This window comes from Coregonus clupeaformis, unplaced genomic scaffold, assembly GCF_020615455.1.
Source record: "Coregonus clupeaformis isolate EN_2021a unplaced genomic scaffold, ASM2061545v1 scaf0255, whole genome shotgun sequence".
Taxonomy (NCBI): domain Eukaryota; kingdom Metazoa; phylum Chordata; class Actinopteri; order Salmoniformes; family Salmonidae; genus Coregonus; species Coregonus clupeaformis.
The window spans coordinates 391113-461523 of NW_025533710.1; the positions used below are offsets into that span (position 1 = coordinate 391113).

General features: G+C 44.3%; 5 protein-coding genes across 6 annotated transcripts; 1 reads left to right on the forward strand and 4 right to left on the reverse strand.

Moving 5' to 3' along the window:
* Window positions 1-8917: 8917 nt before the first annotated feature.
* Window positions 8918-10996, reverse strand: LOC121586149 (apolipoprotein C-II). 2 transcript variants are annotated; one of them, XM_041902648.1, is made up of 4 exons: window positions 10852-10996; window positions 10032-10094; window positions 9497-9698; window positions 8918-9399 (listed from the first exon to the last, which is right to left on the reverse strand). In XM_041902648.1, the coding sequence occupies exons 2-4, from the start codon at window positions 10078-10080 to the stop codon at window positions 9312-9314; spliced, it is 339 nt and encodes a 112-aa protein (XP_041758582.1). In that variant the 5' UTR covers window positions 10081-10094; window positions 10852-10996; the 3' UTR covers window positions 8918-9311. The 2 variants fall into 2 exon arrangements, with proteins under 2 accessions (XP_041758582.1, XP_045070354.1); XM_045214419.1 differs by lacking the exon at window positions 10852-10996 and having other exon boundaries at window positions 10032-10113.
* Window positions 10997-27697: 16701 nt separating this feature from the next.
* On the reverse strand, window positions 27698-29515 carry LOC121586150 (apolipoprotein C-I). Its single transcript, XM_041902650.1, has 4 exons — window positions 29466-29515; window positions 28629-28695; window positions 28166-28307; window positions 27698-28015 (listed from the first exon to the last, which is right to left on the reverse strand). Exons 2-4 carry the CDS (start codon window positions 28681-28683, stop codon window positions 27949-27951), a joined length of 264 nt encoding a protein of 87 aa, XP_041758584.1. The 5' UTR covers window positions 28684-28695; window positions 29466-29515; the 3' UTR covers window positions 27698-27948.
* Window positions 29516-35956: 6441 nt separating this feature from the next.
* LOC121586151 (apolipoprotein Eb) lies at window positions 35957-39305 on the reverse strand. The gene is made up of 5 exons (XM_041902651.1): window positions 39267-39305; window positions 38631-38696; window positions 37944-38097; window positions 37366-37653; window positions 35957-37237 (listed from the first exon to the last, which is right to left on the reverse strand). The coding sequence occupies exons 2-5, from the start codon at window positions 38671-38673 to the stop codon at window positions 36895-36897; spliced, it is 828 nt and encodes a 275-aa protein (XP_041758585.1). The 5' UTR covers window positions 38674-38696; window positions 39267-39305; the 3' UTR covers window positions 35957-36894.
* A 19525-nt stretch (window positions 39306-58830) lies between these two features.
* On the reverse strand, window positions 58831-60425 carry LOC121585482 (apolipoprotein A-IV). The gene is made up of 4 exons (XM_041901826.1): window positions 60365-60425; window positions 60203-60258; window positions 59810-59960; window positions 58831-59699 (listed from the first exon to the last, which is right to left on the reverse strand). The coding sequence occupies exons 2-4, from the start codon at window positions 60240-60242 to the stop codon at window positions 59123-59125; spliced, it is 768 nt and encodes a 255-aa protein (XP_041757760.1). The 5' UTR covers window positions 60243-60258; window positions 60365-60425; the 3' UTR covers window positions 58831-59122.
* Window positions 60426-65803: 5378 nt separating this feature from the next.
* On the forward strand, window positions 65804-67337 carry LOC121585484 (apolipoprotein A-IV-like). The gene is made up of 4 exons (XM_041901827.2): window positions 65804-65852; window positions 65962-66015; window positions 66220-66370; window positions 66483-67337. Exons 2-4 carry the CDS (start codon window positions 65976-65978, stop codon window positions 67057-67059), a joined length of 768 nt encoding a protein of 255 aa, XP_041757761.1. The 5' UTR covers window positions 65804-65852; window positions 65962-65975; the 3' UTR covers window positions 67060-67337.
* Window positions 67338-70411: the final 3074 nt, after the last annotated feature.

Sequence of the window (70411 nt, forward strand, 5' to 3'; positions counted from 1 at the left end):
CCAGAGGAACATGGGAAGACGGCAGAATGAAGAATGAAATCATCTCAGAATGATTCCCGACAACAGCATCTTAACCGGTTCAGTCCTCATCGTGATACGTGCCAGACTACTGCCGTCCAGAGTGGTAGCTTCAATGGCTTCCGGCAATTGCTCCTTGGAAAGCCCCAGCTGTTCCACCAACTCGGCATCAAGAAAGCTTCCATCGGCACCTGAATCGATAAAAGCGTTAATCGCTAAGCTCTGATTCCTGTTCATAAGGGTAGCCGGGAAACGGGGTCTGACAGAGGTATTGAGAGGTCGAAACTGGCTCGCTAAAAGTCCTCCCAACTTTAGCGAGCCGCGCAGTTTGACGACCGCCGGGAACCAGTGGCGAGGTAATGTCCCGAACCACCACAGTAGAGGCAACAGTTAGTCCTACGTCTGTGTTGGCGCTCCTCCTTGGTTAACCCGTGCCGCCCCACTTGCATGGGTTCAGAATCGGGAGACAGGACCTCTCCACTAATCCTGTGTGGTGGACGATGATCGACGTATTCTGGTCCAATCCCCGACCCGACTGGCACCTGAGAAGCTGATCGGTTGGACGGGACCCATTGCTTCTCCCTCCTTCGCTCTCGGACTCGATTATCCACCCGAATAGACAAGGCTACCAAGCTGTCCAGGTCACTAGGCTCCGGATAGGAGATCAACTCATCCTTGAGCTGCTCCGACAGACCCTGGTAAAAGGCCGCTTGCAGAGACTCCTCATTCCACCCACTCTCCACAGCCAACGTCTTGAACTCGATCACGAAGTCGGCCACGCTGCGAAGTTCCTTGGCGGCGAAAACAGGCGCCTAGCTGCGTCCCTCCCTCGGACGGAATGGTCGAAGAGCTTCCTCATCTCGGCCGTGAACCCCTGGTATGAAGCCATGCAGGGATCCTGTCGTTCCCAAACGGCTGAAGCCCACTCCAGCGCTCGACCACGCAGCAACTTCGATCACAAAGGCTATCCTAGCTTTGTCTGTGGCATAAGAGTAGGGCTGTAGATCGAACACTAATCCACACTGCATAAGGAAGGAACGGCATCTTCCCAGCTCCCCCTCATATTTATCCGGCGTCGGAACCTTGGGCTCACGGAAGGGCACAGCTCCAGACGCGGCAGGCGAGATGGGTGAAACCGGTAGTGGATCCTCCACCGGAAACTTGCGCTGGTTCTGGACCTCCGTCAGACCGGTAGACAGGTTCCGAACTGACAACGCGATCTCCTGTAGTACCGTGCTATGATGGCCCAACATCTTCTCCTGATGGGTAATGGCATGGCGAACAGAGTCCAGGTCCGCTGGGTTCATTACTGGCCGGATCGTTCTGTCACGGTTTACTAAGCCAGAACCCAGAAGCAGACCAGGACAAGGTAAGTGGTGTCAAAGGTGAGTGTTTATTTAACTGATCCACGAGTGCAGCTGAATAATCCAGGGAACAGAGCGGGCGGCGTGGATGAGTTGTTGAGGGTGCAGTAGTTGGTCCAATGATGGCTCGGCAGCCGCCGACCATCAGGCAGAGGTGGGGTGAAGGTTCCGGACGAGTGACTGCAGGGAGAACAAAACGGAGGTAAGCATACAACAAGCAAACAAGGTGCAAAACAACAAAAACTAATGCTCTAAGCTCTAAGACTAGATCCGCTGATAAACATACTGTTCATGGCTAACGATCCGGCAGGGAATGGATGTTAGGCCAGAGCCTAAGAAGGGTGATGATCAGGACCAGGTGTGCAGATTGCTGATGGGATGCAGGTGCGGAAATCAAGAGAGCTCCCGCCTAGCAACGTTGCCCGGCAACCAGGCAGGGAGCGTTCCAGAACCCTCGGGAAACTGGAGATCACGAGCAGAAAGACTAGTACACAGACAGGACCCGACTCAGACTGCCGGGATCGTTACAGTATGAGACTCTGGGTTTAGTCTGTGGTTCTTTTATACCTGTGTATCTGTTTCTCTAGCCTTTAGATCTCTGGGAGTTGACTGCCTGGGCTGCACCTGTGCTTCGTTTTCCTGGCACCCCCCCAGCATTTAGAGTTAGTATTTCACTGTGATGAAAGTACTCAGTGTTATCTACGATTACGCAACACCTTGTATCAGTGTGCTGTGCCCTCGTTTAGTAATATCAATTGAAGCTATTCATAAACTGTGGTTTGATTAATAAGAGAAGGTAACAATGTGGCCTTGTGAGACAGATAAAGTTGTGAGAGTAATTGGGAAACCAAGATGGGGAAATGCAGGTACTCAGAAGAAGCCTAATCAGGGATTTGAGGTATTTAGTTTGAATACATTTTGAGTCAGTTTGAATGAATCTTTGACTTAGGCTACATCAGATTGGCCATATCCCTGCTAGACGGATTACTTCATCCTATCCCAGGTATTCCTTAAAGAGGTGGGGTTTCAAATGTCTCCGGAAGGTGGTGAGTGACTCCGCTGTCCTGGCGTCGTGAGGGAGCTTGTTCCACCATTGGGGTGCCAGAGCAGCGAACAGTTTTGACTGGGCTGAGCGGGAACTATGCTTCCGCAGAGGAAGGGGAGCCAGCAGGCCAGAGGTGGATGAACGCAATGCCCTCGTTTGGGTGTAGGGACTGATCAGAGCCTGAAGGTACGGAGGTGCCGTTCCCCTCACTGCTCCATAGGCAAGCACCATGGTCTTGTAACGGATGCGAGCTTCAACTGGAAGCCAGTGGAGTGTGCGGAGGAGGGGGGTGACGTGAGAGAACTTGGGAAGGTTGAACACCAGACGGGCTGCGGCATTCTGGATGAGTTGTAGGGGTTTAATGGCACAGGCAGGGAGCCCAGCCAACAGCGAGTTGCAGTAATCCAGACGGGAGATGACAAGTGCCTGGATTAGGACTTGTGCCGCTTCCTGTGTAAGGCAGGGTCGTACTCTCCGAATGTTGTAGAGCATGAACCTGCAGGATCGGGTCACCGCCTTGATGTTAGCGGAGAATGACAGGGTGTTGTCCAGGGTCACGCCAAGGCTCTTTGCACTCTGGGAGGAGGACACAACGGAGTTGTCAACCGTGATGGCGAGATCATGGAACGGGCAGTCCTTCCCCGGGAGGAAGAGCAGCTCCGTCTTGCCAGGGTTCAGCTTGAGGTGGTGATCCGTCATCCATACTGATATGTCGGCCAGACATGCAGAGATGCGATTCGCCACCTGGTTATCAGAAGGGGGAAAGGAGAAGATTAGTTGTGTATCGTCAGCGTAGCAATGATAGGAGAGGCCATGTGAGGATATGACAGAGCCAAGTGACTTGGTGTATAGGGAGAAAAGGAGAGGGCCTAGAACTGAGCCCTGGGGGACACCAGTGGTGAGAGCACGTGGTGCGGAGACAGCTTCTCGCCACGCCACTTGGTAGGAGCGACCGGTCAGGTAGGACGCAATCCAGGAGTGAGCCGCGCCGGAGATGCCCAGCTCGGAGAGGGTGGAGAGGAGGATCTGATGGTTCACAGTATCAAAGGCAGCAGACAGGTCTAGAAGGACAAGAGCAGAGGAGAGAGAGTTAGCTTTAGCAGTGCGGAGAGCCTCCGTGACACAGAGAAGAGCAGTCTCAGTTGAATGACCAGTCCTGAAACCTGACTGGTTTGGATCAAGAAGGTCATTCTGAGAGAGATAGCAAGAGAGTTGGCTAAAGACGGCACGCTCAATAGTTTTGGAAAGAAAAGAAAGAAGGGATACTGGTCTGTAGTTGTTGACATCAGTGGGATCGAGTGTTGGTTTTTTGAGAAGGGGTGCAACTCTCGCTCTCTTGAAGACGGAAGGGACATGGCCAACGGTCAAGGATGAGTTGATCAGCGAGGTGAGGTAGGGGAGAAGGTCACCGGAGATGGTCTGGAGAAGAGAGGAGGGGATGGGGTCAAGCGGGCAGGTTGTTGGGCGGCCTGCAGTCACTAGTCGCAAGATTTTATCTGGAGAGAGAGGGGAGAAAGAAGTCAAAGCATAGGGTAGGGCAGTGTGAGCAGGACCAGCAGTGTCATTAGACTTAACAAACGAGGATCGGATGTCGTCAACCTTCTTTTCAAAGTGGTTGACGAAGTCATCCACAGAGAGGGAGGGGGGATTCAGCAGTGAGGAGAATGTGGCAAAGAGCTTCCTAGGGTTAGAGGCAGATGCTTGGAATTTAGAGTGGTAGAAAGTGGCCTTAGCAGCAGAAACAGATGAAGAAAATGTAGAGAGGAGGGAGTGAAAAGATGCCAGGTCGGCAGGGAGTTTAGTTTTCTTCCATTTCCGCTCAGCTGCCCGGAGCTCTGTTCTGTGAGCTCGCAATGAGTCATCAAGCCACGGAGCTGGAGGGGAGGACCGAGGCCGGCCGGGAGGATAGGGGACACAGGGAGTCAAAGGATGCAGAAAGGGAGGAGAGGAGGGTTGAGGAGGCAGAATCAGGAGATTGGAGGGAGAAGGATTGAGCAGAGGGAAGAGATGATAGGATGGAAGAGGAGAGAGTAGTGGGAGAGAGAGAGCGAAGGTTGCGGCGGCGCGTTACCATCTGTGTAGGGGCAGAGTGAGTAGTGTTGGAGGAGAGCGAGAGAGAAAAGGATACAAAGTAGTGGTCGGAGACATGGAGGGGAGTTGCAGTGAGATTAGTAGAAGAGCAACATCTAGTAAAGATGAAGTCAAGCGTATTGCCTGCCTTGTGAGTAGGGGGGACGGTGAGAGGGTGAGGTCAAAAGAGGAGAGGAGTGGAAAGAAGGAGGCAGAGAGAAATGAGTCAAATGTAGACGTAGGGAGGTTGAAATCCCCCAAAACTGTGAAGGGTGAGCCATCCTCAGGAAAGGAACTTATCAAGGCGTCAAGCTCATTGATGAACTCTCCAAGGGAACCTGGAGGGCGATAGATGACAAGGATATTAAGCTTAAATGGGCTAGTGACTGTGACAGCGTGGAATTCAAATGAGGAGATAGACAGATGGGTTAGGGGAAAAATTGAGAATGACCACTTGGGAGAGATGAGGATTCCTGTGCCACCACCCCTCTGACCAGATGCTCTCGGGGTATGCGAGAACACATGGTCAGACGAGGAGAGAGCAGTAGGAGCAGCAGTGTTTTCAGTGGTAATCCATGTTTCCGTCAGCGCCAGGAAGTCGAGGGACTGGAGGGTAGCATAGGCTGGGATGAAGTCAGCCTTGTTGGCGGCAGAACGGCAGTTCCAGAGGCTGCCTGAGACCTGGAACTCCAGGTGGGTGGTGCGTGCAGGGACCACCAGGTTAGAGAGGCAGCAGCCACGCGGTGTGAGGCGTTTGTGTAGCCTGTGCGGAGAGGAGAGAACAGGGATAGGCAGAGGCATAGTTGACAGGCTGCAGCAGATGGCTACAATAATGCAGAGGAGATCGGAATGAAATGAACTAAACATCTGGGAAAGGAGAGAGCAGGCCTCCCTCACCAAAAAAATATAACTCTCCCAACTTCCACCTCAGAAACTATAATTGTTTCACTGAACCACGCGAATAAAACTCTCCCAACTTCCACTTTAGAAATTAGAATTGTTGTAAACTACAGCAGACTGTTATCAGTAGCTGTAATTAAGTACAGCAGCTACCAACCACCTAACGTTAATGCCTCGGATAATGAGGTTAGAAAAACAGCTGAATGGTGGCAGCTAGCTGGCTCAATCACAGGTACTCTTAAGCATGAAATAACATTGGAAGCAACTAACCACAGTTGCTAAAAGTTACCAGTAGCTACCCGCTAGCTAGCTAGCTAGCTTTGTTGGTCCAAGTAGTGGGTAAGCTAGCCTCGTGCTTCGCCGGGGTCCGCCAAATACAATACTTACCTACAATAATTACCTACAATAACCTACAATAACTACCTGAGTAAGCTACCTATAATACCTAACTACAATACCTACCTACAATCTAAATACATGGTTTAAGCTTTACTCAACACCATATAAGAAGCCAAGCTTACCTTTAATAACGCAGCAATGATTAAACGTTGGGTAGCTAGCACAAAGATATTGTATTTAGCTACTACAGTACAGCCAGCTGGTAGTGTTGGCTAGCTAGCAATGGCTGCTGTGTTGACTTTGTTAGGTGGTAGTTATGTACAGTAGGCAGTTTACTCAGTGTTAGGTGGTAGTTATGTACAGTAGGCAGTTTACTCAGTGTTAGGTGGTAGTTATGTACAGTAGGCAGTTTACTCAGTGTTAGGTGGTAGTTATGTACAGTAGGCAGTTTACTCAGTGTTAGGTGGTAGTTATGTACAGTAGGCAGTTTACTCAGTGTTAGGTGGTAGTTATGTACAGTAGGCAGTTTACTCAGTGTTAGGTGGTAGTTATGTACAGTAGGCAGTTTACTCAGTGTTAGGTGGTAGTTATGTACAGTAGGCAGTTTACTCAGTGTTAGGTGGTAGTTATGTACAGTAGGCAGTTTACTCAGTGTTAGGTGGTAGTTATGTACAGTAGGCAGTTTACTCAGTGTTAGGTGGTAGTTATGTACAGTAGGCAGTTTACTCAGTGTTAGGTGGTAGTTATGTACAGTAGGCAGTTTACTCAGTGTTAGGTGGTAGTTATGTACAGTAGGCAGTTTACTCAGTGTTAGGTGGTAGTTATGTACAGTAGGCAGTTTACTCAGTGTTAGGTGGTAGTTATGTACAGTAGGCAGTGGCGACCCGTCATTCAGGGCTGGTGAGAGCCCCACCTGTTCTGATTCCCACATTTTTAGCAACAAAAACAAAAAAACAAAAAACAAAAACAAAACAAAAATTGGGGGGGCTTGCCTGTTTTGCATGTTATTTTGGCATTAATACGTGTCACATATCAGTTTGCAAACAATGTAAAAAAATAAATATATATCATTGAGTTAATAAAGCCGCATACAAACATGGTCTCTTTTTTGTTTTCTTGAGTAAGGCAGCTCCAAAATGCAGGTGTTTCAGCTTAGCTCAGTGCTTTCTGTGGTGGTGGGGCAAGCCAGCAGAAAATAGGAGCATTGCGCCGTGATTGGCTCAGTGTTCTGTCACTCATGGTCTAAATCCTTAGTAAGGGCAGACGTCGAAAATTCAAGCCCTTTGGGTCCTGCTATATAGTTACATTAGAAGTGCCCTTCCAAGAAGGCTCAAGGTCATTGGCCAGGTCGCAGTTGTAAATGAGAACTTGTTCTCAACTGGCTTACCTGGTTAAATAAAGGTGAAATAAAAAAAATGTCAAATCACGTTATATGTACAGTAGCTTTGATTGGACTGATCATGTCAACATCTTACTTTCAAAATCTTAGCTAGCAGTCATCATCATGAATCAAGTCGACAATCTAACGGAAAATCATTTTTAATCCTTGTCAAATGAAGAGAAATAATGAAGAGAAATTATAGATAAAACGTATCGTTGCTCATCGGAATCAAGCAGACGTCGAAAATTCAAGCCCTTTGGGTCCTGCTATATAGTTACATTAGAAGTGCCCTTCCAAGAAGGCTCAAGGTCATTGGCCAGGTCGCAGTTGTAAATGAGAACTTGTTCTCAACTGGCTTACCTGGTTAAATAAAGGTGAAATAAAAAAAATGTCAAATCACGTTATATGTACAGTAGCTTTGATTGGACTGATCATGTCAACATCTTACTTTCAAAATCTTAGCTAGCAGTCATCATCATGAATCAAGTCGACAATCTAACGGAAAATCATTTTTAATCCTTGTCAAATGAAGAGAAATAATGAAGAGAAATTATAGATAAAACGTATCGTTGCTCATCGGCCATTGGACATAAACATTACACAACAAGTTGGAAATCGCAAATTCAACAATGAGTGGTTTGGAAGTAATCGGTGACAGTGGCTAACTGCAAGCATTGCAACTGGGAAGTCGGGAATAAACGAGCTCAGACTGAGAAACTACGTTTTGAACAGTCATCCAACTCGGAATTGTAAATCCGGCCTCTTTCTCTTTCTTTGATGACAAAATTTGCCCATGAATGACCGCCTCGCCACCTTCCTGTTCAAGTGAGCACATCACAACAAGTTGAGTCCAAAAATGTCATATATGCTGCTGCTGTAATATCCCAGGGAGATATGTATACTGTAGCTAAGAAAGTCATACTAAGTGTATGTTGTGTGGTAAGCTGTTAGTAGCCCATGTGCCTCACCCTAATAATTTAGTCCCTTTTCCCCTCATAACTTTGCCTACTGTTCTGACTTGGTGGTGCACATGTAGCCTATAACCTGTTTTTGAGAAATGTAATCATCAAATATTGTAAGAGCTTTCATTGTCTGCTTATATGCCCCCTTTATTTATCCTACGGTTCTGACTTGGTGTACAGGGAGAACACTGTAAGAACGGCCCATGTTCTGAATTCTGTCGCTGTACATCTCAAAAGTGCTGAACAAATAGTAATATTGACTACGTCCATCCTGGCTTGCTCATTAATGTCTTAATCGAAATTACGGATTGCCTCTTATCCGCTTGTCGTCTCCTTATGCCATAGTTTGTACATCTCAATTGTCAGTAGAAACCACATTTGTTTAAGCAAGTCAGCCATATCAGCTATGTTTTTTAAAAAGGCAGTAAATGAGGCTGAATGAACTGTTTCGCTGCCAGACAAGGCTCCGCTGATAGCCAGGTGTAGCATTGATAAGGTGTTGGGACTGCTGTTGGGACTCAGTTTGTGGGCCCCGTTTGTCACCATTAGAGTGCAATTAATGTATTGTTTAGTGTTGTGTTGTGTAGTGGCTTTGCTGGCATGCATCCCATATTTGTATTTTTTTGCCCCACCAAGATTTACATGCTAAAATCGCCACTGACAGTAGGTATTGTGAGACTGCATATTGTCCATATTGTAAAGTCTGAGACATGATGTACACATAACCATATTGATGTCACGAACATGTGGGAGATATGCATAAACATAGCCTACGTTTCTCAACTTTAAGCACATTGCTCATACTAACTCATATGAATAATGCCCCTCAAGAAACACATAGGGTTTACTGGTTTTCTACAAACACATGTTTTTATTTCAAGATAAATTATTTTCCTACTAGCACTGACTTTGTTGATAGCTACGTTATTGTGGAAAAATGTACTTGCCATGACTGTGATATGTGGTTGTCTCACCTAGCTATCTTAATATGAATGCACTAATTGTAAGTCGCTCTGGATAAGAGCCTCTGCTAAATTAATAAAATGTAAAATGTTGACATCAAATAATACTGTATTTCAATCTACACAGACTCCAGGGGGACGTCACCGAGGGTTGGAGGTCCGGTGGAGCTGATCAGAGGCTCCAGGATGTAGGGGCCCACAGCTGCGACGCTCTCCTCACCAAGGGACTTTGAGGACGTTGGGGACACAGAGGGAAACCAGGAAGGGTCTTTACTGTTGGTATAAGATGTGGTAGACCTGGTCCTGCAGGATGCCAGAGTAGGTGGCCACCACCACGGTGGTGTCAGCGAAGGCATTCCTGCGGGACACACAGACACATGGACAATGCATTAACTGTCAGCCTGCTATCTTGACCAGCTGTTCAGTTCTTGTGTGTGTGCGTGCGTGTGTCTTACTTGGCCTTCTCCTCCAACTTCAGGCCCTTGATGCTGTCCAGCCAGCTGGTGGCGGTGCTGATGGAAGTTTCGTAGTAGCTCTTGAAGGCGCTGGTCAGCTTTTCCAGGGTTCCCTGCTCTGCATCAGCCTCGTCAACATCAGCCACCGGTTCCTCAGGCGCACCCTCCTCAGCTTGCCTAGGCAGACGGAGACCCTGAACACCTGGAAGGGGAGGGTTAGGGTTAGAGTTAGGGTTAGAGAGTCAAAATGGTTGGTTGGTTGGTCAGTCAGTCAGTCAGTCAGTCAATGTTGCTCTTCGAGGTGCTCTTATTTGCAGTCTGGTGTGTTTAACGTTTCAAATCAAATCAAATTTTATTGGTCGCATACACATGTTTAGCAGATGTTATTGTGGGTGATGCGAAATGCTAATATGATGTGGCAACCTTCTGGGATGCACAGTGAGGCTGCAAAAAAGACACCCTGGAACACCACCAGTCTGTCAGTCTGTCTGTCAGTCTGTCATTCAGTCAGTCAGGGTCTTGGCTGTGTACTTACTGAGGCCCAGAAGAGTGATGAGCACAGTGGTGACCAGAAGCTTGTTCATGATGTCACTCAGATCTGTGTGCAAAGCAAACGTCTTGCTGAGGGTCAGATAAATCATGTATCAACTTGTCCACTAGGTGGCATCATTTCCTCCTCCTTTTCAGCTCTGCTCTTAGCCTTATCTCATCTCAGCCTCATCTAATCTCTTCTTTTTGATCTCAAACATGTTTCTAACAGGTTTCCAATGACTAAGGTAAGGCTATTTTGAGGTTGGTAATGTTTTTAATGACAATGAAACTATCATTTTTCGGGGTTTCTGTCACACTATGATGCAGCAGACTATATAGAGATGCAGGATCTTAATTTGACCAGTTTCTCACAGCAGGAAAATAATCCTGGAGAAACAGGAAATGTGAATTATTATGTGGATCATAATTAATGGACATTTTTGTCGGGGTTGATACATTTTTTGTTAGGACAAATCAAGTCTGAAATGTTAAATTACACGTTTGCGTTTCCCACATCTGTATAGACTTGCCATAATTTCTTTAGTTATTCTGTTCAGTTGGAACCCCTCTCAACACCCTCTACTTGATCTCTCCCAGAGAGCGTTTTGTCCAACAGTCTGGAGACAGACATGTGTAATACCTGTCTAATAATACAACACAACACCTTATAACAGTGATATTATCATGACGTGCACCCTGTAGTAGCTACACTAGTAAGAGGTGTTTTATTTATCTCCATGCAGGTGTGTGAACCTAAAGAAGATGGTGAACTACAAGATGGTGAACCAAAAGATGGTGAATCAAACGAAGATGGCTGTACTCACTGTTTCTCCTCTCCGTACTGGGTGACAGGAATGAATAGCAAGCAGTAGCTGAGAGCCAGTGGTGAGCTAGCCTGTATATATATGAATGGGGATGTGTTGACTTGTCGTTCTCCGAGCCAAAGTGCACTCCTCTGAGATAAACACCCACTGTTCAGGTGTTTGTATATGTGATAAAGAAAGTGATAGAGAGTGTAGACAGGGTCAAAATGGAGATGCTATGGCAGTAACATGTCCATAATTTGTTGATTTAGTATCATTTGAATTTAGTGTAGGGACATCTGTGTATTTGCCAATCCAGATAGGTGTATTGAAATATAACAGGACAAGTTATCCTGCTTGCTGATTGGTTTTGATTGGGGACTGGTTGATTTTCATTGGTCTTTATTAAGTCAGTAGAGTAACCCATTCATATTATATATTGTGTTCATATTACAACCCCTACCACCACCCCCTTCCACCTACCCCCTCCCATGCCTAAGCACACAGTCCTAAGTCTAGATCACCATTGACACGTTGGTCTGGCTACTACAGGTTCTCACAGACCCCACTGCAGCCAAGTGGTGCTGGTAAACTATAGGTCAATGACTCACTACCAGTGAAAGTTAATGGTGGGGCAGCATGATCTGTTATCACTGAATAGCTCAGCTGAAGCCCAGTGCTGTAGCTGTGGGCTGTTTAAACTGTATAATTTAAATCTTGAGGTGCATTATGATGAATCTGCCATGGTCTTTTAGCTAAAAACTCCTCCTAATAACCTGTCCTGGCTGTGTGTGTGAGGTTAAGTGATTTTACAAAAGAGTATGATTGTACATTTCCAGTATTATGTTACATTTCCCGTGTTAGACTTGATTGGTTTAACGGGGGAGTTCAGTATTTTTTCCCAACTTCATATTAGACGTTTCCTCACCCTGAAGGTGTCTATGGGTCAGGAGAAACTGTAATCCATGCTTCAGTTTTCTTTTAACAGACACTACAAACTCAACAATAAGTTGTGAAATACTGAACTTTGCCTTAATATGTAAAGCCCCTTTTCTTTGTATACTCAATTTAGTGCTGTGTAAACACTCTAGTCACCTGATTCCCTGTCACACGTCAGGTTGTTTTGTGCCCTGTCAGTATGGATCACACATTGGCACACAGTTCTCTGGTAGGTGGTGGTGATAAACTGATGCGACAGGCTGTTATGCACCTAATGTCTTGACATTTGTATGTCACTTTGAGATTTGCTGTAAAAAGAAAAGCGTTGACTGAATAGAAGATATTAATATATGTATCAGTTGACATAGCAAGGGAATTGTTAAGGAAGGACAGAGTAATGCAAATGTTCTTAGGTCATCTGTAGCACTAAAGCAAAAACTTCCTGACCATATCCCTTCTCACTTTTCATTGGTCGAATGGGGAGGGTCGTGCCCTTGATCATTATACAATCTGTTTGGCACAGAATTAGCTTTTGGAGTGAGATTGAAGATCGAACTCATTAAACGTATTTTAATTGGGGTATGTGTCTTATTTATTTAATTATTAATTTAGGACCTTTATTTAGCCAAGGAGGTTATGAAGAACATATTCAACTACATAGCGACCTGGCAAGAGGGTGCAAGTGAAACAGAGCAGCAACAGCAGACAAAATATTTGCACTCTGTGTTGGACCACCTGTATGCCTGCTGTATTTCTCTCTGGTAGTGGGAAAAACGTGTTGGACTTGTGAGACTCGGTTGCCCAGTTCAGGAAACATATTGTTCTATCCTTCCTCTGTACTCTACTATTCTGGACTGTTCTGTACTGTTCTGGACTGTTCTGTACTGTTCTGGAATGTTCTGGACTGTTCTGTACTGTTCTGGACTGTTCTGGACTGTTCTGGACTGTTCTGGACTGTTCTGTTCTGTTCTGGACAATTATGTTCTGTTCTGGACTGTTCTGTTCTGGACTGTTCTGTACTATTCTGTTCTGTTCTGTTCTGGACTGGACTGGACTGTTCTGGACTGTTCTGTTAAGTTCTGGACTGTTCTGGACTGTTCTGTACTATTCAGTTTTTTCTGGACTGTTCTGTTCTGTTCGGTACTATTCTGTACAGGTCTGTAATGTTCATCATACAACTCTGGGAGACATGCATGAACATATCCTACATTACACAACTTTGTCTAATAATACAAAACTGAACGAACTGGTCTCAAGAAACACATAGGGTCTACTGTTTTTTGTAAATTCATGTTTTTATTTCAAGATAATTTGTTGACATAAAATAATACAGTATTTCAATCTGTTCCAGATGTTCCTGAAGTCTGACGTCAGTCATTTGAGTCTACTGCACCACTGGGCACCACTATAATTTGACATGCACTGTGTTTCTGCACTCCTGGGTTTCCTGTGGTGAAACATTAGGGCTCTTTTCTTCATTCATAATGGTAAGGTTCTGTGTGCTGTCTGAGGTGAGCCTAAAATCCGCATTCCAAGTTCCGCTTGTGTTGAGCTTACCAAGTCCCCTACTGTTGTTCTGGCTGTACTGTGTTCTAGAATGCTCAGGAGAACTCTGTGTGTCCGAACAGGGTGGGTAGGGGATATTGGCACAATGTAGTAGAGAATACATGCACCCTGGGTTGGCTGGATGTGATTTGCCAGTTCAGAGTGGTGTGTTGGGGGAGGGTGGCGGAGAGAGTAGGGGCCCACAGCTGTGACGGTCTCCTCACCAAGGGACTTTGAGGATGCAGAGGGAAGCAAGGAATTATATTTACTGTTAGTGTAAGATGTGGTAGACCTGGTCCTGCAGGATGCCAAAGTAGGTGCTCACTGCGGTGGTGGTGTCAATGTAGGCATTCCTGATGGACACACAGACACATGGACAATAAATTAGTTGTCAGCCTACTATCTTGACCTGCTGTGCTGTTCTTGTCTGTGTGTGTGTATCTTACTTGGCCTTCTCCTGCAGCTTCAGGCCCTTGATGTTTTCCAGCCAGCCGGTGGCGGTGTTGACGGATGTTTCGTAGTAGTTCTTGATGGCGCTGGCCAGCTTTCCCAGGGTTCCCTGCTCTAATGCGGCAGCGGCCTCGACAACCTCAGCAGCCTCGGCAACATCAGCCACCGGGGCCGGTTCCTCAATCACGGCCTCCTCAGCCACGCGCTCCTCAGCTACCACTTCTGGAGCCTCACTCTCCTCAGCTTGCCTGGGCAAACGGATGCCCTGAGCACCTGGAAGAGAGGGGAGGGTTAGGGTTAGAGGTTCAAAGTGTGTGTGAAAGTCTACATTTAGCCGGCTCAAAATGGTTGGTTGGTCAGTCTGTCAGTCAGTCGATGGTGACGCTCCAGGTGGACTTTTTTTCAGTCTGGAGAAGTTTAAACGTTTCAAGAGCCACACTAATATGGCAACCTTCTGGAATGCACAGTGAGGCTGCAAAAAAGACACCCTGGAACACCACCAGTCTGTCAGTCAGTCTGTCAGTCAATCAGGGTCTTGACTATGTACTTACTGAGGCCCAGAATTGCTATGAGCACGGTGATGACCAAAATCTTGTTCATGATGTCACTCAGATCTGTGGGCAAAGAAAACATCTTGGTGAGGGTCAGACAAACCATGTATGTCTTTCTGGGATTCTGTCCCACTATGATACAGCAGACCACATATAGACATGCCATTATTTATTTAGTTACTCTGTACAGTTGGAACCCCTCTCAAGACCCTCTACTTGATCTCTCCCAGAGAGCGTTTTGTCCAACAGTCTAGAGACAGACATGTGTTTACCCGTCTAATAATACAACACAACACCTTATAACAGTGATATTATCATCATGTGCACCCTGAAGTAACTACACTAGTAAGAGGTGTTTTCTTTTTCTCCATGCAGGTGTGAGAACCTAAAGATGATGGTGAATCAAACGAAGATGGCTGTACTCACTGTTTCTCCTCTCCGTACTGGGTGACAGGAATGAATAGCAAGCAGTAGCTGAGAGCCAGTGGTGAGCTAGCCTGTATATATATGAGTGGGGATGTGTTGACTTGTCGTTCTCCGAGTCAAAGTGCACTCCTCTGTCCAGGTGTTGATGAAGAGAGCGAGAGAGAGTGTAAACAGGGTCAAAGATGGAGATGCTATCCCCACGTCATTTCAACGTGGCGAATTGGGTAATAGTTGGTTGATACGTTGATCAATGAGATTACAACCTATTTTCACTGACTTCACTGAATTCCCAATGCGATATCACTATGATTTCAACAATCTAAAAGCAAAAACAATCTAAAAGCATTGGAACCAAATTCCAATGGAAAATCAATGTCAGATTTTTTGTTTAGTTGTCACCTAAATGTGTTATCACTGTGCTTTCAACCATTTAAAAGCACAACAAATTTCAAATGGCAATACAATGTCAGAAATGTTATACAGCAACTTAAAGGTGCTACACATAGGATAAATATACTTTTTTTGCATTGTAATTTCAAAAAATTTCCATAATATATCTGCAGTAATAGTGGAATGATAGTGTTTCACAGGGATACTTTTTTTGAATGCAGCCTAGTGCTAGGTGAATTGCAACAGCACTGGGCTGCATTCAAAACAGGCAGAGACTGTGCTTGAGCCTTTTCCCTTTGGATTTGGTCCACCAGCTTCAAACAGCTATAAAAATGATATTTTTTGTTATTGAAAAGATCTTTCACAGTGATTTAGATGGTACAATGATTCCCTACACTGTTCAGTGCTTGTTTTCTCACATAAACTGAAATTGAGCAAACAATGTAGAATTTTAGCAACCAGGAAATGACAGAGCGATATCCACTAGATATCACAGCCACAATGTCAGAACAGCTTTTCCAGTTGGACAACAGATGCCGCTCCGGCGGGAGAAATCAATAGGCGAATATCACAGCCAATCACAACACTGGCGGGTAAGTAATACTGTGAAACACTATCATTCCACTATTACTGCAGATATATTATGTACATTTTCTGAAATTACAATGTAAAAGTAAAACACCAAATCCTATGTGTAGCATCTTTAATGTGTTATCACTGTGCTTCATCTAGTAGCACAACCAAATGACCTGGATTGCAGTTGAGATTACATTAAAGTAAATGTCGCAAGTGATCAATGCCGTTCGAGATTCTGCACAGATTATTATGTGGCCATGGAGGTGGCCATGGATGTGTTAATCATTTGAAGGTTGAATAAATACTGTTACATTAGTTTATAAGATAGCCCTATACAGCTATTTACTGTATTACAAAAGTAATATTGAATTGTGTTTGGTTGACAATGAAACCAAATATCAACATTTAAAGGAGATGTATCTACTGCTTAGATAGTTCCATCTGTGCCACTGAGTCTGGCTTTAATTCCAGTTTGTCCACAAATGTGTAATTGATATGTAGGATTCACGTCTCCATTTCAAACAAAAATCTAAGTTAAATACTAGGACTAAATCAATTCAAACTTTAAATGCACTTTAAATCCAGTTTGATTTGATTTAGTCCTATTCTTTAACTTTGATTTTTTGTTGAGATGGAGACGTGAATCCAATATATTTATTATTAACTTATAGATTCAATTTTAAATCAACCAAAGCTTGAAACCCTAGGCCTATATGTATTGTCTATTTTTAGTTGAATCCTGGGCTTAATTAAAACAATAGCTGTTGATGACTTCCCAAATGCTATATAGGCCTAAATAGCATCATTGATGACATATAATTGATCAAGTATGGTTACATTTCATTTCCTCTGTTAAACCTATACTTTGGAATGACTTCGATAACAACAATTAATCTATTAAGTGGAGATTTCTCAACAATCATTCTCACGATTGTAAGGTTCTGTATTTGTTTTCTTAGTTCACCTTGTGTTCTTGTACGTAGCCCTGTTTCTTTGTGTTCGTGAACGTAGCCCTGTCTTTCATTTTTGTTCATTGATTTCACCTGTGTTAGTTACTCACCTGGTCTCATCAGCTCCTTATTTAGTTCAGTTCTTTCTGTTTGTGCCTTGTGAGGTATTGTTCGTTTTGACTGTACTAAGCCTTTCCTAGCTCATTTGTGAGAACCAGTTTTATCCTTCAGTCCTAGTTTTGTTTCACCTGCCTGTTTGCCTGCCTGTGTATGACCATTGCCTGCCTGTGACCACGATTCCTGCCTTCTACGAAGGCGTAATAAATACCTGCCGCACTCTGCGCGTGAATCTACACCTTTTTCTCCCTGAGTATTCATTACAACGATAGCACATTGGTAATAGTCAGTGACAAATATCAAAGTCAAGCAGGGCTTGGTTAAAACTCTGAATGGGAAACCAAAGGGATAGCTGTAGATAGATAAACTCTCCAGTAGGAGGTGCTGACCAGCCTATTGTTTTTTTCTGATGGTGGATATTACATTGAAGATCTGACGTTGTTTCAAAGGTACAAATTCAACATATTTTATACAAGGTTTGTCTATGTTGAAATTTCACATAATCCTGTGGTTGAAATTTCACCCTCAAAACAACAGTTTAAGTCACAATACGTTGACAAATTACGTTGAAAACAGTAACTTGTTCATTATTTGTTGATTTAGTGTCAGAGTTTAGTGTGGGGCAATCTGTGTATTTGCCAATACAGATAGGTGTATTGAAATGTAACAGGACAACTTATCCTGCTTGCTGATTGGTTTTGATTGGGGACTGATTGATTTTCATTGGCCTTTATTAGGTCAGTAGAGTAACCCATTCATATTACATTTTGTGTTCAGATTACGACCCCCACCACCACCACCACCACCTCCCACCAACCCCCTCCCAATACGTAAGCCCACACCTCCTTATGTAATGCAACATATCCTAATAAGACAGTCCTAAGTCTAGATCACCATTGACACGTTGGTCTGGCTACTACAGGTTCTCACAGACTCCACTGCAGCCAAGTGGTGCTGGTAAACTAGGACAAAGATTCACCAAGTGGTGCTGGTAAACAATAGGTCAATGACACACTACCACTGAAAGTAAAGATGCAGTCTGGGATCTTAAGTACAACAAATTTATAAAATATTGTACAAATTGGATTCATAACATTGACACGTGATTGACTTTCCGACGGAACACTTTATTTTGCCTATACTTTGGTCAAGTAAAGCAGAAACGTACCATGTTTGTTTAAACTTCATATGCAATTAGTCTATCTTGCAATTGTTTGTTCGTTAGGCCTATACAGTGCCTACAGAAAGTATTCACACCCCTTGACTTTTTCCACATTTTGTTATGTTACAGCCAGAATTTAAAATGGATTAAATTTAGATTTTGTGTCACTGGCCTACACAATTGTTACTCCTGAACTTATTTAGGCTTGCCATAACAAAGGGGCTGAATACTTAAGACATTTCAGCTATTCATTTGTAAAATGTCTAAAAACATAATTCCACTTTGACATTATGGGGTATTGTGTGTATCTACAATGTTCTCTTGCATTTTGTTAATAGTCTAACTACCGCATATGTATTGAAATGTATTATGCTATGGCAAATAGGGAATGGGCCATTTGGCATGTCGCCCTGCTGTGTGCTCACTACACTGCGCTGTTGTGAGCTGCCAGACTCTGGAGGTGCAGTCAAATTCAAATATGCTAATAGTTTGTGTCATCATGATGTCGTCACCATCGACAATGGTTGTCAAATATCGTCGATAGAAGATGCAATCTTAAAATTGCCCAACCCTACTGTCAGTATGGATCAAACATTGGCACACAGGTCTCTGGTAGGAGTGGTGGTGGTAAACTGAGGGAACATTTGTAAATCACTTTGAGAGTTGCTGTAAAAAGAAAAGCTTTGACTGAATAGAAGGTCTTAATAAATATATCAGTTGACATAGCAAGGGAATGGACAAGGACAGAGTAATGCACATTTTCTTATATCATCTGTAGCAATAAAGCAAACACTTCCTGAGTGACCATATCCCTTCTCACTGATCATTGGTCCAATGGGGAATGTCGTGACACCAGTCCAACCAGTTATGCCCTTGATCATTATCCAATCACACATCCACAGAATTAGCTTTTGGAGTGAGATCAGTGCTTGACTTAAAATAGGTTTCCGTACTCATTTTGGGTGCTGGTACTGTTTATATTTAGATGCAGGAGCTCCACAATACTTTTGAGCTAATATTCTATAAGAGGAACAGGAGCTCAAGCAGTAGAACATTTGAGGTGCCAGTACTCAGCTCCGATGAGCTCCTGCCCGAGTCAAGCACTGATGAGATTGAAGATCAAACTCATTAAACTAATTTTGGTTGTTGTATGTGTCTTATTTATTAATTGAGGACCTTTGTTTAGCCAATTAGGTTATCAAGAACATACTAAACTACATAGCGACCTGGCAAGAGGGTGTAGTGAAACAGTGCAGCAATAGCAGACGTACTGTTCTAGACCATCCTGTTCTGTCTTGCTCTTTTCTGTCCTGTTCTGTTCTCATCTGTCCTGTTCTCTTCTGTTCTGTTCTGTTCTGTTCTCTTCTCTTCTGTCCTTTCCTGTAGAAAATGACAAGATATCAGTGGGTAGTTTCTGCTACTTACTTAAAGAAACACTATTGGTAGTGAAATGTATAGTCTGGGATCAGGAAATCTGTTCAATGGCCATCTCAATTATTGATATTTACAAATAGTTTCTTAAAGAATATAACTTGAGCTTAGCACACCCGGCTTTTTCATAACTCAAAATATAACATATTGAAACATTGTTAACAAACAACAGGAACGTGAACAAGCAATATAGTGTCCAACTATGTTTAAAACTATCATGTGGATGTCATGGACTGTCAGTCCTTGTGTCTAGAGTGCTGTCTATGAATTTATGAATGTAGCCCCATCCCTCAGCTGTATATCAAAACTAGTGACGGGCTACAGTTTCGTTGTGTGTTAAAATCTCAGAATGCAGCTTTAACCTCTTGGTACCAAATGGTGCTTGTTTGAATGAAATCCAAAGAAACATATATGTTTTTATAGGATATTATTGTGTATATACCATGTTACCATGTAATTCTTAAATAATTAATAATATTAATAATAAATACATAACTGGTAATTTCTTTGCCCTAAAATAAAGTGCTACCATCACTTCTTAATAACTAAACAATTAAGCAGTTTGATCAAAATGTTTCCATTGCAGTATCTTTCTTTAAATCTGGTTCATGATATTATTATTCATATGGATGAGTAAAAATGTTTCTGCACCAAATACTCTAATTAAACATAATGCTCAAGTATCAGTCAAGAGTTTCAACTTTCAGATCTTTATTAAACACACACATACACACACACACACAAACTCCTGTTAGAGTATCAAACACGTAGTTATATACATGCACAATGTTAAAGCTCTTGCAAGATGTCAGTCTTCCTATCCACCATGCTTTGACCTTCGTTTCCCTTGAATAGTCATGTCTAGGAAAGTGTTGTTGACATAGAAAGCGGGAGGGGATGCGTTTTGCATTGTGCATTTCTCTTCTCATTCACCTTCAGGTATTTCCCCCTTCTACCATTTAATACATGTATCAGAAGCACAGCTATAGCAGAGCCAAGCCCTGTGTGGAAAGGTACAAGCGTGTGGGGTGGTCCGATGCGACGGAGGCTATCCAGGGCTCAATTCTCAGCAGGCAGGAGTTTGTCAAGGTAAACCTTGATGGATTTGATGGCCTCATCCAGGTAGGTGCCGACATGGGGGCGCACGTAGTGTCCGTACAGACCCAGACCGGCCATACGGGCCTTGTCCACCAAGGGTGCTGCTTCCTGGGCCAGACCACTGGACAACACACACACAGAGACAGGAGGGGATGTCAGTAATGGAATAAGTTAACAGCCATCCTATGTGTCTCAGACCTGGGTTCAAATACATGTGTATTTGAGTAATTTTATTTTTAAATAAATATCTGTGTATTTGAGTATTCTGAATTACACAGCCCAAAACAAGTACTTTTAATTGAGTATTGTAATGGTTAATTGAGAAAACTGAAACAAATAGTCTTTCAAATTGTATTTGAAAGTATTTCAAATACCTGGGTTAAATGCATGGGAGTGTATTTGAGCCAGTGTATTTGAGAATTTTCAAATACTTTCCAAGTGTATTTCCAACTACTTGTTTTTTCAAATAAAGATGATCTGAATACTTGTTTTGAAATGTAATGGAAATACCTGAAATAGTATTTTAACCAAGTTCTGATGTGTCCAGTGGTTAACGTTTAATGGAGAATGGTAAAATATCTAGGTAACATGTTGATAGGCATGAAGCGCCAGTATCTAAGATCCTATAATCATTTGAAGTCCTACTTCAAAGTTATGGACAGATAGACAGAAGAACTGACAGTACATCAGACGGATAGACAGACAAACAAGCAGGACAACATTTACATTTACATTTTAGTCATTTAGCAGACGCTCTTATCCAGAGCGACTTACAGTTAGCACATACATTATTTTATCGAACCCACAACCCTGGCGTTGCAAACAGAAGGACATCAACAGACTGACAGATCGACTCAATGCAGGGTCTGGACTGACGGGACAAGATAACTCGGGTGAGTCGGGGTGGGGCACTCACGTTCCGATCTTGACAACGCTCTGGAATTTGGGATTGCCCTGCAGCTCCTCGATGTAGTCTTTGGCAGCCTGGCCCTGGCCCAGGTTCTCAGTCAAAGGCCCCACAGCAGCCTGCATCTTGCTGTAGGCGTTCAACAGCCTCCTGTAGAACACAGACTTCATGTCCTCATACTTCTCCACCAGCTCCTTGTCGGGCTCTGGTACCTGACACAGGCACACAGAGACTGGAGGGGAGACGGGAAAGATCGTTTTTTATTAATTAATTGCACTTGCTTGACTGCTGTTATAGAGTATCTAAAACCACTGGACTAACTTTAGCCACAAAATAGCCCTAATATACTAATATGCTTCGCATAACCAGGCAGTGTGTGTGAGTAAGGTTGATTTTGATTCTGTGTCTGTGTAATGGAGGTAGTCACAGGGTTTTGATCGCTCTCATGATGAGTAAACTCGGCTGTAATAGTCAAAGGCCATTTCAACCTGACATCTGAGATCTCTCTTATCTCTGCTGATATTGTAGCAGTGGGGTTCAATGTCCATAGTGTCACTGCTCAATGTGGTCGGCCTATAGTTCAAAGCCTATCACCTCTCAGATAAGCGTGCAACTAACTGCTATACATTCCTGTTGCTGACATGTTCTCTCACTGTCACTGACAGGTTCACAGCTGCAGGTCAAAGGTAGCTATTACCTTCTGTTTTATAAACAGCTGGAATGGTCACATTTTCATAAATGTTGGCAAATTAGCTTTTATTGTTTAAAGACATTATGAAAGAGATTGGTGTGTTTTCACTATCTAATCGTGGCATGGGGTTGTTCAATGATAACCATGTATTTGTTTACAATATCAATTGATGGTTTCATTTCAGAGACAAGTAATAATATTTTTTTTGCAAAATGCTATATATCCGCCTCTCTCACAGAAATAAGTAATACTACTGCTAGGTTTTGCACAGACAAATGTGACAAATAGCTACATTATTAATAAATATACATTTGTGACATCAATATACAGTATTTTTTGGGGGGCAAAAAATATTTCAACACGGTAACATGAGATCTGTATGTAAAACCTTTATATTTTACATTTTAGTCATTTAGCAGATGCTCTTATCCATCTTAAGATAGCTAGGTGAGACACCACATATCACAGTCAAATATACAGGATCCAAACCTTCCATTTCAGCCAAAAAAAAATGATATATAGCATTTTTACAAAAAAACTAACATTTTCAGACACATCTCAAATCTATGAATTAAACATCTGAGAACAGTAAACAATACTTTACACACACATGAAGGTACCCATAAGCAATCATTTCTGATAAAAAAACACAAATCTGTTTTGAGTTCTGCAGGATGTGTGTTGTAGGTTCTAGGTCTTACCTTGAAGCGCAAGCACGAAGGCTAATGCCAATTTTCCGTTCATCTCTGAAAGAAAAAGACAAACCAAATAGGATTTTATATGCATTATTTAGATTAAGTTCAATGCAATGCCTGCCTATTTATTAGACAAGAAACCAGACCATTCTGATCAGGCATCAATGAAACTGATGAGCTGTTTAGAACTGATACAAAAGGAAGATGCATCTTAAAATACATGAGTAAATAATTAATTAATTAATTAATTAAAAATGTTAGAGATTGCTAGAGCATTGAAATAATGTATCTATAAAAGTTGAGCGAAGACAGAGAAAAAGATGACCTCCTGTTGTAGTGGGTGTACAGATCCCAGTGAAATAAATGACAGTCTTCTCTGGTGGCTGAGTTGTCTGTAAAGCAGTCTGGACAAGTAGACACCATGATATAGGGAGGAGTGTAAACAAACGTCATCTAAAGAGTATGCACACACGTACGTACGTACGCACACAAACACCTACACAAACACACACACACGCACACACACACACACACCCACGCACCCAGACTCACCAGAACCCACTGTACCTATGGGACAAACATCCACACACTCGTTCGCCTACACAAAGTCCATTGCACTTGAGTCCCCTCATATGTATGTCCAGACAAGTGATGCAATGCATCCAGATTATCACTTTGATTGGATTCTGAAATCTATTTATGCTGCTATGCACTCTTCTGCATACGTAGGAAAGCGTCAATTCCCCCACAAAAATGTTCACATATCAGTGCATGAAATAGATTTTTGTTTGAATGAATGATCGTGTTAAGCATTATAATTGATTTGTCAGCATTTGTGTGGAACATAAACCAATATGCTTGACTGCCTCTATGTAACTCATTGAAAATCATTAATCTTGCACACATTCATAATTCACGAAATCAACAACAAAACTCTCTTCACAATGTATAACAAAAATCATCTCAACAGCTTTTTCACGCTAAGGTCCATTCTCACTGTCTATTTGAATGTGTTTCATGTATCCCAGTTAGTCAGATTATGGTTTTGATTGAATGGAACAGGGCCCTGAGTGTCTTGACTGTGTTCCAGGATCGATGTCTGCAGTCCACACAGAGAAAGCTGAAAGAAACGGCCTGCAGGTCACACACATCTCCCCTCTTGCCAGACACACCTGCTGAACCTTTTATCTCAACTGTCAACTCTCACCTAGGTAACACTTCGATTTCAGCACAGTCTGTAGACATCACTCCCATCACTGATGTCTCTGTATGTATGTCTGTCTGTCTCTCTCTCTCTCTTTGTCTGTCTGTCTGTCTGTCTGTCTGTCCATCCATCTGTCTCTTTCTTTCGGTCTCATTCTATCTCTCCCTCTTTGTCGTTCACTGTTGCTTTCTCTCTGCTATTCTAAAATCTATTCTCAGTCTCTCTCAACTTTCTACTTCATTCAGTTCAGAGACTGATGAATGGGGGCAGTGTAGACATTGTCAAGGGAAAGTTTATGAAAAGGCACAACACTATAATGGTATTATTGAATGTTTTCTTTTATTTAGTGCTGATTCAATTTGGTGGTTCACAATAGTTAATTGACTCACTCAGATGCAATATGTGACCCTTGTTTGATAACGGTATGATTACTACTACACTCTAGAGCAGTTTTAATACTATCACAACCCTTGTGCTGAGGTTAGTGTAACACTAATAAACGGGTGTCGTCATTCACCAGCCAAATCATACAGCAGTGTTCACGTGCTCGTCTAAAACATTGTAACACAAATGTCCTACTTGTAATCCCTAGTGCATATGAACATAGAATCAGTCCTAGTATCACCTTGCATGAGTATATGTGCTAGCAGTGAGCTGGGTGCGTGTTTGTCTGCCTTAGATTCAGGTGCCATTAGATGGGTCTGTACTGGTCGATCTTTTCCTTGACTCTGTCCCAGAAGGAACTGGTGGAGGCTGAGGCCCAGTCCATGTAGGGGTCAGCCACTGGTTTGATGTGGTCCTCGTAGTACGCACCAGCAAAGGCCCGCACCACCTCTCCTATTCTCTGGGCTTTAACTTTGGCTGCCCTGTAAGACACACACACACAAGAACAAAGCACTTGGGAGCAGCATCTACTGAGTGCAGGCCTTTTGTCTTTATCCTTAAAATGGCATGGTCGGCCATAGTGAGTGTGTGTCTGTTTGTACCTGTATGCCTCTGTTGCCCGCTGCAGAACCCCCTCAGAGTCAGAGTCCCCTGGGGCTGGTGTCTGGGCCACTATGGACACACATGCTATGGAGGAGAAAGGGTACAGTAGGGTACAGTAGGTTGGAAACCATACTCAAAATACTACCAGTCCATGTCAGCAGTTCAATGGAGGATAGAATAGACAGACAGTAAAAAAATTTGAAATGCACAGTCACACCTTGAATGAGCAAGAGGAGAGCAACTAGCATCAGTTTCCACGGCATCTGTCATAGAAACAGAATGAGGGAAGATTACCCTAAAATACACATCTCACTTATAAAAGAGATTTTACATTTAATTAAATTATTCAATAAACAGTACATTCCATTTTTCATCACCCCAAACAAAACTAATCATACATTCAAATGATATATCACTGATATATATATTTCTGTAATCAACAGTATCACTCATAACAGCTGGCCTCCAGTATAAAAACAGCTAGAAACTACACAATTCAAAGTGAGTGAAAGAGCATTTTAGGGGAGCATTTTACCTTAGTGTTTGTTCTCAGTATTGTCCAATCTGTTTGGCGGAATCAAGTCACTTTATTTGAATTAGGGGAGTTCTCACAGTGCTTTTTCTTGGTTACACGTGTACATTGTTCTTGTTTTGGTGACCACTGACCGATGGTCTGTTTTTGGGTGGGAAGTGGTGGACTGATTGGATTGGCTTGCTTGATCATTGAGTCAGTCATAAGTAGTCCAGTGGTTCGATACTCTCTATTTATTTAAGTTCTGAGAAAATATTTTCTGGGTATATATACTGAAAAAAACGAAATGTAAGCAAGCCTAAATATCTTATATTTAATGATAATACCCTTAAAAAAAATTTTTTTTCTTATCAAACAAAATTATCTAATGTCATTGGCAGATAATTTTGCTAATTTTACAATAAAAAAGGCTTAATACAAGTAATTTATCTTATTTCAAGATATTTTTCAAGATATTTTACCTTCTTATTTCAAGATATTTTTCAGGATATTTTACCTTGAAATATCTTGAAATAAGATAAATTACTTGTGTCAGCTGCTACAGTATCAAATGTTGCCCAAAAGAAACACTAACTCCTCGCAACACATTTAAAAAAAGCCTTTAATTTTTATATTCCATCCTTGTATTTGCCAAAAGGTTACATTAATCTCTTATCTTTTCAATTTCAACATTGTCTGGATACCTATCCAACATTCCTGATGAGTGGACATATTAGCTGGTAAATATTCAGACCAGGCAAAGTCTTTATGTCCCTATGCACCAGATAGATTTATTAAGAAGACAGCAGGTGAATGAAATAGAGTACTGTTTTGGACTAGACCCAATGGTCCCAGTCAGCAGAACTCAAGAGAGTAGTCCACTTCAGAATACCCCTCTTTCTCTCTCTCTCTCTCTTTCTCGCTTTCTCTCTCTCTCTCTCCCTCTCTCTCTCTCTTTGCAACACTTTTTCAGGCACAATGCTGAATGATACACTGATACATGACCAACTGTTGATGTCATTTTCAAATCTTGTTTTCCCACTATTGCTTTGTCCATTCGCCTCTTCACCTCTGGTCCTGTCAACAGACAGCACAATAGTTGGTTGTTGTGAGAAGAGGGTACGGAGAGCAGATTAAAGCTGCCCACTATTATGACACTCCACCAGAAAATAGTGTACAAATATGAGTATTACCTTTTGGGGTGCACAACCCTCTTGCCACCTGGACCCCCTCTACCCCTCCTACCCCATGACATCTAGTCAAACACAGGAGCAGATTCCAGTAAACAGGGACAGCATAGTAATCATTGACTCAGGATAAACAGTGACTTTAGCCGGAGCCTTGTGAAATGGAGGACCAGCAGCCAGTGTAGTGCTGGCAATTGCCCTTTGGTGGCTGCTATTGACATAGATAGACCCCTCTCTCTCAAAGATCACTCTCTGCTATTAGTTAATTCTGCAGAATTATTTGACCGGGTTACTACCTCTCAATAAAGTTATTGATGTGTAGATCTCCAGAGTGATACATGATATCCAGAGCATCAAAGTATGTCTATTGCATTGCATTACATATTGTTCATTGTTAAGGAGAGCTCAATAACAGCATAAATCCAGAGTCCATTTATGATTGTGACACAAGTTTGTATCTTTTTTTTTGTGGAAGCATATCTTAGCACAGGAACATTATGTTTCAAGAGATTGAACATTGTTCATAGAGACACTTTTCAAGGCTGCACACAACCAACATGCTGAACGGAAGAAAGTGGCCATTGGCAGACACTTGTGCTACTGCTGAATCTCAGTTAGAGAAGTGTCTGGGCAAAATGTGAAATTACATGTGTTCAGTCAGAATGTACTAATTATTTCTCTGGTCACCATGATGGTGTTTTTAACCCATGTGACAAACTGGTCAGCTGACCATTCACGTTGACCACATTAACATCCTACACCTATCCCACAATGCATCATAAACAGAGAGGAAGTGAATGTGTGGTCTTTGTGCACTGTTTTTTATACATGTTATGCATACTGTCTGTATTATTTGTACAGGTCTTCATATCCTTATGTGCCCCCAGATATTAGTTGAAGAGACATGTCAAATATAATAAATGCCAATCAAACTCATTGTTCAGAATAACTTCTAACTTCGCATTGCATGTATTAATTGGCCTCTTTAAAAATGAATAGGTTGACTTCTTACTGTATGCAAATCAAATGCATAATACAACAACCCACAAATACAGTTTTATCACAAATGTATCTTTATTGTTCAACTCATTGTGATCCAGGTTATTAAAGAAAGCCATAACAATTACACAGAGATGACGTCGGTCTCTTCACAGAGGGGGAATATAACCTTTGTGTCTGTCGGCATAACGCATGTGTCAGCATCACAGTAACCGCGTCACCAGGCAAGACAGAGCAAGAAGCGTGATGGGGGGGGGGTCTTATTGGTCACAGACAGGCAGGGTCAGAGGTGTACAGGCTTACTACTGCTTGGGGAAGGTCTCGTCGAACTTGACCTTCATCTTGTCAAACTGCTCAGTGAACCAGTTCCTTGAGACGGGGAGACAGACACACAGTGAGTCATTTCAGTCTTTAATTATTTCAGTGTATTAATGTACATCTTCAATTAATTTAATGTTGGGTTATGTTTTGGTGTGTGTGTGTGTGTGCATGCGTGAGCGTGCGTGGGTGCATGTGTACCTTGTTTTGGTGGCGAACTCGCTGTCTCCGATCTTTTCAACCAGGTCCTTGGACTTGACAGTTAGGTCATCAGTTAGCTCCTTCATCTGATTGCCGAAGGTGGCGAAATGCTCCTCAATGGTCTTCTCAGCCTCCTGAGCCTCTGTAGAGTGAGAAAAGGGACACAGGGTTAGAACTATGAACAGAAGGGGAGAGTTTTATATTTATGAATAGAGAAGGGGAAAGAGACAGGAAGAAGGGGAGACAGAGGGTTTCATTAAGAAGAGAGAAAGAGAGAGAGTGTGTGTGTGAGAGAGAGAGAGAGAGAGAGAGAGAGAGAGAGAGAGAGAGAGAGAGAGAGAGAGAGAGAGAGAGAGAGAGAGAGAGAGAGAGAGAGAGAGAGAGAGACGGAGGTGAAGGAGCAACGGTAATGATTAGATGGAATGAGAGTGTAATGGCTGCCTAATAGGGTAGGGCTTTATACCTGTGTGTGCGGCGAACACAAGCATCAACACAGCAATGGCAATGGACAGTTTCATCTTGACTGTTGGCTGCAAGGGAAGGACAAACACGTTTATTTAGTTACAAAACACCCTGCCTTTAATATCCTCCATCATAAAAAGGTTTTCATGATGAGTCAGTTATGAGTTAAAACAAAATCTAAGCATAATGCCATCAGGGTTTCGTCAGGAGTTGTGCTAAAAAAGTGAAACGTAAGCCATCTTATTATTATTGTCCTAATAAATGACCAACAGCTGTTATGTTAGTGTTATAGGGTTGAAACCGTTGTCTGAAACATGTGCACATGTATCTAGTGAAAGAGCGCACCCGTGCGGTCAGCACAGTGGACAGCTCCCTTTGCGTTCTCTAGCCTACACACAACTTCGATTGGTGACTTTACATGAGCAAGAACATCACTTTTGATAGGCTTACATTTTACATTAAACTCGACCTGATCAAATTAGTAAACTAACATAAGAATTGTTTCTATGAATATCTGTCCTGAGCATTGGATGGCGCTCAGAAACAGAAGGTAGGCTGAATGTCTTTCCTGCTTGTATAAACTACACCTAGATGTCGCCACAATACCGCATACAGATTTTGAGAGCCTGGTATAGACTAACGGAAACTTTTGGGTATAAAATAAAGAACTGCATTGGCGGCATTCTCGTGCAAATAAACTGATGAACAAAAGTCGCAGATATACCGGCTTATGTGTTTGCTTTGATAAGACCAAAAACATGCAAAGATATTTACATTTGAAGTTATAACAAAGAAAACAAATCTCTAGAAATGCGAGTGAAAAGTAGGTTCATCTTACCTGTTTTCCCGTCTCAGACAGAAAATGTGTCTGACAGACTGACGGAGTCCCTCTATATATCCCAGCACGATGACGTAATCAGTAGTTACCACTTCTGACCTATGGTGACCCCGCATCGCACAATGAAGCGGGCGCCAAGAGCGGCCTACTCCCACCTTCTCCTCCAGATTAACCAACACTCCCACATCTCCCTTTTCTGGGATCCCAGCTGAGGTATAGTCCATGTCCTGTCTTGTTTCAAACCACACATGATCACGTATTTAATCAGATGTGGGAATGACTGGATCTGTAATTCACGATCTGGAGGTTTTTTCAACCTGCCTTAGGTTTTATAATGTGATATTAATTTGCCATAAAATATCCATTGTAAATCAATGGATGTAGGTCACCTATCATCAGTTCATAGTTCTCTGGTTGATATCTCACGTCAGTATCCATGATGACATAGCCATATCCATATCTGACAGCATCAGACTGTGAGTGCACAGAGATACAGACCTAAAGTGGACTATGACCATAAGCTAGGTCACAAAGGTACTTATACTACTGATACTGAGCTAAGATATTGATATGGTTCTGCAGTGGCATCACTAAACAGCACTGCATTGACTCTGGTGCTCAATGCAGATCTGTCTCTGAGTCCACCAGACCAGTCCACTTAGGGCTCTATTCAATCCGTAGCACTGAAGAGCTGCGATCGATAATTAAAGGCAATATTCCCACCGTTGCATAGACTGCATTCAATTACCTTTACATTTTAAAGCAGATCGTCTGCGATACGGATTGAATCCAGCCCATAGTCATTTTGGCAAGGCAAGTATTTGGGCCCCATTCCATCCTTCCTTCCTCCCTCCCTTGAAGTCATACCTGTTCTGACATCTCTGAATAGATGAAAGCTGTGTGATGGAATCCTTGTTGACACCTATCAATTTCATAATATTAAATATTAAAATTAGGCCTATAACGTGCACTTCTTCCCCTCTGATCTACTTTCAGTCCCATTGCCCTTCACTGATCTCACACACAGATCTGTGCTAGCTGTGTTATCAGTTTTATCATGGGATACAGCATGCACAGTATTTTTTTTGCCCACTGTTATGTAAATCTGATAGAAGTACATTATATTAGTGCTCCTCCGTGCTGTCTCCAACAGAGAGAAGCTGGGGTCAACAAACCTCTACAGTACTGGAATAGCCTATACGGAACTCCACGTCCAAGAACTACAAAGTCTGGCAAAGTCTATGTCACCTTCTTCTTTTTTGTGGGGGCGTCAGTGTCTGTGTGTGTGTGTGTGTGTGTGTGTGTGTGTGTGTGTGTGTGTGTGTGTGTGTGTGTGTGTGTGTGTGTGTGTGTGTGTATGTTGTGTTTGTTGTGGTACAGGGGTTTGGTGTAGCAAATCACATTGACACAACTCTGAAAACACCCGATTTTTTGTTATTTGACCCGAGAGTCTTATGGCTTTATTTGCACTATTCTTGAAATAGGGAAGTAAGTCTAGGAGGTCATTTTCTGTGTTGGAGCATACAGGGGTAGTGGACTACAGTTTGTTGAACTATAGTAACCTCTCATTAGTGCTGGAGGGGTATGTGGGTTTTCCTCATTGCAGCACTTCCCTCTTTGCACCTAGCCCTCTGTTGCCCATGGCAGGGTGCCCATTTGGTGCTGATGGCTTTAGCCATATGATACCCTATGATGATGCACAGATGACCATTGTCCTGCATGAACCACTGAAACACACAGTACCGCTTCCTCACCTGTGGCAGAGTGTGAGATATCTCCATCTCCTCCAGAGTGTGTGAGTCTTTGTGTGATGCATGAGGCGTGAACGTGCATGTCTCGCTCGCTCATGAATTGCAATAACAAGCCGCCTGATAAAATACTGTTTTTCCCCCCTTCTTTTGCTTAAGGGTTCCTGTGGTGACGGGTTTGTGTTCCAGCACCAAGATGGGGGAGGAGAGGGGAGGAAGGGGGTAATAAGAGGTAACATCTCTGTGGGGGGAGTTGTGGGGGGGTTACTGTCGTTTTTGCTCTGCCAACACCTGCTAGCTGGATCCTTTTGTTTCTGCAGCCGGAGCCGGAGACACCCAGGAGCTGCAGTATAGTACGTGAGAAGAAGTGCTGACTGGCAGAATGCTTGTGGTTTTCCTGTTTTCTCCTTGGCCAGACCCCTGCAGCTACATACAGGGTTTACTGTAGTGTAGGACACTTCACCCAAATAGGGGGAGTTACAGAGATAAACACAGCCTTCCAGTAAAGGAGGAACAGAAACAAACTGTGACTCAATAACTTACTCACTCGCCTACAATTAAGTTGCATGCAATGCACTTCAGCACAGACGTTGTTACTAAGAGTGTGACCTGATTTAGGGGAGAGGTCATTGTAGTCATTTTTACTCTTCTTGTCTTCTACTTGGTCACATACTTGAAATTGTATGATACTTTTTATGGTTGGGGTTGGGTAGGGGTGGTTTACTAGACACAGTTTTTGCATGCATGGAGCATTTTTTCTACCGTTTTTTTCCTGGTTTTAAAAGGATGAGTGTGCACATTTTAATGTAGATCATCAAAGTTCTTGTGTTCATATTTATAGACTTGATCACAAAACTGTGCTTCATCTTCAAAAATAAAGATGCCCATAGTGCTCTTGTATACAGTGAGAATGAACTTTGTTTAGTTTATTGAAACTACCAGTAACAACAACAATAAAGTACTGTAGGTGTAAGTGCTTAGGGGATTGGTGGAGCAGAGAGGAGGGACAAGTGGTGGCCTTCACTGCCTGGCTTCCAGCCTAAACATTTACTGGTTGGCCTCTATCCTACGCTTCAGAGGCAAACTTTGTGACTCACACTTTCTTTAAATTACACTCTACAAAACATTAGGAACTCTTTCCTAGGGCTGTTGCGGTGACCGTATTACCGCCACACCGGCGGTCACGAGTCATGAAGGCAGTCAAATTCCACGTGACCGCTAGTCACGGTAATTAGGCTTCACCAAGCTCTGATGCTGCTGATGGTTATTAGTAGCCTACCAAACTTGCTAACTGCCTGGTACTCAGCACTCTATTGTCCCTCTAATCACTCAGACATCAATGCAAATGTTTTGAAAATCTCATCAAAGACTTCATGAGAGCCCATGAGCTCATGTTGCGCAACATTTCAATAGGCTAACAGAGTGATGGCCTCTACTAAAAATTCACATTTATGTGATTTACAAGGCGCTCTTATCCAGAACGACTTACAGTTAGTGAGTGCATACATTTTCATACTGGCCCCCCGTGGGAAACAAACCCACAACCCTGGCGTTGCAAGCGCCATGCTCTACCAACTGAGCTACAGCTTTCTATAGGCTAGGCCTACTATATTTATTTCTCAACTTTCCTAATATTAAGCACATCGCTTATATTTACAACAGGAGTATAGCCTACCTGGCTGGCATTAAAATAAACCACGGGGAAAAGCGTCCTCCATTCGCTATTAAAGTGCATAGATGACATGTATTTTTTCCCCTGCCCCTGTTTCGAGACAGATGCATGATAATGGTCCATTCTAAATCAATACAAATTTCACACATACATTATTTAGTATATGTAAAGACTAAATGAAGAATAGTCTGATGGGTGACAATATTAGCCTATCACTTGTGAATTAAATATTATCACTTGTGGATGATGCCCAGCATAAGAAACAATGCCTTTTTTTGGGCTACTTTTTCGAATCATAGTCACACACCTCATATATCCTAGCCCATAGGCCTATATGTTTTAATAAGGTTTGTACACAACTAAAGTGGCCAAATAACTTCTTAAAATTAAGCACATGAATCCGCTTTACAAGGGGTGTAGAGCCTAACTGGCATACATAAGCAGCGCGTGAGTTTCAAGTTTGGGGAAGATAATTTTCACCATAAAAATGCACCTTTACAATAAAAGCATTACATGCATAATCACATTTGCGATCACTTTTGATAATGGTGTTTTCCCGCTAATGGAACATTTGCGCTTATAGCCCACTGCCATGTGCCCATTGCTTTGCTTATAATGTGAAGAAATAGCCTAATAGTTTATCAACATTTTAAGCTAAATATTCTGAACTGTTGCGTCATCCACATTGCGTAAAAAGGTTTTTTGATGCTAGTGGTTGTATTAATTTGGGAATTATCACATCCCACAACTGTCCCAGACTATGTTTGGAATATTTATTTCCTGCACAGAATAGAATAGGTTGACCTTTGTACTATGGGGGATAGTAGATTGACGTAGGCTAGTGCTTTTGCTGTTCGTTAGGCCTACTCATCTTGTTGGCTGACGAAAAGTAGATGTGGACAGTTCACTTGTGGCCTGTGAGAAAGACCCAATCACGTGATGGAACGCGCAGCACTCAGGGAGCAGGGCACAACGGCCACTGGCCGCAAATGGCATGGATTTTATTAGGGTGCATTATGGCCACACAAAGGGGATGCCGCCGTGAAATTCTAGGCATTATCAAGTGCTTGTCAAATTGTGAATGAGTGACTGATGTAGTGTGTACAGCCTGCGCAAAAAACAAAGCAGAGCTCATGCCTTTCAAGCTACTTCAACTCATCATTAGAGTCGCATCATGCAGCCTTACAATGTATTACAAATCAAAACATATAGCCCAACGTTTGTAGAACAACTAAAGTTACATTAATAACTCTAAATTAAGCATATAGGAGTACCTATTTATTTGTTAACCGCTCAACACAGAATAGCCGCATGTGCGCACTCCCTCAAATCGTTTGGAGAAAATATAATTTATATTTTATTCAGCTTTGTTCAATTGTATTCTTCATACTATAAAATAATGCCACGGAATTCTAAGCAAATCTTGTCTGCTAAATGAACTAGTGTAGCCCACAGCCATTTGGCATAGCCAGATCAGGACCTAACATAAGGACAACTCAGAGTATGCTATTCTGTTCTTCTGAAATAGACTACATTTGGGAGGGGCCCTAAGTCGCTGCGGGGCCCTAAGCGATTGCTTATGTCACTTATGTCTAGTGCCGGCCCTGGGTGAAGGCAAGCTGGGTGAAGGCAAGCTACAGCCACAGAAAGGCTGTCTCTCTCTCAGGTTGCCGTTCAACGCCATTGAACCCAAATGGTGCAAGACTGTTTTGTTTAGGGCCATGTGTATGTCTTTACTCCATGTTTTGTTTGGTCTGCCAGAACACCTTACTATTACTGTGTGTTTCTGGTGTTTACATGTTCTTTTAAACCTGATTTATCTGGGTTAAAACTAGAATCTCTTGGATAAAATCTATTTTGCAAGACAGACTGGGTCCAAGATAGCAGCAGGGTCAGCGATATTACAAGTCAAATTGCAAACATGAAAAACTAACTGTAGAGCCATCAAAAGCAATTATCATAGCATTTGTGTACCTATGTACCTGGTGTGTGTGTGTGTGTGTGTGTGTGTGTGTGTGTGTGTGTGTGTGTGTACCTGTGTGCATGTCTGTGTATCTTAGACGGGAGAGGAGGGTGGAATATCTATAAACATAGTAGATGAAAACAAAAACATGGTTCCCGAAACCTGCTGGGATAAAGAGAAAGGAATGTGAGAGCAGATCCCGACAAGCCAGGACCAGAGAGGGAGAGAGGGAGGGAGGTATGGAAGGAGGGAGGAAAGGGGACAAAAGAGAAAGAAAGACCTGCAGCGCAGGAGGGGGCAGAAAGGCCCTTTAATGTTTGGTCAATCAAGCACCAAATGTACAGATTAGGAGATGAATTGACAGTGTTTGTGGAGAGGGGTGTATGGGTGGTGGGGGAGGGTCCTAAAAGAAAAGGTGAAAGGGGGATGTGAGTTAGGGAGAAGGAAAGGTACCCTGAAAAAGGTCTTACTGCAAATCATCAGACATTTACCATGTATAAGTTATCCCTATAAACGCATATAACAACAGCCTGAAGAAAATGTATGATAAGGAACCTGTGTGTTTATGAGTGTACAGGTAGTAGAGAACTGCCTACAGGGGGTTTAGGGTTGGTGTTCAGGGATTGAAGACATGGGATCTGGGGATGGGAAAAGATGATAGATCATGATATGACAAGGACATTCTGTCCAAACTATTTCTGGAGCCTCCAGATGTGATGTTAGGTGACATTATAACCTAAAGTCGATCTCAATTAAACTTAAATTGTTGGTGGTTTATAAAGACCAACACTGAATTACTGAATGTCAGGGGTCTCCAACCCTGTTCCTGGAGAGCTACCCTCCTGTAGGTTTTTGCTCCAACCCCAGTTGTAACTAACCTGGTTCAGCTTATCATTGTTATCAGAACTTGGTGCATGATAGAGTGAATTTATAAGCATAGTAATGTCTTGATTTTGTGTGTTCATCAACCATAGATTGTAAAATGAAGATCCATTTATTCAGGTATATTAACTACCTCAGTTGTCATTGTAACTAAAAATAAAGACATTTCAAAGTTGAAAAAAGTGTATAAATGTTTGACAAGAAAAGAACACACTGACAATTTAGCATCTCTTTACATATTTTATTTACGCAGCGCTGGGTAGCACACTGCAGTCAGCCAGATGGACAGTGTACTATGGTGAGAAGCATGGGCGTGTTACATTGTGAAGTGGCAGAGACACTCTGGCCAAACTGAAATAATACAGACAGGAAGTATATGGACCCTGTGAAGTATGCCTTTTAGTTTGATTGTCATATTCGCATCATATCAGTCATAGTAAATACACTTCTATATGAATCACAACAAATAGAGAGCCTACAGAGCAGGTGTTGATACAGCATCATAGACAAGCAAGGCACAGAGTGGTTATTCTCCAATGGTTCTGGAAAGACTGATGCTAGTGCTGGAGATAAGCCCAGTCATAGTTCAGTGCAGTTATTGAAATGAAGGACAGGGACAGCGCTGGAATGGGCCCCAGCCAATTTGGCTCACGATTGGAAGATACTGTTTCAACCCCCCCCCTGTGTCCCATATAGTAGCCTTAGAAACCTGATGCAGATTAGTAGAACATTTTGGAGGAGACATCTAGAGCACTTATAACGAGGAAGACAAGCGAAGCAGGTTAAAAACAATAGCCTCTTGTGTGTTTATGAAAGGCAGTATTGAGTGTGGCTCTTGTGTTCTGGGATGAGGAGATAATACAGCGAGAGAGTGATTTAAGTGATTTAAACAGTAAATGCCTTTCTGAGGCCTAAACAGACATAAAGGACTGTGTTTGTCTGCTCAAAACCCATTCAAAGCTCTGTCTTCCTCGCCCCTCTCTCTCTATCAACCCCCCTCACCCCAAACACACAGTGCCAACAGAGTGAAAACAGCACTCCCTCCTCCTCTCTGTGGTATCTAGGTGAATGGTGGCACAGTGCTTCACAACCCGCACCCCTACTTAAACAGGGGTGTAGTGGCGGGACACCGGTCCTCCAAACCCCTCCCTCCCATGGGTCCATTTAGGCGTTGGTCTCCTTGACCTTGTCCATGATGGTCTGGAGCTGCTCACGGATCTTGGCGGCGTAGGGGGCGATTAGGCTGCTGAGCTCATCGATCTTGCCTTCCAGGGTGGTGCGCAGGTCCTCGGCAGTGGCCTCCAGCTGCTCACGCATGCCTTCGGCCTGGGTGGAGACCTGCTGGCTCAGGTCCTGGGCCTGGTTCTTCAGAAGGTCAGTGAAGCTGCCCAACCTCTTGGCGGCGGTGTCGTGGGCCTGACTCACGTAGGGCTCCACACGCTCCTTCACGAGATCCATGTTTTGGGAGGTACGGGACTGGATCTCACCCAGGTAGGTGGCCACGGTGCTGGGGAGGGAGAGGCAGAGGGAGAGGGGGTTAGCATCACATAGAAGACATATTAAAACTGTATTTTGAAATTATTTGTTAGGAAAGCAAGCTGTTACAGTACATTAGCTGCTGCCATCTATACTCACTTGCGGATCTCCTCTGTGTCCTTGTTAAGGCGTTTCTTCAGTTTGCGGATGTAGGTGTTGCCGCGGTTGTGGACATCATCAGCATTCTGCTCCATCATGGTCTTGAGCTCTCCCAGGTACTGTGTGCTGCGCTCCTTGGCGTCAACCATGTCAGTCTGGAGCTTGGTGGTCAGAAGCTGCAGATCCTGGCCCAGCAGGCCGGCTGTGTCCTGGGCGTAGGGCCCCAGCTTGGTCTGGATGTCCTCCCTGTACACGGTCAGCTCAGCCACAGTGTCAGTGATCAGGGTGCTGCGGAGAGGGAGAAGGGAGGCATGGTTAGAGATGCCCATAAAGTGGGGAGAGGGATACATGGTCAGTGACGTACGGGGACACAGGGGTACAGGGGGGAGGACAGGGGAGAGAGGGGAGGCATGGTCAGGGACATAGGGGGACAGGGGGGAGGACAGGGGAGAGAGGAAAAGAGGGGAAGCAAGGTCAGGGACAGTCACACAGCACAAGGTGATAATGGAGAGTGATGAAGCAAGGTATATGAGCCTATATCACTTCAAAATGAAATAGTGTTACAACGCGCCACTCACTCGAGTTCTCTGCTGAGCTGGGAGGCCTTGAGGTTGTCCACCAGTCCGTCGGCTCTGCTGTTGAGCTCAGACACGTAGGTCCAGAAGCGCTCAACGTTCTCCTCCCAGCGGTTCTGGGGGGCCTCTGCCTGGCGCACAGCGCGGGCATGGCAGCCTGCAGGGAGACACAGAGAGCTCTGAGGTGAGGTTGACATAATATACACCATCAGGGGGGTTAAATCCAGTCTGGTAATGAGAGCGTGGAGCCTTGGTACAGTATGAAGCTTAATTATACAAGACAGTATTACAGTATTGCAAGAGTTGATCCTAAAAGACTGATTTCAGCAAGGAGTAAGTAAACGCATTCATGCACATACAGTTGACCAATACTAAATATATATACCCCTTGGATTTAGCCTTGCAAAAGTATTCATACCCCTTGGATTTCTTCACATTTTATTGTGTTAGAAAGTGGTATTAAAATGTATTTTATTGTAATTTTATTGCCAATACTATTTTTTTTATATTAATAAAACATTTATAACTAAAATATAGTAGTTAATTGTAAAGAATTACAATGAAATCCATTTTAAGCCCACTTTCTAATACAATACAATTTGAAGAAATCCAAGGGGTATGAATACTTTTGCAAGGCACTGTATATATTGATAACAGTGTCAAAAGGGACCAGTGTAAACCCAGGCTTACCAGAGATTACTGTCAGAGCAAGGATTATTGCCACAGCCAACATGATTGATTGACAGACAGATACACCTATGAAAACAGACATGGACCCATGTCAGACAGTGGTTGTCTATCAAAGCTATATAAAATAACTACAACAACATACAAAGATACAATGGTAAATCATTGGAATAATTGGCAGAATATTTTTTTGGGGAATAAAGTAGAATACTATTGTGAGCCAATCGAATAAATAGGAAAAGTAACCTTTCATAGAATAGCATCTAAACTAGTTCTAAGCAATTAAACGTTTTAGATTCAACTTAAATCCAGTCATTATGCTATAAACTAACTTTGTTCTCCATGATCATTTTCTGTTTCCCCTACAATGACGCTCTTCTTAACAGTTTTACCATACATTTGGTCTGATTAATCTGCACACTATAATAAGAAGATAAATTACTTGCTTTTCAGTGCCAACGTGTAGGCTACAGCAACCTAACCTAATGCAATAATTTATAAGTAGCCACTATCTCGGTATCAAATCTAGCCTACTTAGAGATGCTTTATGTTTCTACAAAAAAGTATGTATTTCACTCATGACTAAAGCGCGTGTGTAGCCTGTATGGTCCCCATCAGTTGTCCCCATCCCTCACTCACCTAAGAAATCCAGTTCTTTCCGTGCTCTAGGGACGGTTCGCGGGGCTTTTTATCCTGTCCTGGGACGGCCGCGCGCCTGTCGCTGGGGCTGAGAGAGCGCGCGCATGTGATGATGTGCGGCTCGGCTCATGGTTACTTCCACGCGATGTGCCACTCCGCGTTCGAAGTTCTCAACTCTTTGCTTTGTTGTTGGCTATATGGTGATTGTGCAATATATAGTTTATGATGTACGTCAACGAAAATATTTTGTGCTTCTATGAAAAAACGTGTAGGCTATTTCAAACAAGGAAACTCGTTTAAAGAACTCTGCTTATTAGATGGGATTGTGGCTCATTCAGTTTCTTTATAAACTGCCTTTTTGGTCTTTGGCTTTTTAAGGTGTGTTTTATGTAATCCGTTTTGGGAATGGAATGAAATGTTACATGTCTCAGAGAACAATTCTTTGGACAATTATAATCTACTGCTGGCGCCAGGAATCTGTCAGGCAGCTCCACTGGTCTTCAATGAATTTGAATCAGTTTATCTTTAATCATGGTATCAACGGCTACCCCCTGCCACCACTCACCATCAGTCTTCATTAATTTACCTTGGGCTATTTGAATGCATGATGGTCACCAATCAAATACATTTGAAAGGCACTGTCTCCACAATGACCAGACTGGGTAAGTAGTCTACATGATGTTGAACCCATGACCCATGGAACATTTTCTACCAGAATAACACAAATAATACTGTTCACTATTCACAATCCAACTAGGATCAGTCATATACAGTGCCTTCAGAAAGTATTCACACCCCTTGACTTTTTCCACATTTTGTTGTGTTACAGCCAATATCAAATTGATTACAAATTGGTCCTCTGTAGCTCAGCTGGTAGAGCACGGCGCTTGTAACGCCAAGGTAGTGTGTTCGATCCCCGGGACCACCCATACACAAAAATGTATGCACGCATGACTGTAAGTCGCTTTGGATAAAAGCGTCTGCTAAATGGCATATTATTATTATTATTTACATTTAGATTTTTTTGTCATTGGCATACACACAATACCCCATAATGTAAAAGTGTAATAATGTTTTGAAAATGTGTCTAAATTAATTTAAAATAAAAAACTGAAATGTCTTAAGTCAGTAAATATTCAACCCCTTTGTTCAGGAGTAAAAATATGCTTAACAAGTCAGATAATAAGTTGCATGGACTCACTCTGCGTGCAATAATAGTGTTTAACATGATTTTTGAATGATGTTAAACACATCTATGTACCCCACACATACAGTGCCTTCGGAAAGTATTCGGACCCCTTGACTTTTTCCACATTTTGTTACGTTACTGCTTTATTCTAAAATCTATTACTATATCTACACACAATACCCCATAATACATTTACATAAGTATTCAGACCCTTTACTCAGTACTTTGTTGGGGAGGTCTGAATACTTTCTGAAGGCACTGTACAATTGTCTGTAAAGTACCTCAGTCGAGCAGTGAATTTCAAACACACATTCAACCACAAAGACCAGGGATGTTTTCCTATGCCTCGCAAAGAATGGCACCTATTGGTAGATGGGTAAAAACAAGAAAAGCAGACATTGAATATCCCTTTGAGTATGGTGAAGTTATTGATTACACTTTGGATGGTTTATTGATACACCCAGTCACTACAAAGATACAGGCGTCCTTCCTAAATCAGTTGCCGGAGAGGAAGGAAACCGCTCAGGGATTTCACCATGAGGCCAATGGTGACTTTAAAACAGTTAGAGTTTAATGGCTGTGCTAGGAGAAAACTGAGGATGGATCAACAACTTTGTAGTTACTCCACAATAATACTCCACAATAATAGAGGGAAAAGAAGGAAGCCTGTACAGAATAAAAATGTTCCAAAACATGCATCCTGTTTGCAACAAGGCACTAAAGTAATACTGCAAAAAATGTGGCAAAGCGATTAACCTTTTGTCCTGAATGCAAAGTGTTATGTGTGTGCCTTTCCAAATCATGTCCAATCAATTGAATTTACCACAGATGGACTCCAATCAAGTTGCGGAAACATCAAGGATGATCAATGGAAACAGGATGCACCTGAGCTCAATTTTGAGTCTCATAGCAAAGGTTCTGAATACTTATGTTAATAAGGTATTTCTGTAAAAAAAAAAAAAAACATGAAAAATATAACATTCCTCCCATGAGGCCACTACGGGCCGATTTGGTCATTTTACTGCAGGAAAGGGCTACATTGACTTGAAAATCTATGAAATTACCAGAAAATAATCAACAACCAATTTGACAGAGCTTGAAGAATTTTGAAAAAAATAATGGGCAAATGTTCCACAATCCAGGTGTAGAAAGCTCTTAGACTTACCCAGAAAGACTCACAGCTGTAATCACAGCCAAAGGTGCCTAGACAAAGTATTGACCAAGGGGTGTGAATACTTATGTAAATAAGATATCTTTATTTCATTTAATACATTTGCAAAATTTAGAAAACAAACAAGTTTTCACTTTGTCATTATGGGGTATTGTGTGTAGATGGGTGAGAGAAAAATCTATTTAATCCATTTTGAACACAACAAAATGTGGAATAAGGGGTATGAATACTTTCTGAAGGCACTGTAACATCTGTTATTTCCTCAAAACAATAACTCCCCAGGGTGACAAGCAGTGATCAGTGCAAAACAAGATAGGAGTAGGAGATACGGCTGTTTTCAGGGACATGTCTGGGCTTGGGGATAGAGCTGGGGTGCAGCAGGAAGGATTATGAGTGGGCGGTATAGAGAGAAAGAGTGGCGTGAGGGGCAACAAAGACAGTTCATACATCACATGAGTTAAAAGTACATAAACAGACTGAGGTTAGTTGGGATAGGCCTTTGTCCAATGAGAGAAAAATTTGTTTTTCAGTTTTGTATGTTTTTTCCCCCCTGCAACCGAGGTAAAAATGAGATACTGTAGAAAATGTGCATATTATAACCTCAAGATAACTCACTCAAGATAAGGGTTTGACAGAGCTAGCTTTATTGTTCAAAGACTGTAAGGAACTGAGACAATGACAAAAAAAGACAGAAAGCGCTGACTCCAATATGAGTTCACACACCCAAATGTAGCTCTCTAATTCTCCTTTGTTAGGTCTAGTCACAGTTCATGTATTGTTGGACATCTAGCTCGAGGTCAGAGCTTTGGGCCAGTAACTGAAAAGTCGCTGGTTCGAATACCGGAGCCGACAAGGTGAAAAATCTCCCTGTGCCCTTGAGCAAGGCACTTAACCCTAATTGCTCCAGAGGCGCTGTACAATGGTGACCCTGGCCCCACTCCTTGCAGGCATCTCAGGGGGAGTTGGCATATGCAAAAAAACAAAAACAATCCATGACACTTCTGTATAATTATCATCTTAGGAGTCAAACAAAGGTCAGAACTGATGTTATTTGTGAGAGGATAGTCATTCCATACTCTTCTTGATCAAAAGTAACCAATTGTCATACTTTAGTAAAAGTAAAGATACCTTAATAGAAAATTGTGGCCCCGTCCGACGATATCCCCGGACAGGGCCAACCGGGCCAGATATAACCCCACCCACTTTGCCAAAGCACCTGCTGGAACAGTGCCTCAGCGACCTGGAGAGCGGTAGGGAGACCAGGGAGAAGGATAAAATGGCAGGATTAGGAGAATCTGTCCACAACAACCATAACAGTGGTGAAACCATCAGACAGGGGAAGATCAGTGACAAAATCTATCGACAGATGGGTCCAAGGCTGCTGAGGAACGGGGAGGGGAGGAGTTTCCCTGCTGGAGCGTTCCGGGGAGACTTGGTTTGGGCACATACAGAGCTGGAGTTGACGTAGCGGGCAACGTCCTGCGCCAAGGTGGGCCACCAGTACTTAACGGAGATGGATTGAGTGGTGCGGGTGATACCTGGGTGTCCAGTGGCAAGGGATGTGTGCGCCCAGGTCAAAAGCCGATCCCTTACCTCAGTGGGAACGTAGGTGTGCGCCAGAGGACAGGTAGCCGGTGCAGGTTCCCTCTCCAGAGCCTGGCGGATGTCCACGTCTATGTCCCAGAGCACGGAGGCAACGAGTCGGGAGGGCGGTATGATGGGACCACTCAGGACAGGGACCTCTCCCGAATCGTGGAGATGGGACAGGGCATCAGCTTTGATGTTCTTTGAACCTGGGCGGTATGATAAGGTGAAGTTGAATCTAGTAAAGAAAAGGGCCCACCTTGCTTGGTGCGGGTTCAGCCGCCTCGCTGTCCGTATGTACTTCAAGCTCCGATGGTCGGTGAGGATGAGAAACGGGTCCGTGGCACCCTCCAGCAGTGTCTCCACTCCTCTAATGGCAACTTCACCGCCAGGAGCTCCCAATCACTGACGTCATAGTTCCTTTCTGCAGGGCACAGTTTTTTACAGTATTATGTACAAGGATACAGTTTTTGTGGATTACCTTGACGTTGTGACCGGACGGCCCCCACACTCACTTCTGAGGTGTCCACCTCCACCACGAAGGGCAGCGTAGGGTCTGGGTGTTTCAGCAGCGGGGCGGAGGTGAAACACCCCTTCAGCAGGCGGAAGGCCTCAGCTGCAGGATTCCATGCCAACTTATGGGGACCACCTTTGAGGAGAGGCGATGGAGCTGAAGTTCCTGATGAAGCGGTGGTAAAAGTTGGCAAACCCCCAACAAAACGTTGTAGTCCCTTTATGGTGGTTGGACTGGCCATGACCTGACCCCATCTACCTTCCTTTCCTCCATAACCACTCCCTGTGGACTGATCCGATATCCCAAGAAGGAGACAGCGACCTGATGGAACTGGCACTTCTCCGCTTTAATGTACAGATGGTTCTCCAGGAGGCGTCCCATGACTACCCGGATGTGGGCGATGTGCTCCTCTAAGGTGGCCGAGTAGATCAGGATGTCGTCGATATACACAACCACCTGGTGCCCAAGCATGTCCCGAAACATTAGTTCACGAATGCCTGGGACACAGAGCACTGGCTAAACCATAAAGCATCACCAAGTACTCGTAGTGTTCAGACACCGTGCTGAAAGCCGTCTTCCATTCATCCCCCTCCCGGATGCGGATCAAATTGTATGCACTCCGCAGGTCCAGCTTGGTAAGAAACTGGGCCCCGCGGAGCTGTTCAATGGCGGCCGGCACCAACGGGAGTAGTCAATACACGGACGAAGACCCCCCTCCTTCTTGGCCACGAAGAAGAAACCAGCCAACGCAGGGGAGGTGGATGGGCGGATGAAACCCTGTTGGAGACCCTCCTGGATGTACTCCTCCATAGCCTTGGTTTCAGCCACCGACAGGGGGTAGATGCGGCTGCATAGAGTCTGTTAGCAGGTTGAGGGCACAGTCCCAGGGGCGATGAGGAGGGGACTCTCAACTGGACTCCTCAACTGATGTGGAACCACAGGGTAAGGGAAAGCAGGTCTTCCGGCATCCGGGTGCCCAGGCCGTAATCTCCATCCTCGGCGAGAAGCCACGTTGGAGGCACGGGACGCTGAGGATGACTTTGTCTACGGGTGCTTGGATGATGAGGAAGGGGAGGCTTTCATGGTGCAGAGGTCCCACGGTAATGGTGAGTGGTGCTGTGTTGTGTGTGACTGTGCCAGATCCAAGTGGTCGGTTATCGAGTGCTTGAACCGGAAATGGAGAGAAAAGCGGGTATGATGTTTTGTTCAGGGAGGAGGCAAGGGCCTAGACAATAAAATTCCCAGCGGCACCGGAGTCCACATAGAGCTGTGGAAACAACACATGAGGGACAGCCAGCTAGTGAAATCGGTACTAAAAAGGGTTTGGTGGAGAGTGAAGATGATGGAATACTCACACCTACCCCAGGAGACGGATGATCACTGGACCATCCCTCTGCTCTAGTGACTCTCGGGTTAGAACGAAGCGGACACCGTTGAAGCTGGTGTCCCTCCTGGCCACAATAGGGACAGAGCCCCAGCTGTCTCCGACAGTGTTGCTCAGCCGCGGGGAGGCGTGTGGCCCCTACCTCCATCGGTTCAGAACGTCTCAGATCGGTCAACAAAGAAGGGAGAGAGGCGATGGGAGTGCCGACGCTCCCGAAGGAGGTTATCCAGATGGATGGCCATCGTGATGAGTGCATCCAATGAGAGGGTGTCGTCTCGGCATGCCAGCTCCGTCTGGACCTCCTCACGCAATCCTCTTCTGAATAAAGTGCGGAGCACCGGCTCATTCCATCCGCTGGATGCTGCCACTGTACGAAAGTTGAGGCCGTACTCCGCAGCGGTCTGGTCCTCCTGCTGTAGTTGGAGTAGGCGCTCACCCCCCTCTTTGCCCTCTGGTGGATGATCGAAGACTCCTCTGAACAGAGCCATGAACCTCCCATAGGAACCCAGCTCCTCTCCTCTCTCCCAGATGGCCGTAGCCCATTCCAACGCCCGCCGGTCAACAGGGAAATAACCGTGGCAACCCTGGACCTCTCGGTGGTGGGGGCTCCCGTTTGATGAGAAGAATAGAGGGAGCACTGGAGGAGGAAGCCACGGCAATTGGATGGAGTCCTGTCATATTTGTCTGGAAGTGACAAACGGGCATCGCTGACCTGGGCAGACTGCTGAATGGGCTGGGGTGTTGGCTCACTGGGTCGACTCATGGTAGAGGATCCTCCACTCGTTGGGGGTGATGCCCCTTGGGGAAGAACTAGACATTGACGAACGCAGAGGACCTCATCCATCGCCATCCTCAGTTGTGCCAGCTGATCGTGGTGTTGGCGAAGTAGGTTTCCCTGTTCGCCGACCATCTGGGAGATGTCTCGGTTGGCTGCTGCTTCCATTCTCTGAGGCAATATTCTGTAACATAGTCGCAGGAAGCAATTGCAGTTAGTGAGTTTAATGATGAAGACCATGGACCGCTACAAACCAAGAGAAGCGTCTAACATGGAAACATAAACAATATTGCCTGGTGGGTGATAACAAAGGAGTGCTAGATAAAGGGGAAGTAATCAGGGTAGTGATGGAGTCCAGGTGTGCCTCATGATGGGGCGCAGGTGTGCGTAATGAGGGTTGCCAGGTGTGCATAATGAGGGGTTGCCAGGACCGGTGGTTAGTAAACCGGCGACGTTGAGCGGGAGTAGTCAAATACTACTTGAGTAAAGTCTAAAAGTATTTGGTTTTAAATATACTTAAGTATCAAACGTAAATGTAATTGCTAAAATATACAGTACTTAAGTATCAAAAGTAAATGTAGAAATAGTTTCAAATTCCTTATATTAAGCAAACCAGAACGGCACCATTTTCTTGTTTTTATTTATTTACGTATAGCTAGGGGCACACACCAACACTCAGACATAATTTACAAACGAAGCATATGTTTTTAGTGAGTCTGCCATATCAGAGACAGTAGGGATGACCAGGGATGTTCTCTTGATAAGTGCGTGAATTGGACCATTTTCCTGTACTGCTAAGCATTCAAAATGTAATGAATACTTTTGGGTTTCAGGGAAAATGTATGGGGTAAAAAGTACATTATTTTCTTTAGGAATGTGTGAAGTAAAAGTAAAAGTTGTCAAAATATAAATAGTAAAGTAAAGTACAGATAACCCCAAAAACTACTTAAGTAGTACTTTAAAGTATTTTTACTTAAGTACTTTACACAACTGATGAATACAATGGAAGTACATCAAGGCCACATCTTGATCAACAACAATGTTCTTGCGGTATTGCTTGTTCATCTCATGGATCAGATTTGTCCTGAATATGTTCTGCTCAGGAATTTAGTCTGGCATAGTAATATCTAAGCATGGTTAAGGCTTGGTTAGAGATGGTCTTGTGTGGTGAATGTGAAAGTTAACATCTTGGGTCTTGTAAGGGGTTCTGGAAAGCCCCAGTGGAACAACAACAGAGCTTTCATAATGATACATCTTCTGTTGAGTAATTGTTATACTCAGGTAATGACAGTTTATATCTTTGACTGTCTGTGTAATGCTGGCCATATATAGGCCTTGTTACTGTGCTTTGCAAAAGTATTCATCCCCCTTGGCGTTTTTCCTATTTTGTTGCATTACAACCTGTAATTTAAATGGATTTTTATTTGGATTTCATATTCTTATTAAAAAAAATTCTAAAAAATAAATCACGGAAAAGTGGTGCGTGCATATGTATTCACCCCCTTTGCTATGAAGCCCCTAAATAAGATCTGTTGCAACCAATTACCTTCAGAAGTCACATAATTAGTTAAATAAAGTCCACCTGTGTGTAATCTAAGTGTCAGATGATCTCAGTATATATATATATATACGTGTTCTGAAAGGCCCCAGAGTCTGCAACACCACTAAGCAAGGGGCACCACCAAGCAAGCTGTCACACCCTGGCTCTGGGACTCTATATGTTGAGCCAGGGTGTGTTCATTCTATGTGTTTATTTCTATGTTGGTAATTCTGTTGGGTTTATTTCTATGTTGGCTAGAGTGACTCCCAATCAGAGGCAACGAGTGTCAGCTGTCGTTGGTTGTCTCTGATTGGGAGCCATATTTAAACTGTCGGTTTTCCCTTTGTGTTTGTGGGTTCTTGTTCCGTGTTCGGTCATTGATACCGTGGACGTCACGAGTCGTGTTTTGTTTTGTATTTTGATGCTTTAACTAATTAAAGTATGTTTGTTCATCACGCTGCGCCTTGGTCTGTTCAATACGACGATCGTGACAGAAGAACCCACCATGCAACGACCAAGCAGCGTGTCCAGGGGCAGCTCTTGGGCTGGACATGGGAGGAAACGCCGGGAGAAGAGACGGTGGAGGCGCGCCGTAGAGAGGAGCAGCGGCGCCAAACGGGTCAACGTCGGACAGGCGAGAGGCAACCCCAGAAAATTTTTAGGGGGGGGCACACGGCATGGACGACGGGGCTGACGGAGGCAGAAAAGGGGCGGATTCAGAAGGCCACCAGGTTACGGATACACCGCCCTGTACGTCCTGTGCGGATGCCTCACACAGAGTGTGTGAGGGTAGGCATTCAGCCAGGACGGGTTGTGGCCGCTCTTCACTCCAGGTCTCCTATCCGTCTCCACAGCCCGGTTCGGCCTGTCCCTGCTCCACGCACCAAGCCTACGGTGTGCGTCGCCAGCCCAGTCCGGCCAGTCCCTGCTCCACGCACCAAGCCTATGGTGTGCGTCGCCAGCCCGGTCCGGCCTGTGCCTGCTCCACGCACCAAGCCTACGGTGTGCGTCGACAGCCCAGCCCGGCCTGTCCCTGCTCCACGCACCAAGCCTACGGTGTGCGTCGCCAGCCCGGTTCGGCCTGTCCCTGCTCCACGCACCAAGCCTACGGTGTGCGTCGCCAGCCCGGTCCGGCCTGTCCCTGCTCCACGCACCAAGCCTACGGTGTGCGTCGACAGCCCAGCCCGGCCTGTCCCTGCTCCACGCACCAAGCCTACGGTGTGCGTCGCCAGCCCGGTCCGGCCTGTCCCTGCTCCACGCACCAAGTCTACGGTGTGCGTCGCCAGCCCGGTCCGGCCTGTCCCTGCTCCACGCACCAAGCCTACGGTGCGCGTCGCCAGCCCGGCCCGGCCTGTTCCTGCCACTCGCACTAAGCCAGGGGTGCGAGACGTCAGCCTGGTAAGGCCCGTTCCTCCTCCACGCACCAAGCCAAGGGTGCGAGTCGTCAGCCTGGTAAGGCCTGTCCCTCCTCCACGCACCAAGCCAGGGGTGCGAGTCGTCAGCCTGGTAAGGCCCGTTCCTCCTCCACGCACCAGGCCAGGGGTGCGCGTCATCAGTCCAGCACAACCCGTGCCTGGGTCACCGGTGCCTGGGAAGGTACCGGTCAACTGCTCCACTATGGAGCTGAAGCTAACCGCTCCTGCTACGTCCAGTTCAGCTCCAGCCGGCGGGGCCAGACTGGACCAGGGGCGCTATGGGGGGTTTATTGGAGGGTGGTGGTCAAGGCCGGAGCCAGAACCGCCGCCGAGGAGGTATGCCCGCCCAGCCCTCCCCTGTTTTGTTCAAGTTGAGGCGCGGTCGCAGTCCGCGCCTTTAGGGGGGGGGTACTGTCACACCCTGGCTCTGGGACTCTATATGTTGAGCCAGGGTGTGTTCATTCTATGTGTTTATTTCTATGTTGGTAATTCTGTTGGGTTTATTTCTATGTTGGCTAGAGTGACTCCCAATCAGAGGCAACGAGTGTCAGCTGTCGTTGGTTGTCTCTGATTGGGAGCCATATTTAAACTGTCGGTTTTCCCTTTGTGTTTGTGGGTTCTTGTTCCGTGTTCGGTCATTGATACCGTGGACGTCACGAGTCGTGTTTTGTTTTGTATTTTGATGCTTTAACTAATTAAAGTATGTTTGTTCATCACGCTGCGCCTTGGTCTACTCCTTACCTCGACCTTGACACAAGCGGCACCATGAAGACCAAGGAGCTCTCCAAACAGGTCAGGAACAAAGATGTGGAGAAGTACAGATCAGGGTTGGGTTATAAAAATATATCAGAAACTTTGAACATCCCACGGAGCACAATTAAATCCATTATTAAAAAATGGAAAGAATATGGCACCACAACAAACCTGCCAAGAGAGGGCCGCCCACCAAAACTCATGGACCAGGCAAGGAGGGCATTAATCAGAGAAGCAACAAAGAGACCAAAGATAACCCTGAAGGAGCTGCAAAGCTCCACAGCGGAGATTGGAGTATCTGTCCATAGGACCACTTTAAGCCGTACACTCCACAGAGCCGGGCTTTACGGAAGAGTGGCCAGAAAAAAGCCATTGCTTAAAGAAAAAAATAAGCAAACACGTTTGGTGTTCGCCAAAAGGCATGTGGGAGACTCCCCAAACATATGGAAGAAGGTACTCTGGTCAGATGAGATGAAAATTTAGCTTTTTGTCCATCAAGGAAAACGCTATGTCTGGCGCAAACCCAACACCTCTCATCACCCCGAGAACACCATCCCCATGGTGGTGGCTGCATCATGCTGTGGAGATGTTTTTCATCAGCAGGGACTGGGAAACTGGTCAGAATTGAAGGAATGATGGATGGCGCTAAATACAGGGAAATTCTTGAGGGAAACCTGTTTCAGTCTTCCAGAGATTTGAGACTGGGACGGAGGTTCACCTTCCAGCAGGACAATAACCCTAAGCATACTGCTAAAGCAACACTCAAGTGGTTTAAGGGGAAACATTTAATTATCTTGGAATGGCCTAGTCAAAGACCAGACCTCAATCCAATTGAGAATCTGTGAATATTTATGCACCCTCAAGTTTTCTGTTTTTTTTTTGGTCTTATTTCTTGTTTGTTTTACAATAAAATATATTTTGTATCTTCAAAGTGGTAGGCATGTTGTATAAATCAAATGATACAAACCCCCCAACAAATCCATTTTAATTCCGGGTTGTAAGGCAACAAAATAGGAAAAATGCCAAGGGGGGTGAATACTTTCGCAAGCCACTGTATCAGCACCACTACTGATTCCAGCAGTACTGATGGCCTTTACCCAGAATGGTCCAGCAGGTACGCTACCTCTGCTGTCAATACTAGACATTCCTCTCTGTGTTGTATTCACAAGAAGCTTTCTCCCAAGAAACACAAAATGGAATTGATTGGTTTGTTCAGAGCCTGATAGTATGAGATAACCTCCAGGAGTCAACTACTATCTCTTCACTGATTGGTCGGAATGGATATGTATATATCTAGCCAGCTAGTATATCTTGAGATGCACAGCCACTGCAGTGCATGTGGTCTCTTCTGACTACAAGCAATTTGAGGACACATTTTAATTCATTTTTACCATCTTAGTTTACACATTATTTGACAGGATAAAAAATATATAACATAAAATCAATTGACCCATCAGAGGTTTACAATGTCTCTCAGTTTGATGCATATAATTCCACATGCTTCCTATACTCTATGTCACAGTATGGGTGTGTCACATGGGAAAAGTGGGCATTCAGCGGCATGACAAGTCCAGTCCTATTCAGCACACAGTCAGAGGATTACTGAAGTAATTTAATCCAAACAACCTCACAATCTGTTGTCACACAATCCTTTTGTGATATCTGATCGGCCTCTGGAGTTATTCTTCTCCTACATTTAACTTGGGAACAGCATTGAATTGGGTTTTTATAGTTGTTCCAACAGGCTCCTAGGGTTGTTGGATTACAAAGGGAAACCCAGCCGTGAGCTGCCCAGTGACTTGAGTTTCCAGACCAGCTAAATTCCTTCTACGCTCGCTTCGACGCAAGCAACACTGAACCATGCATAAGAGCACCAGCTGTTCCGGACGACTGTGTGATCTCGCTCTCTGTAGCCAATGTGAGTAAGACCTTTAAACAGGTTTACATTCACAAGGACGCGGGGTCAGACGGATTACCAGGACGTGTACTCAGAGCATGCGCTGAACAGCTGGCAAGTATCTTCACTGACATTTTCAACCTCTCTCTGACCCATTATCTAATACTTACATGTTTCAAGCATACCACCATAGACCCTGTGCCCAAGAATGCCAAGGTAACCTTTCTACCCGACTATTGCCCCGTAGCACTCACTTCTGTAGCCATGAAATGCTTTGAAACGCTGGTCATGGCTCAAATCAACACCATCATCCCAGACACACTGGACCCAATCCAATTCGCATACCGCCCCAACAGATCCACAGATGATACAATCTCTATTGCAACTGGATCCTGGACTTCCTGATGGGCCGCCCCCAGGTGGTGAGGGTAGGCAACAACACAGCCGCCATGCTGACCCTCAACACGGGGGCCTCTCAGGGGTGCGTGCTTTGTCCCCTCCTGTTCTCCCTGTTCACCCATGACTGCGTGACTACGCACGACTCCAATACCATCATTAAGTTTGCTAATGACACAACGGTGGTTGGCCTGATCACCGACGACGAGAAGACAGCCTATAGGGAGGAGGTCAGTGACCTGGCAGTGTGGTGCCAGGACAACAACCTCTTCCTCAATGTCAGCAAGACAAAGGAGATGATCGTGGACTACAGGAAATGGAGGGCTGAGCACGCCCCCATCCACATCCACGGGGCCGTAGTGGAGCGGGTCGAGAGCTTCTAGTTCCTCGGTGTCCACATCACTAAGGAATTATCATGGTCCACACACACCAACACGGTTGTGAAGAAATCCTCTTCCCCCCAGGAGGCTGAAAAGATTTGGCATGGGCCCTCAGATCCTCAAAATGTTCTACAGCTTCACCATTGAGAGCATCTTGACTGGCGGACATCACCGCTTGGTATGGCAACTGCATGACATCCGACCGCAAGGCGATACAGAGGGTAGTGTGTACGGCCCAGTACATCATTGGGGCCGAGCTCCCTACCATCCAGGACCTCTATACCAGACGGTGTCAGAGGAAGGTCCTAAAAATTGTCAAAGACTCCAGCTACCCAAGTTATAGACTGTTCTCTCTCTGCTAAATAGTTAGTTAAATAGTTAACCAAATAGCTACCCGGACTATCTGCATTGACCCTTTTTGCACTAACTCTTTTGACTCATTACATACGCTGCTGCTACTGTTTATTATCTATTCTGTTGCCTAGTCACTTTATCCCTACCTATATGTACATATCTACCTTAATTACCTCGTACCCCTGCACATGGACTCGGTACTGGTACCCCTTGTATATACCCAAGTTATCGTTACTCATTGTGTATTTATTCCTTGTGTTATTCTTTTTTTTTCCAAAAATGTTTCTCTCTGCATTGTTGGGAAGGGCCCATATGCATTTCACTGTTAGTCTACACCTGTTGTTTACGAAGCATGTGACAAATACAATTTGATTTGATTTGATTGTGATTTGGTTCACTCTTTGTATTTAAATGTCTCAGCCTGAGCTGAACTCAGTACCCTACCCACTGCTGCTCTCCCTGCTGGGACAGACAGACGTGTCCTACTAAAGCTGGGACCACGAGAGACAGGGATAGCAGCACAGCTGTTATGAAGAGTAGTGCAGTAGAGCTGTTGTAATGGCTTTCAAGGTGTGATCACTTGGGTCATAGAAACAGGGAGAGACAGAATGAGAGGGAAGTGAGAGAGAGAGAGAGAGAGAGAGTAAGAAGAACGATGGTACAGTATAACTAGCTGTAGACAGACAGACTGACAGACAGACCGACAGACGTCTACAGAGTTCTGTAACAGAAGCCACTTCCTCTTGTCCTAAAAATATATATATCTTTGTTCCCTCTCATTGTAAGGATGGGTGATGTGGTAATATGCGTCTACCAGGGCAGTGTGTGAGAGGTTGTCGGTGAGCAGTGAACTCTCATAACCCCAGCCAGCTCATCTTGGAGTCAGGAGTGGTGTGATGGGAGCTGGAGGACTGTGGTCTGTGGTTAGTTGGTCACCTCTGGTCAGAGTGAGACCTCTCACCTCTAACTTCACATGAGTCCATGATGTCACCACAACTGGCTGTTCTTTGGCTAAAGGCCGCTCAGCTGGGCCCAGTTTTGAAACTAGGTTTGATTCTATTCTCCGTGTGTGTGTGGTCAGTCATCTGCTTCTGACTCACTGATTTTGCTTATTTAGCTGACTGGTGGCAACTTGCACCGAACAATAGGGTGACCTCACCTCCAATGGCCTTTTTACATAGAAATACAGTCTGTTCACTAGCAAATAACAAGGACCGGAGTGCAGAGTCTAGGTCCAAAAGACTTCTCAACAGCTTCTACCCCCAAGCCATAAGACTCCTGAACAGCTAATCATGGCTACCCGGACTATTTGCACTGCCCCCCCACCCCATCTTTTTACGCTGCTGCTACTCTGTTAATTATTTATGCATAGTCACTTTAACTCTACCCACATGTAGATATTACTTCATCTACCTCTACTAGCCGGTGCCCCCGCACATTGACTCTGCACCGGTACCCCCCTGTATATATAGCCTCCCTACTGTTATTTTATTTTACTTCTGCTCTTTTTTTCCCCAACACTTTTTTGTTGTTGTTTTATTTTACTTTTTTATTAAAAATAAATGCACTGTTGGTTAAGGGCTGTAAGTAAGCATTTCACTGTAATGTCTGCACCTGTTGTATTCGGCACATGTGGCCAATACAATTGGATTTGATTTGATTTGATTTGACCATAAATCAAACACAGTTCACTATGTAAAAATGCTGCTCCAAGGAACATAAGGAACACTGTAAGGACCATTTCCTTAGTTGTCTCTTGTCTCTTGTTCTTATCTATTAGCCATTTGCCAGTTCATTGTAGGCTTAGCTGTAGGTCCTCTATTTAGTCTATCATTACAGAACCCCTGTGACATAAGGCAGATCTCAGAGATTTGTTTTACAGTCTTCCTACCAGGCAAAGATCTAAATCAACATCCACTTTTGGTTTATGTTGAGTTGTCATGTTCCCTGTTCTAACAGAGTTGTTTTATGGACATACGGTTCTGCAGCCCAATGCAGGTAACAGTAAGCAAAGAATATGCTTGTCTAACAGTGTTTGGAGGGTTAACAGTATGGCCAGTAGAAAGCGTTTTACAGGTCATTTATATTAGGTTGATAATGTAATGATGTTGAACAAAGTACCAGGAAGTACCAGGAAGTACCAGGCTAACCCAGCAGGGTTAACGGTTACTGGTGCCAGTGGTAGTTGGGGGCAGAGCCAAGGAATGTTGTTTACCTCTGGGTGAGGCAGCGTGGGAGAGCCCTGGCAGAGCCAGGGAGTGAGAGGGGGAGGATGGGTGATACAGATACATCATCAGACATGCAGAGACAGCTCTGAACATGCTCCATACCCACCTCTGGAGGGGGTTTGGGATTGTGGGGTGTGATAGGATTTCAGATAGTATTACAGGACTGTGTTGTTTTTACAAGTAATTCAGAGAGAGAGGGGTGGTGGTGGGGGGGGGGGTACATGAGTGTTTGTCAGGTCCTTGTATTTATGGCTATTTTCTGATTTCTGTGCAGAGGTCAGTAAATCACCATCATTGCACAGGGCTTTATAATTCCCTGAATTGACAATGCACTGCCACTAGATGGCATTCATTCTAAAACTATGGTGAAGGAGCAAGCCAACTATTGCCAGTGGTGTGTATTCATGGATACCAAGGGAAGCCAGGCTTCCCCCAAAAATTTACCAATAAAAAAAGAATAAAACATAAACAATAATTGATCTTTCGTCTCTCTGTGTTTCATAATTTTCCTTCAATTTGCAAGAGGCTGAATGGATCTCACCAGAGAAAGCATTCGAGCGAGCAAAACAGCGCCCCTCTGTCTGTGTAGCCCATCTATCTAATGTGTCTGGTCAAAAAGAGTATGATATTGTTGCCGCATTGAATGCAAGGGAAACTAGCGAGCATTTGGCCTCCCTTGATAAAAAAATTATACAATAATAGCCAATCAGCGTTGAGCTAAACTGAGTGAAATCAACTGTGAATGGTCCTGGCGCACCAAAAAAAAGTGTCTAGGGAAGCCAGTTTGGATTTGGATTCACACCAATCACATCACATCAAAAGCCAAATGTCATTGACAGAAAAAAAGAATTGTTGCATCTCATTGTATTGTTGTCCTCCGGTGGCTAGCTAGCTAAAATTGGCCCTATCCTAAATAAGCTATGGATGGACTTCTCCGTACTGGCCAATAACGGATATTCTGATCCAACCATTAATTCATACATTGCGCCCCTGGCCTGAGAGGATGGAAGTTCAATATGTAGCAACAGTAGATGTAGTAGGCTAATGTTAACTAACTGGCTAATCGTTGCCCATGAAAGGAAGTTAGGCTAGCGAGCAAGCATTTTAGCCAGGTAGCCTAGGCCAACACAAACTAAGAGTGTGTACTGTATGACAGTCATAGACCGTTTCGGCAACATGAAAGAGAGGAGGATGACATTGGTGTTTCTCTTCAAGTAGGGTGAGTGAACAGGTTTTTTCTACTTACACACACACACACATACACACATGCACACACGCACACACAGAAATCAGTACCATGGACAGCCACATGATATTTAGCTTACGTTGATTGGACTAAATAGTTTTAGGAATCTTTTAGTTGTAACTGTATTAGACTAAGCATAGGTGATTTGATGATGTTGAAATGTTGAAGTTGAAATGGTGCTGGAATAGTGGAGGCAGCTCCTGTTTTCTTTGGGACTTGCAGTAACTCTTCGGTGTTCTGAATCAATAGTAGTTTAGTCGTCCGAAAATATTAACTTGATTGATCATGCTGTAGGTCATGTAACTGTTTGTTACATGCAATATGCTTTGTGGACTCCACCGGACATATGCTGCTCTACGCTTTTGTGATGAAACAAAGGTGTGGCCTTAGGCCTATATATCATGGTGGCAAGGCATATGAACTAGCAGGTTATAGAGAAAACAACTTAATTATCACAACACATACATTTTAGTCATTTAGCAGACGCTCTTATCCAGAGCGACTTACAGTTAGTGAGTGCATACATTTTCATACTGGCCCCCCTGGCGGAAACGAACCCACAACCTTGGCGTTGCAAGCGCCATGCTCTACCAACTGAGCTACACAGGTTGTAATATGGCTTCCACTTTGAAGACAAACACTGTAGGCTATAATGCTAATAGCTTTTACTCTCCCTTTGAGTAAGGTATTTAGCTACTTTATTGATAAGAAATGTACTTACTATGACTGAGATATGTGGTTGTCCCACCTAGCTATCTTAAGATGAATGCACTAATTGTAAGTCGCTCTGGATAAGAACGTCTGCTAAATGACTAAAATGTAAATGTTATATTTAAACATCTTCAAAGTTGGGTAATGCTGTCATACACACTTATTTCTGATGTTATATGAGGCAATACCTGTACCTTTTTTTAACCATCAGGGGAATACGCGTATGTTGAGGAGAGGTGACTGGATCAGTGGCATACAGTAGTCCTACATGCAACCAGTCTTATTGGGCAATGTTTATGTACTGTTTGTACAGTGGGGAGAACAAGTATTTGATACACTGCCGATTTTGCAGGTTTTCCTACTTACAAAGCATGTAGAGGTCTGTAATTTTTATCATAGGTACACTTCAACTGTGAGAGACGGAATCTAAAACAAAAATCCAGAAAATCACATTGTATGATTTTTAAGTAATTCATTTGCATTTTATTGCATGACATAAGTATTTGATACATCAGAAAAGCAGAACTTAATATTTGGTACAGAAACCTTTGTTTGCAATTACAGAGATCATACGTTTCCTGTAGGTCTTGACCAGGTTTGCACACACTGCAGCAGGGATTTTGGCCCACTCCTCCATACAGACCTTCTCCAGATCCTTCAGGTTTCGGGGCTGTCGCTGGGCAATACAGACTTTCAGCTCCATCTATTGGGTTCAGGTCTGGAGACTGGCTAGGCCACTCCAGGACCTTGAGATGCTTCTTACGGAGCCACTGCTTAGTTGCCCTGGCTGTGTGTTTCAGGTCGTTGTCATGCTGGAAGACCCAGCCACGACCCATCTTCATTGCTCTTACTGAGGGAAGGAGGTTGTTGGCCAAGATCTCGTGATACATGGCCCCATCCATCCTCCCCTCAATATGATGCAGTCGTCCTGTCCCCTTTGCAGAAAAGCATCCCCAAAGAATGATGTTTCCACCTCCATGCTTCACGGTTGGGATGGTGTTCTTGGGGTTGTACTCATCCTTCTTCTTCCTCCAAACACGGCGAGTGGAGTTTAGACCAAAAAGCTCTATTTTTGTCTCATCAGACCACATGACCTTCTCCCATTCCTCCTCTGGATCATCCAGATGGTCAATGGCAAACTTCAGACGGGCCAGGACATGCGCTGGCTTGAGCTGGGGGACCTTGCGTGCGCTGCAGGATTTTAATCCATGATGGCGTAGTGTGTTACTAATGGTTTTCTTTGAGACTGTGGTCCCAGCTCTCTTCAGGTCATTGACCAGGTCCTGCCGTGTAGTTCTGGGCTGATCCCTCACCTTCCTCATGATCATTGATGCCCCACGAGGTGAGATTTTGCATGGAGCCACAGACCGAGGGTGATTGACCGTCATCTTGAACTTCTTCCATTTTCTAATAATTGCACCAACAGTTGTTGCCTTCTCACCAAGCTGCTTGCCTATTGTCCTGTAGCCCATCCCAGCCTTGTGCAGGTCTACAGTTTTATCCCTGATGTCCTTACACAGCTCTCTGGTCTTGGCCATTGTGGAGAGGTTGGAGTCTGTTTGATTGAGTGTGTGGACAGGTGTCTTTTATACAGGTAACGAGTTCAAACAGGTGCAGTTAATACAGGTAATGAGTGGAGAACAGGAGGGCTTCTTAAAGAAAAACGAACAGGTCTGTGAGAGCCGGAATTCTTACTGGTTGGTAGGTAATCAAATACTTATGTCATGCAATAAAATGCAAATTAATTACTTAAAAATCATACAATGTGATTTTCTGGATTTTTGTTTTAGATTCCGTCTCTCACAGTTGAAGTGTACCTATGATAACAATTACAGACCTCTACATGCTTTGTAAGTAGGAAAACCTGCAAAATCGGCAGTGTATCAAATACTTGTTCTCCCCACTGTATGTCCGAATATGACTTTCCACCTCATACCCTTATCACCACATTATAATTTGGGGAAGCAACTTAAATTATTTAAATTAGCATCATAGACACGATACATCATAGACACGATACATTTAAGTTATGTTTCGTTTAGCTTTTTATTTCCATAAATTAAGAATACAACACCAAATACGGCACAGTCACTGACCAACCTTCAGGTAATAAACAAACAAAATACAAAGATGTCATTCTCTCATAAGTGCCAATTCAGTTCATACAAAATACAGAATGGACCTCATCTGCATTACCAAGTTCATCTTTGTAAACTCTCCCTCATTATATTGACAACGGTGGCATGTTCTAAGGCTTCGAAGAGAGAATACAGTCATCAAGAATGCAAGAGTTGTCAGTTGGAGGAAAGTGTTTGTGATTTAGTTGGTCTTGGTGAAGGCCTGGTAGAGGGCGGTGAGCTGGGCCTTCAGGTCCTGGGCATAGGGGTCCAGCTTGTCCTTCAGGTCCTCAGCGTAGGGGACTAGGCTCTGCTGCACCATCTGAGCTCTGGTGGTCAGCTGGCTCTGGAGATTCTCAGCCAGGGGGGCCATACTCTTCTGGAAGTCCTGCAGGCGCAGGTCCACTTTCTGCTTCAGCTCGTCAGTGTAGGGACCCAGCTTGGACTGCAGCTCCTTCACACTCTGCTCCAGACTCCCCTTCAGCTCCTCACTCTTCTGGAGCAGGGTGGCCCTCAGGGCCTCGGAGTCCAGGGACTCTGCATAGGGGGCCAGATCCTGTTTCAGCTGCTCCACTCTCTGCTGGACTTGTGTCTTCATCTCCTCTGCGTAGGGTTCCAGTTTCCCCTTGACGCTGCCCAAGTCCTGCTCCAGACGCTCTCTCAGCACCTCAGCCTCCTGGGTAATCTTGGTCATCAGGTCCTTGGCTGCAGGAGGAAGCTGCTCCTGCAGGGAGACAGCGTATTGGCTGGCCACGTTAGCACTCTCTGTGATGCGGTCACTGCAGGAGAGGAGAGGGCAGTTCAGGTCCCCATCCTAGTAATCTGAGCGATTTGACTATAGACATTCCACCCATGTTATGACAACTACATCACAGGTCACATTACTTACTTGACATCCTGTCCCAGCTGAGACTTCCTGATCATCTGGACGGTGTCGTCTGCCGTTTGCGTTGCTTTGGCGACGTAGTCCCAGAAGGCATCTGTCAGTTGCTCCAGCTGTGGCTTCGGCTCATCAGCGTAGAATAGGTTAGCATGGCAACCTGTTGGGGCGTGGCAGAAGAGTTATTGTTGTGAAACTGTATTTTTCATGGTCATTACTGGTTAGGCATGGCAACCTGTTGGTGGCATTAAGGTAACTAGAAACTATTATACTCCCTCTGCCATGGTTATTATTGACTATTGACTTAAATTAATTTGGTAGATTGATTGAATATATTATGTTGCTGTACTTCAGCTCTATAAATTTCACTTATAATCTGAAATATTCTTGTATCCTACTCACCAGTGAATACAGCCAGCGCGAGTACCACAAGGACCTTCATGACTCTCAATCAGATTCTGTGAAATAAAGCAACAATCACTTAAAACATTGTAATCCACCAGAAAAAATAACCATCATAGAATGCTATCAAAGAATACCATGGACTTGTAGAATCCAGCTTACCGTCTTTGTGTATGAGTGTTGGTGTATCTCTGAGTCCAGTCTGCAGTGAGTGCAGTTTCAGCCGTGCCATGGCCTGTATATATAGTGAGCAGGGCAGTAAGGAACACAAAGTCCAGGAGCCAGTGCCTCGCTGTCAGTAGTGCTCCATATCATAAACCCTCATACCGCAGTGCACCACTCAGCACCTGTCTCTGTCCCAGCCCAGTCCTGTCCTGACAACTCACCCTGGACCTATCCCAATGAACCCCTGGACCCAGAACGCACAGGAGAGCACTGTGTTATCATCACCTCTGGGTAAAGTGTGACAAACAGAGTTAGGGACATTAAATAGTGGTCAGAGATACTCAGTGAAGACCAATCTCCTGGGACTGCATGCTGATACACACATCTCCATTCAATCCCCTGATATGCAGTAGTGATACATGTGCAGCAGGACACTTGTTGGCCTTTGATTTATACAGGTCTATTACTGTTAATATCATCTGAGGGTAGATGGATTGTGTTGTATTGAGGCTTATGCACTTTTACATACACTAGCATGTTATTTTCTCTCAACCATAATGTATTTTTGTCTTTATACAGTGAGGGAATTAAGTATTTGATCCCCTGCTGATTTTGTATGTTTGCCCACTGACAAAGACATGATCAGTCTATCATTTTAATGGTAGGTTTATTTGAACAGTGAGAGACAGAATAACAACAAGAAAATCCAGAAAAACGCATGTCAAAAATGTTATAAATTGATTTGCATTTTAATGAGGGAAATAAGTATTTGACCCCCTCTCAATCAGAAAGATTTCTGTTTCCCAGCTGTCTTTTATACAGGTAACGAGCTGAGATTAGGAGCACACTCTTAAAGGGAGTGCTCCTAATCTCAGCTTGTTACCTGTATAAAAAACACCTGTCCACAGAAGCAATCAATCAATCATTCCAAACTCTCCACCATGGCCAAGACCAAAGAGCTCTCCAAGGATGTCAGGGACAAGATTGTAGACCTACACAAGGCTGGAATGGGCTACAAGACCATCGCCAAGCAGCTTGGTGAGAAGGTGACAACAGTTGGTGCGATTATTCACAAATGGAAGAAACACAAAATAACTGTCAATCTCCCTCGGCCTGGGGCTCCATGCAAGATCTCACCTCGTGGAGTTGCAATGATCATGAGAACGGTGAGGAATCAGCCCAGAACTACACGGGAGGATCTTGTCAATGATCTCAAGGCAGCTGGGACCATAGTCACCAAGAAAACAATTGGTAACACACTACGCAGTGAAGGACTGAAATCCTGCAGCGTCTGCAAGGTCCCCCTGCTCAAGAAAGCACATATACAGGCCCGTCTGAAGTTTGCCAATGAACATCTGAATGATTCAGAGGAGATCTGGGTGAAAGTGTTGTGGTCAGATGAGACCAAAATGGAGCTCTTTGGCATCAACTCAACTGTTTGGAGGAGGAGGAATGCTGCCTATGACCCCAAGAACACCATCCCCACCGTCAAACATGGAGGTGGAAACATTATGCTTTGGGGGTGTTTTTCTGCCAAGGGGACAGGACAACTTCACCGCATCAAAGGGATGATGGACGGGGCCATGTACCGTCAAATCTTGGGTGAGAACCTCCTTCCCTCATCCAGGGCATTGAAAATGGGTCGTGGATGGGTATTCCAGCATGACAATGACCCAAAACACACGGCCAAGGCAATAAAGGAGTGGCTCAAGAAGAAGCACATTAAGGTCCTGGAGTGGCCTAGCCAGTCTCCAGACCTTAATCCCATAGAAAATCTGTGGAGGGAGCTGAAGGTTCGAGTTGCCAAACGTCAGCCTCGAAACCTTAATGACTTGGAGAAGATCTGCAAAGAGGAGTGGGACAAAATCCCTCTTGAGATGTGTGTAAACCTGGTGGCCAACTACAAGAAACGTCTGACCTCTGTGATTGCCAACAAGGGTTTAGCCACCAAGTACTAAGTCATGTTTTGCAGAGGGGTCAAATACTTATTTCCCTCATTAAAATGCAAATCAATTTATAACAATTTTGACATGTGTTTATTTTTATTTTTTTGTTGTTATTCTGTCTCTCACTGTTCAAATAAACCTACCATTAAAATTATAGACTGATCATGTCTTTGTCAGTGGGCAAACGTACAAAATCAGCAGGGGATCAAATACTTAATTTCCTCATTGTATATGACGCTACAACTCTACAATGCTGAAAGTGAGTATCTGATTCACACCAGGTCAGTTTCATGGATTTTTCCTTGATGGCACAGAAAGTCACAGCCATTTCTCAGACATAAATAGCACTTTGTCCAGACAACACCTTCCTCCCAACCTTTATGAGATATCACAGTCTAATCAGATATGGTATTGATTTATAGTCAGTTTTAGTTTGATGTCCAGCCAGCTGGCATTGACTCCCAGAATATATTGTATGATATAGTTTTCAGTTTCACTGTGAGGTCATGTGTTCAAGCACTTCCATGTGTCAGTTGTCTGACCGAAGTTCAGTTGACCCATACACACTATGATAGGGTCTAGGGTTAGGGGTCCAGGCCATTCGTTAGACGTGATTCTACAATAGCTAGTAGATAAGGTATGGTGTCTAGGAACTTATTTGGAATCAATTAAATGTTACAGTAGACTTTCATTTTTCAAAGTAAAGCTCCCCCTTTGTCAAACTGTAGTTATTCTGTTTAAATGGATAGGGGGTTACTGTTTACAGGAAAATGTGCTATACTGGTAGTTTACCATGTCATAACCTCGCCCCCAGGTTATTGCGCAAAGAGGTGTCTGGGAACGACATTACCATGTCAAAAAGGTGGATCAGTCTACCCAGAGAATGGTCAGAGGGAGAATCTTCACAGCACTCATTCTACAACACTTGAGTTATTCATGATGTCACATCCTGGTAACCTGGAGCTGTGAAGTCAGGAGTTGAATTCTAAACCTCTTATCAACCCACCGTGCCTCATTACAAACCATCTTCTCTAGTCACAGTGTCACTCTATAGAGAGTAGAGTAAGGAGAGGGTGTTGTCTGTGATCTACTATTCCCAATGTAAATGCACTACAGTGCAACATTCAACACCTCAAATAACCTCTGGCCCCAGTGATGACTAAAATGTGTGAAGGTTGACACTGCGCTATAGGTTTGCGTTGGCAGTTGAGGTGACACAAACGTTGGGATGCTACCTTTGATGGTTAAACAAATGCCAGGTTGTCGATAATGCAATCATGTCCTTGTCGAAAGCATCAAATTGAAAAGTAAAATGTACTCATGCCAGCATCCGTAGGGGGGGGGGGGGACATACAGTACCAGTCAAAAGTTTGAACACACCTACTCATTCCAGGGTTTTTCTTTATTTTTTACTATTTTCTACATTGTAGAAAAATAGTAAAGACATCAAAACTATGAAATAACACATATGGAATCATGTAGTAACCAAAAAAAGTGTTAAACAAATCAACATATATTTTATATTTGAGATTCTTCATAGTAGCCACCCTTTGCCTTGATGACAGCTTTGCACACTCTTGGCATTCTCTCAACCAGCTTCATGAGGTAGTCACCTGGAATGCATTTCAATTAACAGGTGTGCCTTGTTAAAAGTTAATTTGTGGAATTTATTTCCTTCTTAATGTGTTTGAGCTAATCAGTTGTGTTGTGACAAGGTAGGGTTGGTATACAGAAGATAGCCCTATCTGGTAAAAGACCAAGTCCAAGAACAGCTCAAATAAGCAAAGAGAAACGACAGTCCATCATTACTTTGACATGAAGGTCAGTCTGAAAGTTTCTTCAAGTGCAGTCGCAAAAACCATCAAGCGCTATGATGAAACTGGCTCTCATGAGGACCGCCACAGAAAAGGAAGACCCAGAGTTACCTCTGCTGCAGAGGATAAGTTCATAAGAGTTACCAGCCTCAGAAATCGGCAATTAACTGCACCTCAGATTGCACCTCACAGAGTTCAAGTAACAGACACATCTCAACATCAACTGTTCAGAGGAGACTGCGTGAATCAGGCCTTCATGGTCGAATTGCTGCAAATAAACCACTACTAAAGGACACCAATAATAGGAAGAGACTTGCTTGGGCCAAGAAACACGAGCAATGGACATTAGACCGGTGGAAATCTGTCCTTTGGTCTGATGAGTCCAAATTTGAGCTTTTTGGTTCCAACAGGGTAGGTGAACTGATGATCTCCGCATGTGTGGTTCCCACCGTGAAGTATGGAGGAGGAGGTGTGATGGTGTGGGGGTGCTTTTCTGGTGACACTGTCTGTGATTTATTTAGAATTCAAGGCACACTTAACCAGCATGGCTACCACCACATTCTGCAGTGATACACCATCCCATTTGGTTAGCACTTAGTGGGACTATCATTTGTTTTTCAACAGGACAATGACCCAAAACACACCTCCAGGCTGTGTAAGGGCTATTTGACCAAGAAGGAGAGTGATGGAGTGCTGCATCAGATGACCTGGCCTCCACAGTCACCCGACCTCAACCCAATTGAAATGGTTTGGGATGAGTTGGACCGCAGAGTGAAGGGAAAGCAGCCAACAAGTGCTCAGCATATGTGGGAACTCCTTCAAGACTGTTGGAAAAGCATCCCAGGTGACTACCTCATGAAGCTGGTTGAGAGAATGCAAAGCCGTCATCAAGGAAAAGGGTGGCTACTTTGAAGAATCTAAAATCTAAAATATATTTTGATTTGTTTAACACTTTTTGGGTTACTACATGATTCCATATGTGTTATTTCATAGTTTTGATGTCTTCACTATTATTCTACAATGTAGAAAATAGTATGTGTGTCCAAACTTTTGACTGGTTCTGTACTTTATTTTATTTTTATCCAGTTGGATGAACACTCCAAACAGCCTACCCAACCGCTCAGAGATGTCCGCATGGTCCTAAAGCACACCGTTGCCTCGTTTTGTATCACATTCCAATGATAAAAGTGGGGGGGGCAAAAATGCAATTTCAGAATGTGGGGGGGGACATGTCCCAAGTGAATGTTCCACCCCTGACTGTAAGTCTTCTCTAGAATGAGGCTTCAATAGAAGGGTTAAGGTCCATGCACAGTTGTCTAATTAGAATATAACCAATAAAAAGGACCATGGTGGTGGTGGGGGAGATTCCCAAAGGAAACATACTGAAGTTCAATCAAAGCAAGGTTAATCAAGTCTGGTCTGTCCATGTTCAGTCTGTCAGGCTCAGAGAGTGAATATGAATGTAACAAAATAATGTATTGTCATTGTGATTTGTGTGTGTGTGTGTGTGTGTGTGTGTGTGCGTGTCGATATAGTAACCGCACAGTCATGTGATGACAGCCAGCCAGGAGCTGTAGCCAGCAGGAAGAGAGGTGACATGGCAGTAAGTCCTGGACTTTGGGCTTTCAGCTACACCTCTGGTTTCCACTATATATACAGCACGGCACTGGCCTGAGAGACACACAGACAGACTGAATACACAGAGATACACCAGGAAAAAAACAGGTGAGGCCAATGCTGAGATTCAAAACAAGGTGTTGAGAAACTATGATTTTAGGGTTCTAAGATTCAAATGTAATTGAAGTGTAATTGATCAATGATGTTTCTGTTTCAGTGAGAAACGCAAATATGAAGGTGTTCATGGTGCTTGCAATTGCTGTACTCTCTGGTAAGTAACATCTAATGTTACCACAACCATAACTACTCTCAATTTTTTTATTTATTGAAACCTTTGAATGCAACAAGATTATTTGAATTATTATTATTTTAAACTTGGCCTACTTCAAGCTCCTTTAACAGTGTAAGGTCATAAAGTAGGTCAGGTTAAACTTGCGTTTTCACAGGAACTAACTCTACTTCCACACCCCAAAAGGTTGCCATGCTAACCTATTCTACGCTGATGAGCCCAAGCCACAGCTGGAGCAGCTGACAGATGCCTTCTGGGACTATGTCGCCAAGGCAACAAAAACTGCCGACGACACCGTCCAGATGATCAGGAAGTCTCAGCTGGGACAGGATGTCAAGTAAGTAATGTGACCTGTGATGTAGTTGTCATAACATGTGTGTAATGTCTGTAGTGGAAGCCCTCAGAGTACTAGAATCCTGACTTGACAAGACCCCTCTCCTCTCCTGCAGTGACCGAATCACAGAGAGCGCTGATGTGGCCAGCCAATACGCTGTCTCCCTTCAGGAGCAGCTTCCTCCTGCAGCCAAGGACCTGATGACCAAGATTACCCAGGAAGCCGAGGTGCTGAGAGAGCGTCTGGAGCAGGACCTGGGCAGCATCAAGGGAAACCTGGAACCCTACGCAGAGGAGATCAAGACACAAGTCCAGCAGAGAGTGGAGCAGCTGAAACAGGATCTGGCCCCCTATGCAGAGTCCCTGGACTCCGAGGCCCTGAGGGCCACCCTGCTCCAGAAGAGTGAGGAGCTGAAGGGGAGTCTGGAGCAGAGTGTGAAGGAGCTGCAGTCCAAGCTGGGTCCCTACACTGATGAGCTGAAGCAGAAAGTGGACCTGCGCCTGCAGGACTTCCAGAAGAGTATGGCCCCCCTGGCTGAGAATCTCCAGAGCCAGCTGACCACCAGAGCTCAGATGGTACACCAGAGTCTAGCCCCCTACGCTGAGGACCTGAAGGACAAGCTGGACCCCTACGCCCAGGACCTGAAGGCCCAGCTCACCGCACTCTACCAGGCCTTCACCAACACCAACTAATTGGCCCAAACCAACACCACTCCTTGATCCTCTGAAACATTTTGAGTGATTCTCTCATACCCTGAACTGCACTGTAAAACATGGAAATAAAACTGGGCATATGCCCAGAAGATCCTATTTATTATTATTTAGTGCAGGGTGAGAAATGTAAACCAAACCTTCACACTCAAATATTTATGTGTTTGTTTTTACCTTGTTAAATGTTGAATAATGTCAACTTTTATAATTGCATAAATGTTTTAAGAAAAATAAATTTTTGCAATTATGAACAAATGCAAGATTGTTCCCTCATTCATTCAAATGCTTATAGTCAATTACACTTCCTTTAAGTTCATTACACATGCAATATGTCACTTAAGGACACAGGAAAAGTTCTCTCTCTCTCTCTCTCTCTCTCTCTCTCTCTCTCTCTCTCTCTCTCTCTCTCTCTCTCTCTCTCTCTCTCTCTCTCTCTCTCTCTCTCTCTCTCTCTCTCTCTCTCTCTCTCTCTCTCTCTCTCTCTCTCTCTCTCTCTCTCTCTCTCTCTCTCTCTCTCTCTCTCTCTCTCTCTCTCTCTCTCTCTCTCTCTCTCTCACTCTCTCCTCTCCCTCTCGCTCTCTCTCTCTCTCTACTCTCCTCTCTCTCTCTCTCTCTCTCTCTCTCTCTCTCTCTCTCTCTCTCTCTCTCTCTCTCTCTCTCTCTCTCTCTCTCTCTCTCTCTCTCTCTCTCTCTCTCTCTCTCTCTCTCTCTCTCTCTCTCTCTCTCTCTCTCTCTCTCTCTCTCTCTCTCTCTCTCTCTCTCTCTCTCTCTCTCTCTCTCTCTCTCACTCTCCCTCTCCCTCTCCCTCTGTGTCTCTCTCACTCTCCCTCTCCCTCTGTGTCTCTCTCCCTCTCCCTCTCCCTCTGTGTCTCTCTCACTCTCCCTCTCTCTCTGTATCTCTCTCCCTCTGTGTCTCTCTCTCTCTCTCTCTCTCTCTCTCTCTCTCTCTCTCTCTCTCTCTCTCTCTCTCTCTCTCTCTCTCTCTCTCTCTCTCTCTCTCTCTCTCTCTCTCTCTCTCTCTCTCTCTCTCTCTCTCTCTCTCTCTCTCTCTCTCTCTCTCTCTCTCTCTCTCTCTCTCTCTCTCTCTCTCTCTCTCTCTCTCTCTCTCTCTCTCTCTCTCTCTCTCTCTCTCTCTCTCTCTCTCTCTCTCTCTCTCTCTCTCTCTCTCTCTCTCTCTCTCTCTCTCTCTCTCTCTCTCTCTCTCTCTCTCTCTCTCTCTCTCTCTCTCTCTCTAATACTTGTGGTGAGTTTGTGAAATCCCTTTGCTTAATTAGAGACTGTTCGTTCCTGGGCCTCCTTAGTCCAGACTGGCCCTGCTGACATTACTATCTCTAGCTCATGTGTCAGTAACAGTTTTATCCAGTGACAAGTCTCTGTCCTATTACATGTTAATGCTTGTAACATGTAACAGCATGCCCACACCATGCCCAGTACAGGCTAGCCCACACCAAGCCCAGCACAGGCTAGCCCACACCAAGCCCAGATAAAGTCGGGGGCTCATTCAACTATTTGGGGGCGTGGTTTGGTTGTCTTTCTGATACAATGTATCATGTTTCCTAAATATGCTTTATAAAAATATGCAACTTATCCAGGCTCTGTCGTAGCCGGCCGCGACCGGAGACCCATGGGGCGGTGCACAAATGGCCCAGCATCGTCCAGGGTAGGGGAGGGAATGGCCGGCAGGGATGTAGCTCAGTTGATAGAGCATGGCGTTTGCAACGCCAGGGTTGTGGGTTCGATTCCCACAGGGGGCCAGTATGGAAAAAAATAAAAAAATGCATGCACTCACTAACTGTAAGTCGCTCTGGATAAGAGCATCTGCTAAATGACTAAAATGTAATGTAAATGTATGCATTGAATTAACTTGTAATAATTAAATACATAAATAGATTCCTATTCAATACTAAAGGTGCTTCGTGCCATGTGGGCATGTTTTGTGTGAAAAGATAGGCTTATTTCAGGCCAAGTAAGGGCTGCCCTCACCAGATATGAGCTGCCCATACTGGGCAACACTGGGCAAATGCCTTGGGGGCCAACGTGGAGACGATGAGCGAAGGCGCCTCAGCCCAATGTGGGTAGCCTACACGGGGCCAATATTTAGTCTATGTGGGCAGCCTACACAGGGCCAATATTTAGCCAATGTGGGAAGCCTACACAGTGCCAATATTTAGCCAATGTGGGCAGCCTACACGGGGCCAATATTTAGCCAATGTGGGCAGCCTACACAGGGCCAATATTTATCCAATGTGGGCAGCCTACACGGGGCCAATATTTAGCCAATGTGGGCAGCCTACACAGGGCCAATATTTAGTCTATGTGGGCAGCCTACACGGGGCCAATATTTAGTCTATGTGGGCAGCCTACACGGGGCCAATATTTAGTCTATGTGGGCAGCCTACACGGGCCAATATCTTTGCCAATGTGGGCATGTTTGCTGAGCATGATGTTCAGTGTTCCACTTTCTAATGTGCCACTGGCTACAGAGAGGTGTGTGTAACTCCTCCCTATGGCTGGGTCCCCACTGTTTATGAGTGTCTGTCTGAAGACACACACACACACACACGCACGCACACACGCACACGTCACACCTCCATCTTCACATCCCTTCCTCCCTCCAGCGTGGAGGGGCAGAGTCCACTGACAACATGACATATTGGCTTCCCAGTCTTTCCCCCGATACTGAGAAACAACTCACTCAAACATCAAGCAGACGGTACACAAACACACTGTGGAGGAACAAACAAACGTGTGAGGGGACATGTGGAAGAGAAATTACACCAGTGAAAATCATAATGAGTCAGTTTGACCAAAGACACAGCAGGTTTCTTCGGTAAACATAGAGGCAACCTTTCCTTGAATATATGCCCACATGATCTCTGACAAGTCAAAGCTCCCTGTTTCAGGATGGGTCCAGCAGGGAAACAAATGCTGATTTCAGATAACACCCTCTCTTGAGCCTGTCTGTCTATCGCCTCCATAGTGGTGCCAATCTGGGCACCGAGGGGGGATCTGTCTGTTCACACACACCCATCACTCAGGAGGACACACCATCGCAGAGCCAAAAGGCATCATTAAACCCTGATCAAATGGCCTTCCTCATCCCAACAGAGGAGCGTAGTTTAGAGTAATACATCTCCCTCATCTCATTGACTGTCTATTGAGGGAGACATGATGGCCTATTGAACCAGATGGTGGGAACTGGGAAGACATTGAGGGGGTAGTCAATCAGTGGAAAGACACAGGATGGGAGTCTCTTTGAACAAGCTGTGTCTTGCAGCTTATCCCACTATGGTGGTGACGCACAGAAAGAGATTGAACATTGTTTTGATGCAGA

What these genes read in the sequence shown, in the direction of transcription:
- LOC121586149 (XM_041902648.1), bottom strand. Translation starts at nt 10,080, where the DNA reads ATGAACAAGCTTCTGGTCACCACTGTGCTCATCACTCTTCTGGGCCTC. An exon ending in CATCACTCTTCTGGGCCTCA is followed by an intron (nt 9,699 to 10,031) that starts GTAAGTACACAG and finishes CTCCCCTTCCAG; the next exon opens with GTGTTCAGGGTCTCCGTCTG. An exon ending in AAGTTGGAGGAGAAGGCCAA is followed by an intron (nt 9,400 to 9,496) that starts GTAAGACACACG and finishes TGTGTCCCGCAG; the next exon opens with GAATGCCTTCGCTGACACCA.
- LOC121586150 (XM_041902650.1), bottom strand. Translation starts at nt 28,683, where the DNA reads ATGAAACTGTCCATTGCCATTGCTGTGTTGATGCTTGTGTTCGCCGCA. An exon ending in TGTGTTCGCCGCACACACAG is followed by an intron (nt 28,308 to 28,628) that starts GTATAAAGCCCT and finishes CTCACTCTACAG; the next exon opens with AGGCTCAGGAGGCTGAGAAG. An exon ending in GAGTTCGCCACCAAAACAAG is followed by an intron (nt 28,016 to 28,165) that starts GTACACATGCAC and finishes CCCCGTCTCAAG; the next exon opens with GAACTGGTTCACTGAGCAGT.
- LOC121586151 (XM_041902651.1), bottom strand. Translation starts at nt 38,673, where the DNA reads ATGTTGGCTGTGGCAATAATCCTTGCTCTGACAGTAATCTCTG. An exon ending in CAGCTCAGCAGAGAACTCGA is followed by an intron (nt 37,654 to 37,943) that starts GTGAGTGGCGCG and finishes CCCTCTCCGCAG; the next exon opens with CACCCTGATCACTGACACTG. An exon ending in GACACAGAGGAGATCCGCAA is followed by an intron (nt 37,238 to 37,365) that starts GTGAGTATAGAT and finishes CTCCCTCCCCAG; the next exon opens with CACCGTGGCCACCTACCTGG.
- LOC121585482 (XM_041901826.1), bottom strand. Translation starts at nt 60,242, where the DNA reads ATGAAGGTCCTTGTGGTACTCGCGCTGGCTGTATTCACTG. An exon ending in CGCGCTGGCTGTATTCACTG is followed by an intron (nt 59,961 to 60,202) that starts GTGAGTAGGATA and finishes ACGCCCCAACAG; the next exon opens with GTTGCCATGCTAACCTATTC. An exon ending in CAGCTGGGACAGGATGTCAA is followed by an intron (nt 59,700 to 59,809) that starts GTAAGTAATGTG and finishes CCTCTCCTGCAG; the next exon opens with TGACCGCATCACAGAGAGTG.
- LOC121585484 (XM_041901827.2), top strand. Translation starts at nt 65,976, where the DNA reads ATGAAGGTGTTCATGGTGCTTGCAATTGCTGTACTCTCTG. An exon ending in TGCAATTGCTGTACTCTCTG is followed by an intron (nt 66,016 to 66,219) that starts GTAAGTAACATC and finishes ACACCCCAAAAG; the next exon opens with GTTGCCATGCTAACCTATTC. An exon ending in CAGCTGGGACAGGATGTCAA is followed by an intron (nt 66,371 to 66,482) that starts GTAAGTAATGTG and finishes CCTCTCCTGCAG; the next exon opens with TGACCGAATCACAGAGAGCG.